We start from the raw sequence: 72,089 nt of genomic DNA, 5'->3' as shown, positions 1-72,089 counted from the left end.
AAGATAATAGTACAAAAGATATAAGATGGCGCTATAAACAGCTCATATCCATGAGCTGTAAATAATTAAAAAGGTTTAGGAAACTATAAGTCTTATGATGTCCTTATAAGTGCTACTTATCACTAGTAAGGAATCAACAGCGTATATAATGTGCTATGTTAAAATGGACACATATAATACATATATGCTATTTTGTGTAAAACATATATAAACACAACCATACAGTATAGGTACAAACAATAACAAGAGTAAAAAGCATATAAAACGTATATATGTATGTATATGAAAAAAATATGTATATTGCAATTATATAAAATTAAAATATAATAAACTAAAATATAATATAATGTAAAAAAGTCCTTTTTGGACCCTTCTTAACCCTTTGAGTGCTAAGCTGAATTCTATATTTTCTGTTTTTTACTATTTAAAAAAAACTTTTTTTTTTACTTTTTTATTTCCCCCCCCAGATCCCCAAGACTTATACCATTGGAAATGTTAGGCGATTACCTTTCCAATGGTAGGTCTTGAGGGTCTGTAGCTGCTTAGATCCCTGAGATACAGGTTTCTAAGCAGCATGCCCCCTTTCCCTATACTTTGTATGGACAATTTTAAATAAAGTTGCGCGGTGACGTCATCACGTCATTGCGCGTGACGTCACCGCACGTAACGGGAAGCCCCGGCGATGCCTGTCACTATGCAGGCCCGATCGCCGGGGTAGGAGCTGGTGGGGGCCCCCAGATTGGAAAAAAGTAGTTGAGTGCTAATGGCGGCTCTGAGCCGTCATTAGTACTCAAGGGGTTAAAAGAGTTCTTAGTCCCAATGATAGAAAAAACTTCCAGTAAATGGTATTCCTGCACCCAATCAGATGTGCACTTACTTCCAAGGACCTCAATCCATATGAGGTAAGTAGATGGTGTCTAATCGATCGCTTCCCAAAGTATGGATCCAGTAATTTGTGTAATACAGGAAGTTTTTTACTGGAAGTTTTTTCTATCATTGGGACTTTTTTACATTATATTATATTTTATTTTATTATATTTTAATTTTTATATAATAATTGCAATATACATATTTTTTTCATATACTCAAATAACTACTCGTTACAACCAAGGTATGCAGAATACCATCTCTGAATGCACAACACGTCAAACTACATAAACAAGTATTTACATCAAGACAAGAGAGGGGTTTCCCCTTAGGGATATATGTGTGGGAGGATCACTAGAACAATTTGATTCAACATTAAACTCAGGCAGCTGGGTCATATAAACATGGAATGTGTCAATAATATGTACATAAACACACTTAGTAATAGATAATGAGTTGTGTATATAATAGGGAAATGTTTATTAAAATTGTGTGTATATATGCTTTGACGCTTCAGGAAGATAACAATTAATCATGGCCGTTTGATTATCAACATATGTTTATTTAGTATGCTCAAAAGGGGCAGTATGTTTGCCCATTGGTTAAGAATTGATTTAAATAATACTTAATGGTGTAAGGTGCTAGATGCCTGATAAAATGGCAGTTTTAGCCGAGAAACGCATTGCAGATAGGGGGCAACACTTGGACCCCCCCCCATCCTTTTCACTCACTGCTTTTGTTTTTAAATGTGTCATTTTTAATAAACCATTTTATACTCAAGCATAGTGCTAGCACCTTATAATCTTCCTTTGGAGCGTCACACAGATGGGAGCCTTGTATCTAGTCTGAAATCCAGTTGATACCACCAGACAAGGAGAGAGGGTGAGCTGATACACCCAGAGATATCAGCCTGCTACTACAAGCACATTGGTGTGATATTGCCAAATGTGAGTACCCCTCTGTTTTGTGCTTCACTTGACACGTTGAACCTTGAAGCAGATGGGCTTCAGCAGCAGAAAAACACACCGGTTGCCACTGCTGTCAGCTAAGAACAGGAAACTGAGGCTACAATTCACACAGGCTCAACAAAATTGGACAATAGAAGATTGGAAAAATGTTGCCTGGTCTGAAGAGTCCTGATTTAAGCTGCGAAATTCAGATGGTAGGGTCAAAATTTGGAATGAACAACATGAAATCATAGATCAATCCTGCCTTGTATCAATGGTTCATGCTGGTAGTGGTGGTGTAATGGTGTGGGGGATATTTTCTTGGCACACTTTGGGCCACTTAGTACCAATTGAGCATAGTTTATATATCACGGCCTACCTGAGTATTGTTGCTGACCATATCCATCCCTTTATGACTACAGTGTACCCATCTTCTAATGGCTACTTCCAGCAGGATAATGCACCATGTCACAAAGCTCAAATCATCTCAAACTGGTTTCTTAAACATGACAATGAGTTCACTGTCCTCCAATGGCATCCACAGTCAACAGATCTCTATCCAATAGAGCACTGGGGAATGGGTAATAAAAAAATTATCTCTCTTTTTAAGCAATAACAATTCTGGAGTAGACTGTCCCATTAAACTCTAGTTAATCATGGTTTTTAATATTGAACAAACAGTATTTTATATATGTGTGTGTGTGTGTGTGTGTGTATATATATATATATATATAGTGAAGATTGGATTAGCCGTATTAGTCCAGTAGATAAGTTGATCAAATACCAGAGTATTGCAGTATGCAGTGATACCTTTTTTATTGGATTAACATAATATTTCAAAGACAAGCTTTCAAGAGTTTTCCTCCCTTCCTCAGGTCTGAAGCAATACTGATCAATCTGATATAGTAAAACACTAAACACAACAGATGGAAGGGGAGGGAGGGGGGTGAGAGGTGTGTCATAAATAGCAGAGGATGGGTCTGGAAGAGTATGGTACAGGATAGCTGAGAATAGCCAGAAAGAGTAAATAAACAAAGGAGAGTAAATAAGCAAGTTCAGAAGAAAAACAAAAGCAAAAAAGAGGGGGGCCAAGAAAACAGCAGAGCATGGCATGCACGAATATAGATACAATTATGAATGAAAACAAATAGATATAATAAAAGTGAAATGAGAATTTAGAAAAAAAGAAACCAATATAAGAAAATAAGATGAGAGATTATAAAAAGTTTTAGTAGTGTGTGAGAAAACCAGAGTCTATTGAGTCCTTTATTTCTGGTGTTGAAATGTGTGATCATTTTCATCTCAAACGTCTTTCGTTCATGAGAGTCTTTGAAATTCCCTTTAAGAACTTTAATCCTAAGGTTTAGGATGGAGTGACCAGTCTGGGTGAAGTGATGACCAACAATATTCATTTTCCTTGTGGTTCTTGATAGAGTGTCTGTTTAGATTCATTCTGAGATGCAGCTTTAGGCCAGTTTCTCCAATGTAGCAACCTAAGTCACACGCTGTACACTGGCCACTTTATTAGGTTCACCTGTTCAATTGCTTGGTAACACACATTGCTGATCAGCCAATCACATGGCAGCAACTCAATTCATTTAGCCATCTAGACGTGGTGAAGACAACTTGATGAAGTTCAAACTGAATCAGAATGGGGAAGAAAGGGAATTTAAGTGACTTTGAACATGGCATGGTTGTTGGTGCCATACGGGATGGCCTAAGTATTAAAAAAACTGCTGATCTACTGGGATTTTCATGCACAACCATCACTTTACAGAGAATGGTCTGAAAAAGAGAAAATATCCAGTGAGCGGCAGTTAAGTGGACGAAAATGCCTTGTTGAGGTCAGAGGAGAATGGGCAGACTGGTTCGAGATGATAGAAAGACAACAGTAACTCAAATAACCACTCATTACAACCAAGGTATGCAGAATACCATCTCTGAATGCACAACACGTTAAACCTTGAAGCAGATGGGCTACAGCAGCAGAAGACCTCACCGGGTGCCACTCCTGTCAGCTAAGAACAGGAAACTGAGGCTACAGTTCACACAGGCTCACCAAAATTGGACAATAGAAGATTGGAAAAGTGTTGCCTGGTTGATGAGTCTCGATTTCAGCTGTGAAATTCAGATGGTAGGGTCAGAATTTGGAATAAACAACATGAAAGCATGGATACATCCTGCCTTGTATCAACGGTTCAGACTGGTAGTGGTGGTGTAATGATGTGGGGGATATTTTCTTGGCACACTTTGGGCCACTTAGTACCAATTGAGCATCATTTAAACATCATGGCCTACCTGAGTATTGTTGCTGACCATGTCTATCCCTTTATGACTACAGTGTACCCATATTCTAATGGCTACTTCCAGCAGGATAATCCACCATGTCACAAAGCTCAAATCATCTCAAACTGGTTACTTGAACATGACAATGAGTTCACTGTACTCCAATGGCCTCCACAGTCACCAGATCTCTATCCAATAGAGCACCTTTGGGATGTGGTGGATTTGGAGATTTGCATAATGGATGTGCAGCCGACAAATACACCTATGTGTCTAATACTAAATGACCTTTGACAGCTGTGTTAAAGAGGTTATTCATCATCTACCGTCCTAGCTATTAGATACTTTGGAAGATGTAGCCAGTGGTAGAGATGGTGTTTCCTATCACAACGTTTTTATGTCTTCTTTTCCTAATTAGTCAATAAAAACTACTGTAAATAAGAATTGCATTTATTTATTATACATGTTTTTTATTTTCACAACAAACTCAAACAAGCTAAATATAAATTTTACGTCTCTCTAGCATGATTTGAGTTTTTCATATGTTTTTCTTTTATCATTTATATATCATTTATAATGAAATGTAATTAAAGCAAGATGAGATTTCAAAGCAAGCTATCAATAAAATATAAAGGCCCAGATTACAAGTAGAGCGCTTTCTTGAAAACAATATTAGCGCTCCACTGAGTAATACCAGCGCACGCTAATGTGCGCTGGTATTACAAGTTGACAGCAATGCGAACACAAACTCAAGTTTGCATTGTTGGGAAGCATTGCGCTCATGAAAGAATGCTTCTATAGGCTCCAATGAAAGCCTCATTCTCCTGCCGTGACACACAGCATGAGAACCTTGCGCAGTGAAAGGGGTAAGTAGCGCAGCAATGGCAGCAATTGTTAAATAAATATGTATATTATGATTATATACATATATATTTATGTGTTAATATGTGCATAAACACATTAACACATAAATATATATGTATATTTTCATATAAAAATATATTTACAGGGAACACACAGTTCCCATAGACCACAATTTTAAAGGAACTTTCGAGTGCTGTTTTTTTCTAACACACCATATCCGCCGCATTTAACCTCTTAAAACTGCCTAGTGCATTTGTTTTTTATATAAAAATGCTACTTTTTTTTTTAAATAGCAAGCTATAATACCCTCTATTATGAGGGCATTTGGGGCACTTTTAGAAAATTAACCAGAGGTTTGTGTGTAATGACTGGTTATTTATTGCGTGATCATTCATGGGAGCGCAATAAATTAGATTACTTTTTAAAGCCTCTATCATTTCAGTTCACTGCTTAAAACTATATTTATTTATAATTCAAAAAATACCTTGTCAATAACATAGCTGATTACAGTACAATACCATTCACCAAACCATATGTATGTAACATTATCTAAATAAAAAAATAGTAATCAAGACAAGTATTATGTTAACAGTAATATTCTGCTTCTCAACCAACACTTTAATAAGAACAAGAAACCATTTCAATACCTGTGCAGCTCTTACAGGGAGTTAAAACCATTTTTTTTTCTTTCATGATTCAGAAAAGTTTAAACATTTCCAACTGACTTTATTCTCTTGGTATTGTTTGTTTAAAAGCAAGTAGGTAGGTTTAGGGGCATGCACATGTCTCGAGCACTATATGACAGCACTGCTTTTAACAATGTTACTCATTGTGGAAACACTGCTGCTGCCATCTAGCACTCAAAAGCATTCTTGTAAAACTGATTCCATATAGTTCAACAGGCACGTGCTCGCTACCTATCTAGGTATTTTCTTCAATTTGATAATAAAAGTAAATCGGACACTTTTTCAAAAATTGTTTCTGTAATATAAAAGATTATTTTTTTTATAAAAATCATGTAACTGTTATATACTTTAAACATATAGGGCCAGATTAGAAGTGGAGCACTAAATATCACTTTCATAAAACTAATAACTAATGTGCGCTGTTATTACATGTTGTCAGCAATGCGAACACGACCTCATGTTCGCATTACTGGAAAGCATTCCACTCACAAGAGCGCACTCCATAGGCTATTACGGGAGCCTCCTTCTGATGCCATCAGAGATGCCATCAGAACTTCGGCGAAGTGGGTAAGTAGCGCAACGATGGCAGCATGTATGATTATATACATATATAGTTATGTGTTAATATGTGTATATACACATATCCTATATAATAAAAGGCCAAGTGTGTTTGTCCGAAGCTGTCATGCGCAGTAGAGACTGCGCATGAGGACAAACACACCTGGCCTTCCAACTAACCTGGCGTCGTTTAGTGGAGTGGGCGTGGTCATGCGTGACGTGGGCGTGGCTGGGCATGGCCGGGCGGGGCCAGATGCCGGGGCGGCTGCAGAAGTGCAGAGAGACAGAGAGCTCTAAAGAGGGGGGATAGAGCGAGCAGACAATGGTGTATAGAGAGAGCAGAAGAAGGGGGATAGAGAGAGGGAGAGAGAGGCAGCAAAAGAGAGAGGGGGAGAGAGACAGCAAAAGAGAAGGGGGAGAGAGACAGCAAAAGAGAGGGGGGAGAGAGAAAAAAAAGAGAGGGGGAGAGAGACAGCAAAAGAGAGGGGGGAGAGAGACAGCAAAAGAGAGAGGGGAGAGAGACAGCAAAAGAGAGGGGGGAGAGTGCACAAAAGAGAGGGGGGAAAGAGCGCAAAAGAGAGGGGGGAGAGAGCGCAAAAGAGAGGGGGGAGAGAGCGCAAAAGAGAGGGGGGAGAGAGCGCAAAAGAGAGGGGGGAGAGAGCGCAAAAGAGAGGGGGAGAGAGCACAAAAGAGAGGGGGGAGAGAGCACAAAAGAGAGGGGGAGAGAGGGCAAAAGAGAGGAGGAGAAAGGGCAAAAGAGAGGGGGAGAGAGCGCAAAAGAGAGGAGGAGAGAGCGCAAAAGAGAGGGGGAGAGAGAGCAAAAGAGAGGGGAGAGAGACAGCAAATGAGAGGAGAGAGAGAGAGCAAATGAGAGGAGAGAGAGAGCAAATGAGAGGGAGGAAGAGAGAGAGCAAAAGAGAGGGAGAGAGACAGCAAAAGAGGGGGAGAGAGAGCAAAAGAGAGGGAGAGACAGCAAAAGAGGGGGAGAGAGAGCAAAAGAGAAGGGTGAGAGAGCAAAAGAGAAGGGGGAGTGAGAGAACAAAAGAGAGGGGGAGAGAGAGAGCAAAAGAGAGGGGGAAGAGAGAGCAAAAGAGAGGGGGAAGAGAGAGCAAAAGAGAGGGAGGAGAGCGAGAGCAAAAGAGAGAGGGGAGAGCAAGAGCAAAAGAGAGGGGGGAGAGAGAGAGAGCAAAAGAGAGGGGGAGAGAGAGAGTAAAAGAGAGGGGGGAGAGAGAGAAAGTAAAAGAGAGAGGGGAGAGAGAGAGTAAAAGAGAGAAGAGAAAGAGAGGGGAGAAAGAGAGAGCAAAAGAGAGGGGGATAGAGAGAGAGCAAGGGGTGGGACTGCTGTACTGCAAAAAATGGCCCATGTACACGGGCTTTAGCACTAGTTAACACATAAATAAATATGTATATAAGCATATCCTATATTATAAAAGGCCAGGTATGTTTGTCCAATGCATTCATGCGCAGTAGAGACGGCAGCGTGAGACAAACATATCTGGCCGCAAGGAAGGATCAATCAGTGACCACCGACTGCGCACGAGACAGGCCTTAACCCCTCTGCCGCAATCTCACTAAAAGTAGCGAGATCGTGCTATTTCTGCATGCCCCAGGAGTGGGGCAGTGCAGAAATAGTCTTGCAAAGCTACCGATGCAGAGAGGGACAATCTGTGTCCCTAATAAAGAATTTTTAAAATGGTGCGCAAGTTAACCCTTTGCACATATAATATCTGCTCCCAAAAAACAGAAAAAAAGATGAAAGATAAAAATAAAAACAAGTTTATATGTGCGCTAAAAAAGCTCAAGGGAATATTGCTTAATGGCTTATTCCAATCTTAATTCAATAAAACTTCAAGTTATGGTATAAAATTTTCAAAATATGATTATACTTTATTTTAAAAAATAACCTTTGTTATTAATTTCATATATAAAATAATGCAATACACACAACTATATATACACTCTAAAAAAGCACTGTTGATTTAAATATATAGATAAATATGACTGGTCATATGCCTATGTTTGTTTGTGATATATGGATGATACTTTTAGCACCACCTTTTATCTTCAAATTGTTGATGCTCAGATATAAATAAAAAAAATTAAGATTGTACAAGAGTAAAGTAAGAGAACCGTTGGACAGCTGTTAGGTAGTCACTTAACTAAATATCAAACAAGTCACTAAATCAGGCAGTATCATCCTATGAGAGACTACTACACTGTTTATTTATTGCCGAACTCGTACCTTTCTACACAATTATCACTGAAAGTTTCAAAAACACAAAACAACTTTTATTAAAGGGACGTTTCTTTGTATCAGAGCATCAACTATTTTAAAGGAACTCGTACCTTTCTACACGATTATCACTGAAAGTTTCAAAAACACAAATCAACTTTTATTAAAGGGACATTTCTTTGTATCAGAGCATCAACCATTTAAAGGTCACAAAGACCGCTGTTCCATAACCTGTCCGCCTGCTCTGAGCAGGCGGACAGACATTGCCGCAAATCAACCCGATCTAGTACGATCGGGTTGATTGACACCCCCCTGCTGGCAGCCGATTGGCCGCGAGTCAGCAGGGGGCGGCGTTGCACCAGCAGCTGTTGTGAGCTGCTGGTGCAATGCTGAATACGGCAAGCGTATTGCTCGCCGTATTCAGCAAAGTGTGGCGGATCTAATCCGCACTGTCGGATCAGGTCCACCAGACTTTGATAACTAGAGGTCAAAAGGCGGTTCTAAAAGTATCATCCCTATATCACAAACAAACATAGGCATATGACCGGTCATATTTATTTATATATTTAAAGCAACAGTGCTTTTTTAGAGTGTATGTATAGCTGTGTGTATTGCATTATTTTATATATGAAATGAATAACAAAGGTTATTTTTTAAAATAAAGTATAACCATATTTTGAACATTTTATACCATAACTTGAAGTTTTATTGAATTAAGATTGAAATAAGCCATAAAGCAATATCCCCTTGAGCTTTTTTAGCGCACATATAAACTTGTTTTTATTTTTAACACTCTGTGTCCCTCTCTGCATCGGGCAGCGGTAGTGCCGATGGAGGGTTCAGAGGGAGGCGGGTGGGCGGCCCATCACGGGAAGGGGGGGCGGGAGCTAATGGGACCGTTGCACTACAGAAAAAAAATGTTGAGAGCGGTAGGGAAGGGGAAGGAGGGAGGGAGAGGGCATCCAAGTGGATGGGTATTTTGGCCTGTGTACACGAGCTTTAGGACTAGTATATATATATTTAAGATTTCATAAACATAAATATTCTTAACATAAAGTGTTTTTCACATTTTAGGTATAATAGCCTTAAATGGTGCAGACCCTTATACAATATTATTGCTTCAAATCTATTTAAAGTTACTGGGCTTTTTATTTTTTCAAAACAGTATACTTTTTCTGTTTTAGTATCAGCGCTGATCACTATAAGTCTCCAATACAATTTAAAACGTGGCCATTTAACATACGTTTGTGTTGTTGCTGACTTAGGTTTGTGATTCCCAGTGTTTGAATGCATATAGGAGGTCCGTGACAACACTTTAGGTGTTGTTGTGTATTTTGTATAATATGATGATTCTTTTCATTACACCGGTTCATGCTTATGTGTTCTCAGTTCAGGAGTATAGAACTGTATTAATATATTAAAAATAAGTGTTTATTGACATTTAAAAGAGTGCTGTATTCCCTGTCTTTTTATAGGACTACCTAACAGTTATAAATCCTATCTTGTCTCTTTCTCATAGTTATGAAGCTATATATATATTTAACATTTGCTGCCATTGATGCGCTACAGAGTTCCCATAGACCGCAATTTAAAGGCACTTTTAAGTGTTGTTTTTTTAACACCACAATCCCACCAACTTTAACCCCAAAATACTGCCTAGTGTAGTAATTTTATTTAAAAATAAAGATGCTGCCATCTTTATTTTTTAATAACATACACTACACAGTATTGTGGGGCCATTTGGGGCAAATTTATTAAATTAACCAGAGATCTGATCTTTGGTTAATTTTATAAGCTCGTGGTAGCAATAACCACCCACTTGTTATGACTGATTAATTATCGTATGCCTGCAAATGGGCCCATTTGCCCATTTGAGGGCGTGTAATAATTTAGCGCTCCACTAGCACATTATATATTATAATATTTTGCTACGCAAAAGATTGTTTTCATTGTTTTATTTTTTATTTTATTGGGATGCCTTGATCAAAGCACTAGAACCATCAACCCATGATTTGATCGAATTTTTGCATTATACTTGCTGAAGAGAGAAAACCAGAGATATATTGATAATACAATATATATATATATATATATATATATATATATATATATAGATATATATATATATATATATATATATATATATATATATGCTAAGTGACAAATGGCTCCATAAACCCACAGAAATCATGAAAACTATAATACTGTGCAAGCCTTGTATGAATTGTATATCATAATTTAAATTCAATCCATGAGGTTAAGGTCCTGATGATCAAAAACTCACCTCCATATAGAGAAATCACATAATTTTTTGGGGGGTTTAGACCGTATATTTTAATATAGGAATCTCTCTGTCATGCCCAGAACCATGCATAGTGAGATAAACATCTCTCAAGGTAAATTTTGTATTTCTAAAATTCTTTGAGGGCTGGGCTGTACTGACGAAACTTCTTGGATCATCTCATCTGAGCGGAGAGCTTTAGCTCACTTGGCCCTAAGACAGAAGCCCATATACTGTTCAGTATTAAAAATTTAACTTGTCAGTTTGTTCTAGCAAAAATCTTAGGCTTAGATATGTTCTCCAAAATATTTCAATATTTATATTCATATACTAATTAAAAACAGAAGTTAGCTCAGTGTGGTGCCTGTTCTTTAATCCTTATAACATTTATTTATAAACACTATATCCTTGTTCCCTGTTTTTCTTTATGAAGGCAGTTCCCTATATCTACTCATCCTACCTGAAAAGTATTAATTTACTGGCATAGAGTTCCAAATCATCCCACAATTTACAGGATGATCTCGATTTAATTTGTCCTCCTTCATTAATTTATTCCCAAGTTTCTTTCACTAAAACTTGATACTACTAAAACCCTATCTGTTCCCAGACCCCTTCTCCATCCTCGGAGGAGCCAGAATCTGTCTCCTGCCATTATGTATCCAATAGAGGTATGATGACATATTATATTATTTAATATTTTTCTGTTGAGAGGGAGCTTTATATAACAACTATTGTGGCACTTGAACTCTTGAACTTTTACATGTAGGACAAATGAATTAACTAGTATACTACAATCTTTTGGCAAAGAGTGACTCTCTTATAAACTGCTTGGGACCCTGAAAAGGTTTGGATTTCAGAATAGTTTGGATATTTGGATCTGTAAAATGGGGCAGATTTGAGAGGGGATGTAACCAAGTGTAAACAATAATATCATATTATCTAGGCAATATTTACATGACCCAATACAGCTTATACAAGCAACATAAAGGTAGTTTTAAATAATTTTTAGAACATTACTTTTGTATACATAGTACCAAAAAGATACCAGAAATATAACTCTGCACTTAAATCTGAAAGGTAATTACTCTTTTAAATAAATATAGACTATGATTTGCACGTTAGTACACAAAAATCAAACCAAAGACACAGTCAGAGAACATTGTGACTTACATGTGAGTGAAAAAAGTAATTTTTAATAATTTTATTTTTAAAAAAACATTAATTAAAAAGTTTGGATTTTAAAATAAGTTTGGGTTTTGGAATTTGGGATTTGTACCTGTGTTTAAAATGTATTTAAACTTTCAAATTGTTTATTAAAGTTATTTAAATGTACAATAAAAGCTGAGATAGTGGTCCTGAAATAACAAGAGTTTTTAAAAGACAATTTGAATAAGGTTCTATAAGCATAACAACTGTCCAACCTATATTTATAAGTTTAATTATATTGCGTTTATAATTTATGCACCTTCATAAATTACTAATTTCTGCTATTAGTAGATCAATTAAAAGAGCAATGGGGATGGTTAGTTATCAAAATTTATTATACAGGTAGTCTTTATAGGGGAAAAAAAATAAGATTTGTTTTTCAAAAAGAATATTTTAGAAAAATAAAACAAGATTTATGAGACCATTGATTGTTAAAATATAAGTGGTGTTACAGCACTCTATTGCAGCCAAATAAATCCACTTTCTATATTTTTCTTATCCTGAGACTAAAATCAATTTTGTCATCTATCTATCTATCTATCTATCTAACATTTATCTATCTATCTAACATTTATCTGTTTATCAATCTATCAGTCTATCAATCAATCAATCAATCAAGATGTGAGCACATGTGTGTGTGTGTTTATATATATTTAAAATATATGAGATAAAGTACATTCACTTTCAATTCTTTAACTAGATTCTTAGTGAATCTATCCTTCAGATTTAATTATTTTGACACTGTAATATTTCTATAAATTGTATTAATGTAGCTGTGCATTAAATATTTATATTAATTTGAAATAATATAATAAACTCCTTTTGTTTTAGTTTTTGTTAGCATATTTGTAATATAAATTCAAGTATTCTACTATTTAATCTATTTTACATTTAAATTAACATTGTCTGAAAAAAATGAAGACCATCTTAGAAAATTACTTTTAAAACTATTTTTATATCTAAAATCATTGTTAAAGAATAAAAAGAAGGTGCATTTCAGCATGTGTGCTTGTTTTGAATTGTCTAAAAAATGTTTATGTGCTAAGCCCTCTAATAATCAACACACTTATGGTATTGCACCTTAAAAATCTTAATTGGTTCTTTTACATAATGTAATTTTTTTATCTAACACTTAAATGTTGGTTTTCTATTGGAAGTCATTAAATATGTTGTTCTTAAGGGTTTAGATCAACAACTAAGTGTCTATATATATATATATATATATATATATATATATATATATATATATTTATATATATATAATATTAGTTTACCTTTTATGATATACTATAACATTTTGTGTAATGCAAAATATATTTGCTTTTCTAGATATACAGAAAAAAAAATCAATGAATTATATAAAAGCTGGATTATTGAGTTTCAGGTTTTTTTGTTTTGTGGTATAGGTTAAGGTTACCACAAAAGATAGGAAAAAAGCTGTTCTGAGGACACATCCATAGCCTTCACAAGTGCGAAGATCAAGTTTCCAAAGAACAACTAAGTTAATGCTCAGTATGATCTCCCAAAGAAGTAATATTCTGATACAGAAACTGAGCCATCTTAAATGTTGAGATAACATCTCTATTTGCAGGCAATAAAAAAAACAGCTTTATGGAAGATTATATTCATTTAAGTTAAAAGTGAAGCAACTACTTTTTATGGAAATGGTAATTCTAATGGTGTTAATAAGTAAGGTCTATAAAAATTATATTTGTTTGTACTTTAATATAACATTTTGTATTTTGATCTCAGTCGTTGTGTCCAAGTAAATATTTGAAATTTTTTAATTATTAGAGTGTTTTAATAGGCATTGCCTAGCCCTCACATTTATATTTCAAGCTTTATTATTTTAATTCTATAAACTCTGACTGCAGATCAGAATGCAAGAAATGTTTGGAAATATATTTCTTGGCAGCTTACAATGAACATGAATGACCTTTAAATGTATACTTTAATTGCATATAATTGATGTTGCTCCCTTGCCACAGATTGGGCATCTAGTATCTGCAAGCTGACTAGATTCACTTTCATGCATCTGGATACCTTCATAACCAGTCACCATATAAGACACAAATGTGATTGTGAACAAAAGCTTATTTGAAATGTAAAACACATAGGCATATCTATGTTACTTGAAATGTATTTTTTTTCCTCAACTTGGTCTGTCCAAGTTCAGTAATCCCTCTTGACTTTTGTTTCAGTCAAATTTTAAGGTAATAAGTATACTAAACGGGACTTTCTATGTAGGATTATAACAGCGTGACTGAGCAGTAGGATTTCTACTGTATTTTTCAAGTAATGCTAGAAACCTTAATGAATAACAATAATTGTACATTATGTTTCTTACTTTGGTAAAATGCTATTTAAATGCTTTGTTAGTGAATAGACATACTGAGATTTGTTTTCAAATCATGTCAAAAGTTTATTTTAAATGTATTATATTTACTTTTTAAAGATACTTTAAATTCAATTCTGAATACTGATATTTTATAATTTAATTATTGTTTTATATTTACGATGATGATAACTACATTGAAATTACTAGTACTAATTAAAAAGTTGTGCTTGCTATTATGATTATTAAGAACAATATCATCATCGTTCTGTAAAAAATTGAAAGAACAAAATATTATTACTAAATGGTTGCTGTAATTGTAAAATGATAACCCATTATAAAATGGTTTATAATACAGATTATTATTATTATTATTATTAATATTATTAACAATAATAATAATAATAATAATAATGATTACTTTAAAATATTTTATTAGTATTATAAGCTATTCATTTTTTATTTTTTCTAATTACAGTTATTTAATTTTGTTAAGTTTGAATTATCAAAACATTCATTGCTTAAAGGGAGCTACTACTGGTAATACATCATGTCTATTCACATAGACAGAAATAAAACAAACCTACATAGATTTGTAGAATTTTAGCTTTTTAAGAAACTGTAAAAGTTTTAGTGACCTCTTCTGGACAAATGTATTATGTCTCAGAGAGAAATCATTTTGAACCTCAGCTGCCCCGGTCAGTAAATGTGTAAGATACACAGACAGCTGCATCAAAGCGGCACTTTAAACACTGAAGTAAATTAGGGACATATGCTACACTGCCTTCTTTAATTTAATAGGACAATATATAAATGTGTATGTATCTATCTCCCAAGGTCATACAGACATGTGAATAATAGATTAAAAGATAGAGTAAGCTTTTTGCCTTTTTAATGACTTTTTTAAGTGCATTAAATAGTAAGGTTGTTTGTATAACCTATTATTTTCTGTATTTGTCTTGAAGAGTTAATGCTTCTTTATATGCCACAGGATAAATATACATAAAACTATGTAATTGTGCTGCCAACATTCAGTTTACAAAAAAATTAAAGCATGAAAAAAATAAACCTTTGTAGCACTGATATCATTTGGATTGTGTGGTTCATTTTATATTATAACTGATCTATTTATTTTAGTTAAGTTTTTTTTTACTTTTTTGTTTACTTCAGTAAAGCATGATGTGTTAATAATTAATCATATAAAATGGTAATGTAACTAATTTGTAAATTTTAGTGTAATTAATTAAACTTTTACATTTCTGTAATTCTTTGATTCAGGAAATAGTTAAAATGTTTATAAATTCAGTATGGAATTTCATAAATACAGTTCTATCTATCTATCTATCTATCTATCTATCTATCTATGTGTTTGTCTAAATTATCCCTTTCCCTTTTGAAACAGTTTACCCAATATAAATAAAATTATTAACAAAGGAAACTATATTTTCATGTAAGGGAAATATTACCACTAACTGAAACAAAATTATAATAAAAACAGGAAACCTGCTTGTATAATGAGCATAGATATTTAATCTCTTTATATTTTCAAGTTTATTTATTCAAATTTTTTTATTTTAAAAAAAAAACATGTAAATTATGTATCATGTGTGTTTTGAACCATGGTAATACTTTTATAAATATTAAATCAAATCTTTTCTTTTTAGAAAAACAACCAAAATGTATGAACACTAGCTTAAATAAATATAATGCTAGTTTACAATCTACTGACATTATAATTACAATATAATTTTTAGTTTCATTGAAATTACATGTATATATAAAATTAAGAACTTATATCTATAGTTGTAACAATGATTTATACATAGTACTATAGGTATTTTCTTAAATGTTCCACATTTTTGGGTATATAATGCAGTTATAAAGTACATGGAATTTGTATGCAGTCAAAAAAATAACAAAACTATATTTTTGTATATAAATAGAAGAATAGTTCTTAGCCGTGTTTTTTCTCTTATATTATATACAGCATTTTATTAAGAACATAACTATGTATTGTAATTAGTTATTTTCTTTAACTAAATATTCATACTAATACATGAGACAAATCATTCATGTTATTATTATTTATTGTCATATTATAGCATCTATTCTAGTTTTAATGTTTGCTTCAAAAAAATTAGAAAATTAAAATGAAACACTGTAAAGCATTATATAAAATGGAAAAGTATATTCTTACTGTTAAAAAATAATTATATAATTTTACTACTAATATATTTTATTAATTGGAAACAAATATAGCATAATATACATTTATAAAAAATAAAAACGAATGCTAAAATACTTCAAATGGTTTATATTTTAATTTTTTAGAACATCATATTTATTCCTTTATGGTTGACTGTAATACAATTAACCTCATAAGAGTAAAAAAAGAGTAAGATTAAGAGACAAATTTTTAAGGAAATTCTACTCATTTCTTGTATGATGTATTTGATATTAACATTCATCAAATGTATATGAAGACAGAACGTGCTGATAATAGAAAGAAAGACAGAAGGAAAGAAAGAAAGAAAGAAAGAAAGAAAGAAAGAAAGAAAGAAAGAAAGAATACCTTTGAAGTTTTCTTCATATTGTTCCTCCATCCTGTCGACTCTGAAAATAGTGTTTCATTTTTTAGAATCAGAAATTAAACTCTAGAAATCTGTCAAAACTGTTCAGTTAGACAGTCAGAAAATGCAATAAGCACACATATTTCAGAGACATTTTTTATGTGGCAGCCACTGGAGCCTTAGCAAATCCTTATTTATTATACGACTGACTCAACAAATTTGCCTTTTTATATGAAGACCTTGTTATTAAAATGAAATAATAAAAAAAAAAGTTTGCCTAAGTACGGTAGTTGTGTATTTATATTTCCTGATTAAATAGTCATTGTGTTATTTTTTACATTTTATTATTTACATTGTAAACAGCTCAGTTGTAAAAACATTGCCAGCATTAATGGTATGAATATTTTTGTACCTTTCACAGCTAGAGGGGCCAGTGACATTTACTGTTGGTGGCCCCTCCAGCATCAAGCTATTTAAAAAAAAAAGGGTGTTCTAGTGTTTAGTCATAGTATTATAAAAAATATATGTTTTATAACTTTGGAAGAAATGTGAACTTTATTTTATTTTCACAGCCTGAAACTCCTTTAGTGTTCACATAACAAACGTTTATACTTAATATACTACAAAATAACATAGCATGGCTGGGAAAAAACAAATCCAGTGAACTTTTTAGATGACTTTGATCTGTGTTTACTTTGTATGTGTTCAGTTGAAGGCAAATTAATAAAGCTTATTGCAACACTTTGAAATGTGTTTCATGTTGGGTGAAAATCTTTTTTGACCACAAAATCCTTAAATCAGATTTCTATTTCAAGGCATCACTGTGGCTGTCTTTTTGAGCTACAAAATCAAACCTTTTTAAAAGTTATCTACTGAATCTGCTTTCATAACATACCTTGGATCATAAGTTTGTTGCCCTTACTGTGAAGGACTGTTTTATGTAAATGAGAATTCTCCTCCTATGACCTGACCTACAGAGGAAAAACAAATAAAATCATAAAAATGCAGCTATGTTTCATATTAATGCTGCAATAAGACATGTTTTAACCATTTATGCACTGTGATGATGCCATTAGGTTACAGTGGATTACAGAAACACAAGAGCTATTATTTACATAAATTGTATTAACTTTTTTAATTGATCCTTCACCAGAGTGACGCATACTACAAATGTTTGTGACTTATGTTAAAAGGAGATACATCTCAGAGGTTTTCTCTTCTGCATTGTAGACAGTGATTTAACATATTAAGGGGTCTCTACAATTGAGGTAATTAAAAAGCAAAATGTCTAATTTATCCTCTTTAAACACACCAAAGAAACAACTGCCTACAGTGCTTTTCACTGCCCACAAAAAGTGTGATTGGGTGAATTATGCCTGTGCCTATCTCAGACTGGCTAGGAAGATCAGTTATTATCAAGATCTGCTTTTGTTTGAAAAGAAATGTTAAGCTAAAGATGTTTAATTTAATATTGATCCTATCATAAAATTAATGTTGCTTACTGTAATTCATTTCTTAATGAATGATAAGAATAAGCTTTGTGTAAACAGGATGGTCAGGCTGACACAAGCATGGCATAAAATTGGTTTAATTTATAACAAGAACATCTGTTTTTTTGTCTTAATTGGAATACAATTTAAATGTACTCTTTTATGTGCTTTACCAGTGATGGGTCACTTCTTAACACTTGGGGGTGCAGATCAGTATTCCACAAGTCTTTAGGGCTGCTTTTAAAGGTATGGCTATTACATTGACCATTCCTGTTCAATGCCATTTTTATATCCACCATTTATCTATACCATTTATATACAAAGGGTGGAGGAACCCAGGCAATTTCCAAAAGTACATTCTTTACTCAAAAATGAAGAGCACAATTACATGCGGGACAATTCTTACCAGTATTATGAAGCCCCTGTCCTCGTTCTATGAAGGCAGTTTTTACCTTGAGAACAGTGTGTCTCACAAAGACGCGTGCCCTGCTTTTAAATGACCCCAGAACACCTCTTAAAGTTAGAGATACAAAGTTGCTTGCTTTTTATAGCAAACTTTATGTCCGTAAGAATGTTCAACATGGGAGTTTATTGGATAAAAGTTATCCTATACCTATCAATGGATCATTTCTTAGTAGATTTGGGTATATTATGAGATCATATATGGCATCTTTGTAAAATCATATACTCCCTGTAATCCTGACACTCTTAGACTAATTAATTATGTTGTTATTTGTCATTTCTGGTCAGCTCGTTTCTTTTTGTCAATTAAACATTTTGAAATTAAAAGTGACAAGGTGTCAGTTCACTGTTATGAGAAGCTGCAGGATGTATACGAGGGAGAAGCAAATATATATCTCTGTGTATATTTACATTTATTTTATATATAAATATTTTGAATATTTCTTGTAAATATATAATTTTATGTTGTGATTTTTATCAATAATAAATATATGGCTTTTAAGTATGTGCATACATTACAATAGGGCTCATAAAAAAAATTGAATTAAAAAAACAAACAAATAAAATGAATAAATTAAATAAAAATATTCAGTGAAATTGTTATTGTTTAATCTTTTTAAAATTCATAAAAAATTGTTCTGCAAAAATTGTACTTTTTACAAAAAAATAACATTTGTATTTAAATTTTGCAGAAAATAAATTATTTAAGGTGCAAAATAGAAATCATAATAAAACTACACTGCACTTACAAAAAAATGCTGATAAATTCGTTTCTGTTATACGCAGATTCAAAGTTTATTATTTTCGTTATTGTAAAATGATTTTCTTCACAAATGGACAGAGTAAGACATTCCATGGGAGACTACTAAATTTATTCTCCAGGTCAGGCTTAGTGTAAACATTCCCTCTTGCAGATTTCACAGTTTTTTCTAACAAACTAAAAGGTGTTAAGATTGTGTCAAATTACGCAAAAGATTTATTACCCTAATACAAAAACACCTGTATACGAATGTAGAGGTGATTGGAAGATATGTTGCAAGCAGAGCATTCTGGTTCATATTGGCTGCAGGATTTCATTTTTAAAGTGTGCCCCCTGCTCCCTGCTAACTTTTTTTTTTTAATTATTTTTATTGAGGTTAAATATGTAATTAAACAGACAAATTATATTACAGAAGTCATATACATATGCAGAGAAAGAAGATATCAATCGTATTGCCACAATATACAGTCACATCTGTTAAGTCGCATTTATGCAAAAATACTAGAAGTAAACTTCACATTTTCTGTTTTTTCTTTGATTCTGTATAGTTGCATAGAAAAAATAAACATGTAGCAATGCACATTACAATATTATATAGCATAAGGAATACAAACAAAAACATGTTTTATATTTTTTTAAGCTTTCTCAAACTATCAATACTTTTGGATCCCAGTATAATGTAGTAGGCAAACAGCAATATGTGGTTTACAATATATAGAGATTAAAAATATTAAGCTAGAAGGAACTTGAGCCACCTGATTCTGGACATTTAGAAAGATCTTAATTTTGAGTGCGGTATGTATCAAGGGAAACCGTGCAAGAAAACTCAGGCATAATCACATAGTGCCAGAGTTCTATATTGGGGGGGCGGAGTCAGCAGCTAAAATATGGGATAAGGTTGGCTTCACTAAAATATCGCTCTCCTGCCTATTGGTGTCTTTTATATATTTTGCGCATGATCATTATCTAGCAGGTTAATTCTCTGGGCATATTGGTAATGTATAGTAGCTCTAAAACATGTTAAGAAAATTAAAAAATGCAACATGAATGCGGGCCCTATACCCGGTGGCAAGAAGCTTGAGGTTCTAGCAATCAGCTTAGGAAATATACCAATATGACTATATTGGATCTCAGGGTAATTTACTATTGATCCCTAATCTGCTAAAGTAGATATCTTCTAGCATTCCCTAAATGGATTAAAGGTACAACATATTCAAGTGACAACCCAGGATTCTTTCATAAATTCTTAAAATACTGCAGCTTGAGACCTAAAGTCTAGCCCTCGCCCATAATTACACTAATGATTAGATCTAAGGGGTATGAGAAACATCAGGACATTATAGTGGATATATGAATAGTTAATACAAAGACTATAAGGTTTAAACAATAACGTAGGTGTCTAAACTGCAGACTTGAAACATAGGCTGACAAATATACTAATTGAGTAGCAAAAACAAAACAGAAAGCAACATTACCGCACTGAAGTTGGTCACTATAGTTGTGTCTTTCTTATGTTATAGTTTATAGAAGATGGAAGCTTGCTTATCATAATGTGGGGAGAGCTCTAGTTCAGTTAAAAGTGCAACATCTAGCAATAGGCATTAGTAGGTTCTAGAGGGAACATAGTATCTAGGGGCTATAGCCTTCAGGACCTCCAAACAAAATAAAGTGAAGGGAAAAAGCAGTTATTTGATATTAAAAAGGGGGCAATATTATGTATTAAATATACTGCTCAATCTAATAAAGTGCAGAGCATTACCTCGGCTGCTGGCAACCTCCCCACACTAGCCGAAAAGAAAAGCAGCATTCAAAAATAAAAATATATCCTCCCCATCTCAGATAAAAGATAGGAGTGGCTATATCACACACAGATCCCACTATGTAATGCTCAAAAGTATAGGCACTTCCAAATTATTCAAATACAGTATATATAAATTGCCAGTCAAAATAAACGGCTAACTAGTAATACATAAACACACATGTTCCCAGCAGGGACTAAAATGAACAGTAAGTAAAACATCAATATATTAAACGAATTGCAGCTAAACAACCCCTATGCAATTAACTTCTCGCACAAACCAAAAAAAAAGAAAAATCTCAGAACCATTGATCCTCAAACAGAGCCAGTCCAAGGGGCTTAAGTAATAAAGTTCTCGCCACAGTCTTCCTGTGAAATATTCTGCCCCATTACCCCACACCAATCGTTGGCAGTGAGTAATGAATACCAGATACCTGAGGGGAATCACCAGTGTCTCAACTAAGTGACCATGATTCTGAATATTGCAAAGTCCTTAACTGTAGTGAGTTTGATGTGGGGTATCTCGCTTGTGGCCATGCTTCTTCTAGGGCGTAGGAGAACTGTGTGGGGAAAGCTTTTCTGTGTAAACCCCATCTAGCTGCCTGATTGACTGTTGTGGAGGCTGGTCGGGTCCCGGCAATGCCGTTTTTAATTATCACCATAGGAGTAATGATGCTTCCAGCAGCACTGGTATTAGTAAATTCCCCAATCCTTGCTGTAGGTAATATTAAAGCACATTCTGGTTTCTTCTTGCTCCTGTTCAGGGTTGTTGTTAAGCGCTGTCACTCCAAAGCACTGTCTATAAAGGAAACCTGCTCTGCTTTAATGTATGCTCAAACATGGCTCGGTAGTCATCTAGAAGGCCGCTTATCTCCCTGATGATATATACCGCATACGCCATTAAATGGATACTCAGGATAGTTCAGATATTGAGAAAGAATATCTAGGTTTTGCTACACACACAGGGCGCATGGAAACAAAAGGGGATTCTATTTAGAAGAGGAACATTACAAAATAAAACAGAACATTTTAATATTTTCTTTCTTATGCTTTCAAAGAGACATGAAAAACATTTTTTTTCTTTCATTATTCATATGGAGCATGCAATTTTAATAAACTTTCTAGTTTACTTCTATTATCAAATTTTCTTTGTTCGCTTGGTATCTTTTGTTGAAAGCAGGGATGCAATCTCAGGAGCGTGTACATGTCTGGACCACTATTTGGCAGCAGTTTTGCAAGAATGTGATCCATTTGCAAAAGCACAAGGTGGCAGCACTATTTCCTGTAATGTAGTGCTTCAGACACCTGCCTAGGCATCTTTTTAGCAAAGAATAGCATGGGAACTAAGCAAATTTCATAATACAAGTAAACTAGATCTTTTTTAAAATGTTATGCGCTGTCTAAATCACAAAACATTTGTTTGTGTTTTTCATATCCCTTTAAGGAACGTAAGGCATATTAAACAAGGAAATCAATTTTCTTTTATCATCAAATTTGCTTTGTTCTCCTGGTATTCTTTGTTGAAAGCTAAACCTAGGTAGACTCATATGCTAATTTCTAAGCCATTGAAGGGCGCCTCTTATCTCAGTTTTTTTCAGTTAGACAGTGCTAGTTTGTGTGTGCAATATAGATAACATTGTGCTCACTCCCATGGATTTATTTATAAATCAGCACTGATTGGCTAAAATGAAAGTCTGTCAAAAGAACTGAAATAAGGGGGCAGTCTGCAGAGGGTTAGATACAAAGTAATCACAGAGGTAAAAAGTATATTAATAAAACTGTGATGGTTGGTTATGCAAAACAAGGGAACGGGTAATAAAGGGATTATCTATCTTTTTTAAACAATAAAACTTTTGGAGTAGACTGTCCCTTTAAATACGTAAAAAATATATAAAAATGCATAAGAAAGATACTTTACTTTCAATACAATTTTATTGAGAAGGTAGTTTACGCTTATTTTAAATTAATATAAAAATGTTTCGAATCCCCAATAAAATATTTACATTATACATAGTAATATACTCTTATTATGTACCCCAGCTTTGTGTAATTTAACTCTGACAACTATGTATTTTCCAATTCCAGTGAGAAATGAAAGTGCCTACTTTTAGAAGCCTAACTCTGCTACATTCCACATTACAGTAGCCCATTGTATCTGCCTCTAACTACCCTCAGCAATGGAGGTTAGATGGGTTTTAAGGGTTATGACCTGCACTGCAAAAAATGCATAGTTTACTTGCACAATCATAGTGTAAATGTTTCAAAAGATGTATTTTGTATGCAGAAAATATAGGACTATTGCTGGCACAAGTTGCGATGAGCAATATCGCTCCTGCACTAACTTGCACATATTACAAGTTTAAAGTAAAGTGTTTGCTCGAGTGCAAGCAAATGTAGTGTGCATCTAGTTTGCGTGAGTGTAGACCTAGAGTAAAGTGTAAGAAATGTACACCAAACACAACATAAATGTATTAAAATAAAGTGTTACACTTATACACTATCTGTACTGTTACCCTAACACTGCGCTTACAAAAAACACAACTGCTGGGACTCTATTCCTATCTAAATCTATAAATATACCCAGCACCCCTGACTTAATCCAGTTATCTAAACTTTTATAATAAATAATATTGTCAGGTTGAGCTACTGGCTAAGCACACCTTAACACATGAACATTTTCGCTTGCTGTGTTTAACAATGATACTAATAAAAATTATAATATTATAAATACATATATTCACAATTAAAATGGATAAAAAACACCATTAAACAAAACTGCACTTTACACAGTACTACTGATAATGATAGTCTCACCTCGATGCCCCTAGGAGTATGATAGAAATTACTGTGTCTTTAATTCCTTGTGTACAAATCCTCCTGTCTCCGTAGTTGAGAGCGGTGCTGCTTCACTGATCGCAGGATGCTGAAGAGCGCCCAAACAAATGATAACTGTAAGGACAAGAAAAGAACAGAGCGCAACCGCGACTCAAGGTAAAAGTTTTTAATGACTTCTTATGCGCTAAAAACAAATTGCACTTACAAGATGATAAAATATTCAAGCCTTTGTTTAAGTGTTCAATGGACCGCAATCCAACCGACAGCTCTCCAAGCTGAATTTCGGAATAGCGTCTCTGTAAAATCCAAAGGCACAGGTACTGATGACCCTAGATTGCGACAATACTTGTAACCGCAATAGATGAAAAAAGTCTGCAATAATGTCCCTTTTTATGTCGGTCTACGCGTTTCGTCCTTTTCCACAGGACTTTTTCAAGACTCAGGACTTCTGATTCAACTTCGCGGGGATCCTTCTTTTAAACTCCTGCTTCAGTCCAATAGGCTGGCCAACAGACCAATCAAGAGACCGGCTCAGACACACCTCTTTCCATTCACATTTTACAACTATGGTGCGTCTGAACGAAACTGCCGGTCTCTATAATTCCACTCTAACAAACATATCAAAGTGCCAACGCTATCTTATTACACTTCAAATACATTTAAGGTATAAAAATATTTGTTAATATAATACACAAAATGTTGTTGATGTTCAATTTTATAAAATATAAAATATAATAGCTGCACTGAACAATTTATAATCGCTACTAAATTTCTTAAAGAGATACTCTAACTTCATTATCATCCCCTACATCTAATGAATACTCAAAACTTTTTATGTATACAATTAATCAACAGCACATATTTAATGTCAATAAATACCTAAATATTTGATATATAGAATATAGAATATATATATATATATATATATATATATATATATATATATATATATAAAAACACTTATGCTAAAATTAGTAATTTATGCTGCACCAACACTAGTAAAATTCTATACATAAAAATTGATAATTGCAACTTCACTGACTAAAAAAAGCGCTTAAGAAGTAATTAAAAACTTTTACCTTGAGTCGCGGTTGCGCTCTGTTGTTTACTCATACACTATCTGATAAAATTATTTAAATAAATATTAATAAAAAATGTCTATAAGGGTTGACCCCTTTCCACTCAAATACCTTAAAACATAAAAATTATTTTTATTCAATTTTAATATTTTATGATGTGTTTACTGTCTATTTACTGTAAATATTTTTCATTCAAATGTTCTTCACATTGTAGAAACTGTTCTTAGTATTTTTAAATATATATTCCTTTATATGTCTGTATATAACTATATCTGTATATATTCATATAGATATATAGGTACAGCGGATCATGTGCCCCCACACAATGATAATGCAGCCCCTAGGTGGAGAAGAAGTTAGCGTGGTCTAGATATTCAGAGTCCTGAAGTTAGCGTGCATCTAACTCCCCCTCTCCGCTACAGATTGCGATAGTTGTGACTCATCACCATGGCAACCACAACCCTGTTGATTGGCGCATCGCCACCCACGTGAGCGGCTGATGCAATTCCGGGTTCTGTTTCCCTTCTCAGCGTTGTATGCGGGTGCGATGGTGTGATGCATAGCGATCGGTGTTAGGATTGTCTTCAAGTTTGTGTTTGGTAGGTTGTCAACCATCTTATATTTATTTAGCATCTGACACGCTTGTTGTGAAATTCATGAGGCTATGAGCACTAGTTGGTTTTCCAAGCGTAATAGATGAATTGTTATAGCTGTGGAATATATGTTTCTCACCAATGTCCAGTATTGCTATAGGTTTTTTAACATGAACATATGCACTTTCACAATTTGTGTAAGAGCTGTGATGGCTCATATTGCATTTTAAGTATTAGAATAACACTATGTTTACTTTGTGACGTATGGTCACCCTAGCAACATATTTGGCGGTTTTTTTGCTAATTGGGGGGAGGGGTTTGTATGTTTGACTGTATAAATTCACTAATGTTTGATGCAATCACTGTCTGAGGAAGGGGATACACTGTCCCCGAAACGTCACTATTTCTTTGCCAAGTAAAGTTTTGTTGAAAAGTCCAGTGAGTGCAAGTTCTTTTTGTTATGGTATATTCAATTCCACTAGCACCCTGGCAGTTGCAATTGAGTGAGAGTGCACATCTTTGCTAACGGATATCATTTTGTTGTTGCACCCACATGAAAGAAACCTCTCTCTAATTAGGCATTCGTCTATTTACCACTATCACTTTACACCACACCTGACCTGTGGCAGTACATAATGGAACCTGATGTAGAAAATACACAGACTCTAACCTTTACGGTGGATGATGCAGCCAGAATTCTATTTAATCCTGAGGAGGAGACTACTGGTGGCAATACAGCACAAGCCATTTATTTGGCTTTGGTGAAATTGAAAAAGAAAGAAGTTGACTTGCGACTACATGGGGTCTACCTCTCAGAATACTATAGAAAGCTCATGATCCCAAGGGGCTTCAGGATACGTAATCAACCTACCATAGGACGAAACAACCCTGAGTTCTGTAAGCGCTGGTGCGCAATACTTAATAAATGTTCCCTTGACCTCATTCTCTTGGTTACAGAGGAGGTGAGGAACCAACTTGAAAAAATTAAAGTGGAGATTCAGGAATGGGAAAGGGATACGATTTCTGTAATGATCGAGGATTCATCTGAACAATTCAAGAATAGGAAACTGCAAACAGTAACCGAGGACCATAAGGATAAAACTGTCTATAGATGGTTAAGTGGTGGCGAGAATAGAAGACCATTCCCCCAGAGGCGTAGGAGACAAATATTCTATACAAAACAATCTCTCCAAACAGTTGATAGTAGCTCTGGATCAGACACAGAAACATCACAGACCCAGAGTGGAGCAAGTGGCGGCCAACCATCTGGCCAACAGGTTTTTCAAGGGGTCACTACCAGAGCCGGCTAGCGAGGATGAGGAAGAGGCCACACGTACGGAGGGGGGGCTGGAGAGAGAAAACCGCCACTGCCTACCAGAAAATAACCACCACTGGTCCTGTTGAGGACCTAGTGGTGAACATCAGTGACAGAGTTCTATCCATGGCAGAGAGAAGTGTGTTAAATAGAGGCTTGAGCTTTGTCCCTTCTGGCAAGGGTGACGAGTTCGCCAACTACATTGATTGCCAGAAATTCCAGCGGTCTTTGAGACTATTTTTTAAAGACCACTCCGCTGATGGTGACATACATAAGTTTAAGAACAAAAGTTCGTTTGACCCTTCAAGCAATAATGCCAGTATTAAGACTTTTATGAGATTGGTCTCTCAAGATTTGAGAGGATATGAGTCCAATAAATACCATACCAACCTAATTTCAGAAGAGAAAACAGCCATCACTACATTGTCTAAGGACCCTGACATTGTGATTCGCACCGCAGATAAGGGTGGTGCGGTAGTCGTACTGAATTATAAATATTACAGTGACGAGATTAATCAGCAACTTAGTGACAATGAGACGTATCAGCCACTTCCCAGGGATCCCACCAACAACTTTCAAACCTTGATACATCAGGTGGTTCAGGAGGGACTGAAAGAAGGGTGGATCGATGAAGACATAGCTGGTTTCTTGAGGATTGCACATCCAGTCTGTCCCATACTGTACACGCTTCCCAAAATTCACAAGGATCTGGAGAAGCCTCCGGGGAGGCCAATTGATTCTGCTCGTAACTCTATCACCTCTAGGCTAGCAATCTTCGTGGACCATTTCCTACAGCCCCTTGTGAGGAATATGAGGTCATACCTAAGGGATTCATCACAGCTGATTGCAGAACTTAAAACTATTAAGTTTGATGAGCCATATATTCTAGTTACAGCAGATGTTAACAGTTTATACACAATTATTCCGCACGAGACAGGGAAACAATATGTGTCTGATGCTTTGGATAAACATCCCTATGTATGTCCCCCTAGAGACTTCCTGATCAAACTGCTAGATTTGAGCTTACGTCTTAATTATTTCAGGTTTGAGGGCAAGTACCACCAACAAATATCAGGTACGGCCATGGGATCAAACGTGGCCCCCTCACTGGCTAACATATATATGGAGCATTATGAACTATTCGTGATGGGGATATACCAGAAACCTGAAATACTATACTATAAACGGTATATAGACGATTTGCTAATTATTTGGAGTGGTACAGTTATGGAGTTGGAAGGATGGTTTGAGTATTTGAATTCACTTACTAACCCAGTGAAATTTAAATTCAAACATGATTCGGAAAGTATTGAGTTCTTGGACTTAAATATCTTTAAAACGGAGAGTGGTTATTTGGGTACCTCTTTATTTAGGAAACCCACAGACAGAAACTCTATCCTACACGCCACGAGCAACCATCCGACAGCACTCCTCAAGGCAATTCCGAAAGCCCAACTGCAGCGGGCCGCAAGGAACAATAGTGATGAGACTAAAAGATACCAACAACTCAATGAGATGCAACAACGGTTCACACAACGAGGTTACAATCCGCACCTTATAAAACAGAGCAGAATGGTAGTGGAAAATGATACCTTGATGGCTTCTCGAATTGATCCAAAAGAGGAGCAGAGAATTACCTTTACTACGGTCTATAGTCCCTCAACGAGAGCCTTGGGTATATCATTAAGGGAACACTGGCATATTGTACAAGGTGATCCCTCTCTCTCGTTCAATGGTTGGCAACCCCCTAGAGTGGGATATAAACGCGACAAGAATTTAAAAGATCTTCTGATGCTCACTGATCCCACCCATTGCTATAACCCGGAGACATGGTTGACACAAAGAAAGAAACCAGGATGTTACAGATGCTTGGGATGTACCACATGCAACGCTATGATTCTAGGGTCCACCTTTGGACATCCCCATCGAAACCAAAGATTCAAGATCAGGCATGTGATGACGTGCACCACTTCTCACGTGGTGTACCTACTGAATTGTAGCTGTGGGCGGTTTTATGTGGGAAAAACCACTGATGATGCCAGAACCCGGTTTGCTAATCACAGGTCATCTATCAGAACTGCTCTGAAAAAGGGCTCTAGTGACCAACCTGTGGCCAGGCATTTTGTGGAGAAAGGTCATGGACTTCAGGACCTGAGATTCACCCTAATCGATCATGTCCCCCCATTGAGACGGGGGGGGTGATAGGGATACACTCCTACTACAGATTGAGGCCAAATGGATTTTTCGCTTAAACACCTTGCAACCCCATGGACTCAATACTATGTTTGACTGGCACTGCTTTCTGTAGCATGGATCCAGCCCCTGTGGATGCCTGACTGTTATATTATGAGAGTCCACGCCATTTAGGTTACTTATTTGGAGAGTCCACACTCCATTCTATGTCTATTTATTCTTTGCTATCTTTGTTTCATTCTCTCTCTCTTTTTTCTCATGCACATATGGGGTTTCTTTAGTTTATTCTCTCTGGGTTCTTTTGATCTATTTTCTATCTTTCATCTTTGTCTGAGGTTTTTCTTGTACTTCTTTTTTCTTTTACAACGTCTATTGGTGGTCGGGACTCTAGTCTACAACTGAGACACTACTTTGCTACACAGAATGCGCTACCCTGTATGTGATCTATACATTACTCACCAGGCTATGGCGATAGCATGTTAGGATAGTTACACTGTAAACGTGCAAACGTATAGAATGGCACTTTACAGGGATGTGTGGTATCAATGTTGTAGCTAATACAGTGGCGCTTACTATGAGTGAAGGTGCATGTATGATATAGCACGGATAGTTCCATTGATTGAGGTTTGGCAATGTAGTGCTATGCAATCAGGTATGTTATGTCTTATTGACAACTTCTAATACCGCTTCACATTATGTTGGTGCCCTCTCCGCTACAGATTGCGATCGTTGTGACTCATCACCATGGCAACCACAACCCTGTTGATTGGCGCATCGCCACCCACGTGAGCGGCTGATGCAGTTCCGGGTTCTGTTTCCCTTCTCAGCGTTGTATGCGGGTGCGATGGTGTGATGCATAGCGATCGGTGTTAGGATTGTCTTCAAGTTTGTGTTTGGTAGGTTGTCAGCCATCTTATATTTATTTAGCATCTGACACGCTTGTTGTGAAATTCATGAGGCTATGAGCACTAGTTGGTTTTCCAAGCGTAATAGATGAATTGTTATAGCTGTGGAATATATGTTTCTCACCAATGTCCAGTATTGCTATAGGTTTTTTAACATGAACATATGCACTGTCACAATTTGTGTAAGAGCTGTGATGGCTCATATTGCATTTTAAGTATTAGAATAACACTATGTTTACTTTGTGACGTATGGTCACCCTAGCAACATATTTGGCGTTTTTTTTTGCTAATTGGGGGGAGGGGTTTGTATGTTTTACTGTATAAATTCACTAATGTTTGATGCAATCACTGTCTGAGGAAGGGGATACACTGTCCCCGAAACGTCACTATTTCTTTGCCAAGTAAAGTTTTGTTGAAAAGTCCAGTGAGTGCAAGTTCTTTTTGTTATGGTATATATATATATATATATATATATATATATATATAAAACACTTATGCTAAAATTAGTAATTTATGCTGCACCAACACTAGTAAAATTCTATACATAAAAATTGATAATTGCAACTTCACTGACTAAAAAAAGTGCATAAGAAGTAATTAAAAACTTTTACCTTGAGTCGCGGTTGACCCCTTTCCACTCAAATACCTTAAAACATAAAAATTATTTTTATTCAATTTTAATATTTTATGATGTGTTTACTGTCTATTTACTGTAAATATTTTTCATTCAAATGTTCTTCACATTGTAGAAACTGTTCTTAGTATTTTTAAATATATATTCCTTTATATGTCTGTATATAACTATATCTGTATATATTCATATAGATATATAGGTACAGCGGATCATGTGCCCCCACCCAATGATAATGCAGCCCCTAGGTGGAGAAGAAGTTAGCGTGGTCTAGATATTCAGAGTCCTGAAGTTAGCGTGCATCGGGTTTTGCTCTTGCCCAAAGAGTTTAGAGTTTACATCCAGTGGTGTTTGCATGTGAGCGAAAATGATAGCGCACGATTTATAATCTGTCCCAAAGTGTTTATTTGCTTAAAGACCAGTAAATAAAGTAGACTTGCATAATCTAACAAATGCATGATAAAAAGGCAAATCAAAAGCACTTAGTCTGAAATTCAAATGAGTAGTAGATTTGTGTCTATCTGTATTCCTCCTGTATCATGTGACAGCCATTGGCCAATCAAAAATGCATATACGAGCCTGCAGGCTCGCCAGAAACAGCAGTTATGAAGCAGCGGTCACAAAGACCGCTGCTCCATAACCTGTCCGCCTGCTCTGAGCAGGCGGACAGACATCGCCGGAAATCAACCCGATCGAGTACGATCGGGTTGATTGACACCCCCCTTCCGGTCAGTCTGCAGGGGGCGGCTATTGTGAGCTGCTGGTGCAATGCTGAATACGGCGAGCGTAATGATCGGGGAATTCAGCGAGGTCTGTCGGACCTGATCCGCACTGTCGGATCAGGTCCGACAGATCTTAATAACTAGAGGCCTGTGTCTCAGTGTTGTAGTCTGGCAAATGATACTACTATTTTACAGGTGATGTGCGGCTTTTATTAAATACTATTTGAATACTGTGCTGTACTGTGCTAAACTTGAACTTGTTAGTTCAAACATGTTTTTAAACACACTGGCAAGTGAAAAGAAAGCTAAAACCACCTTGTTTCATTTTAAAGGGATAAGAAAGTCAAAATTAAACTTGCATGATTCAGATAGAGCATGTCATTTTCAGACACTTTTAAATTCACTTCTATTTTCAAATGTGCTTCGTTCTTTTAGTATCCCTTGTTAAAAAATAAATACGCACATATCATAAGCTAGTGGGAGCTGCTGATAATTGGTGCCTGCACACATTTGTCTCTTGTGATTGGCTAATTAGATATGTTCAGCTAGCTGCCAGTAGTGCAATGCTGTTCCTTCAGCAAAGGATAACAAAAGAATAAAGCTAAATTGATAATAGAAGTAAATTAGAATGTTGTTTAAAATTGTATGTTCTATCTGAATCATAGGGCTCCATGTACTAAGAGGCGGGCAGACAGCTTCTTAACTCGCGAAGCTGTCCGCCCACCTCCGCTACACACGGGCAGCGGATCTATTGATCCGCTTGCCCGTATGTATCATTACACACTCAGCGGAGTGTGTAATGCCCGCCCCTTCAGTCGCGCGACCAATCACGCGACTGAAGGGGCTGTCAATCACCGAGAGCGAGCGAGCTCTCTGTGATTTTGCTTCGCCACCTAAGAGGTGGGGTAGGGTGTAGGAAGCAGCGGTCTAATGACCTCTGCTTCTTACATTGCGGGAAGCAGACTCGCATATGCGAACCTGCCCCGCAAAGGCTCCGGAGCAGCTTTCGCTGCTTCGTACATGGAACCCATAAAATACATTTTTGGGGTTTACTATCCCTTTTACGGCAGTTTTCACTTTACAGCGGTGCTCCGGGCCCTAACCCGCTATATGAGCAAAGTAAACCTGTAATTCTGTGGCCTATCACAAGACTATACTGCATTAGTAACTGCCAGTTCTATGATACAACCATAATATATATGAACTAGTTTTTATAAAGTAGTATTTTCTCATATTAAGGGTTTCCAGAAGAGATTGTTTAAGCTATATAATACTTTATCCCTTACATAACTCAGAAGTCAAATGTGCTGTGAATGCACGTATGGGAATTTATTTTGATATCCACTAAAAAGAGCTTGGTAAAAAAAAGAATAAGATTCACGTTTTCACAGTTTTGATGTATTTGACTGTCATTTTTTAAGGCAATTGATAGCGTTTTCCAATGCTTTGTACAATGTACGATAGATTTGTTCACAAACAAAATAATGTTTTGACTGATTTGCTTCTCAAGTAAAAAGTTTAATATTGGCGTCACTAGGGTTGGTGTCACCCGGTGCGGTAAGTCATGGTGTCACCCCCCTCCCCCCAGAAAGCAGACACACACAAAAACACAGGCAAACACACATACAAACACTCAGACACACTTTAAAACATACTCAGATGCACACACAAACACTCGGAAACTGAGACACACAAAAACTCAGACACACACTTACAAAATATGTAAACTGCACTGCATTAATTATGAAACTCATGCCTAGAGCTGCTCCCTGGCTCAGCAGAACATGAAATGAAAGATAAACAGAACACTCTAAAATAAATCACTGAAGAAAAGGTTTAGGCACGCAAACTATGAAAATTCTGCTCTCTGACTCTGTTCCAAGTCTGGCAGTGAGCACAGATAGGCACAGATAGGCAGGCAGGTTTAGGCTAGCAGCGCAACTTTGCAAGCCCCACGGCACACCCACAACATTCATAGTGAAATTGGGCAGGGGAGGAGCAAAGTACAAACAAGCAAAAGCAGCCGGGAAAACTATTTGTTGAAATTGCAGCGCTGGCTCAAGGGGCAAAAAAATTGTGTGTCTACAACTTCCCCAGTCCCACTAATGTTCACAAATTCCAGCCTCTAATAAAATAATCTATGCATCTCAACATTGTATTTCTTTGAATTTTAATAAAATTAAAAAAATATATATATATATTTTTTTGTTGGTGTCACCCCCTGGAGGGTGTCACCCAGGTGCGGCCCACACCCCCCGCACCCCCCTAGTGACGCCACTAATTTGAACATTCCCCAGTTTTTAGAGAAGCAGAAGTACAGCTGGATATGAGCTTACATGTTAAATAAGATTAAAGGGACACAGAAGTCAAAATTAAAATGTCATGATTTAGATAGAGCATGTAGTTTTAAAAGACTTTCCAATTTACTTCTGTTATCAAATAATGCTGTCTTTTTATATGTACACTTTCTAAGGCGCCAGCACCTACTGAGCATGTGCAAGAGTTCACAGTATATATGTATATCAATCTGTGATTGGCTAATAGCTGTCACATGATATAGGGGGCCGGCACATTGAAGTAAATTTTGAAATATGACTAATAACCATTTCAATTAGTTTAGCAAATTAGCACAACCAGTATTACATGGAGGCAAAATAAGTGCATGTAATTAATAAATTAATGTAGTTAATGTAAAAGGAACTTGTGATATGTTATTGATTCAAGTTCACATTTTAAGAAGACTCTGAACATCACATAATAACGGTGTTTTCTTAATTGGTCTTGAAATGTAAAGTTCAACAAATGCCCAAACAAATTGGTTTAGATGGTTCTTCTAATGGAGTAAAATAGATCCTCAAATAAGTTGGCTATGAAAGGGATTGAAAATACGTGGATGGATTCAAATTCCCATAGTGTTACATCCAGGAGTTAGAAATTGTTTACATATAACTTGGTTAAGACAAACAAAATCAAATATATTTTTCTTCCTTATTAAAATAAAGAGTTTACACATACAATAAACAATTACTTTGACTATGTAAATAGTAATGCAGATTGTACTGGTAACAAGACTGGAATAATACTGAGGCAGTAACACACCACTTAAAGGGATAGTCTAGTCAAAATAAAACCTTCATGATTCAGATAAATCATGCAATTTTAAGCAACTTTCTAATTTACTCCTATTAACATTTTTTCTTTGTTCTATTGGTATCTTTATTTGAAAAGGCAAGAATGTAAGCTTAGGAGCCAGCCCATTTTTGGTTCAGGACCTGGCTAGCGCTTGTTCAACCAAAAATGGGCTGGTTCCTAAGCTTACATTCTTGCTTTTTCAAATAAAGATACCAAGAGAAAGAAGAAAAATTGATAATAGGAGTAAATTAGAAAGTTGCTTAAATTGGATGCTCTATCTGAATCATGAAAGTTTTATTTTGACTAGACTATCCCTTTAAGTTGCTTTTATTCCCACTAGACAACATGGTAACTTGAACGGTGGGGGCAAAGAGCCCACTAAGTATTGTCTCGTCCCCAATGCCATAATAGTTAGGGTGCTAGAAGAAAAACATCTTGAGTTACAAAAATGAATATTAAAAGAGATACATTTGTATTGTACATGTAGGTGTTTAACTGTAATATATATTATTGCATTTTAAAGGAAATAAATGTCAAAACTGAAAAACGTATGAAAACAATTTAGAATAGGGGCATTTTTACTCTACACATGTATTAGGGAAGAATGGCTTCTAGTAAAGGTTATGACTGTTTCAGTGATAGCTTTAAAGAGCCAATAAATACAGTAGAATTGCATAATCAACAAAGGCATTATAAAAAAACAAAGGAAATGTGCTTAATCTGAATTTCAAATAAGTAATAGATTTTTTTTTCTGACAAATTTCCGTTATATTTATTTTCCATCCCTCTGCATCATGAGAAAGCCATCAGTAGGAGTTGGAGCCTCAGAAAGTGTGCAAATAAAAAGATTGTGCACATTTTGATAATAAAAGTAAATTAGAAAGTTGTTTTAAAATTTGATGCTCGATCTGAATCATGAAAGTTTAATTTTGACTTAGTGTTCTGTTTAACTGTGCACTGAGCATATGTACATAATATAGGCCAGGGTTCTTTAAACCATGGGTCGGGACCTACTACAGGGTTACAAGACCATGCTTACTGGGTCGCAACTTTTGTGTGGTGTGCGTTGTATGAGAGTGTGGTGTGTGTTGTATGAGAGTGTGTGTGGTATGAGAGTGTGTGTGGTGTATGTGTGTTGTATGAGAGTGTGTGTGTTGTATGAGAGTGTGTGGTGTGTGTGTGTTGTATGAGAGTGTGTGTGTTGTATGAGAGTGTGTGTGTTGTATGAGAGTGTGTGGTGTGTGTGTGTTGTATGAGAGTGTGTGTGGTGTATGAGAGTGTGTTGTGTGTGTGTGTGTGTATTGTATGAGAGTGTGTGTGGTATGAGAGTGTGTGATGTGTGTTTTATGAGAGTGTGTGTGGTGTGTATTTTATGAGAGTGTGTTGTGTGTGTGTGTGTGTTGTATGAGAGTGTGTATGGTGTGTGTTGTATGAGAGAGTGTGTGGTGTGTGTTTTATGGAGTGTGTGGTGTGTGTATTTTATGAGAGTGTGGTGTGTTGTATGAGAGTGTTTGTGGTGTGTGTTGTATGAGAGTGTGTGTGTTGTATGAGAGGGTTTGTGTTGTATGAGAGTGTGTGGTGTATGAGAGTGTGTGTGTTGTATAAGAGTGTGTGGTGTGTGTATTATATGAGAGTGTGTGTATTGTATGAGAGTATGTGTGGTGTGTCTTGTATGAGAGTGTGTGATGTGTGTTGTATGAGAGTGTGTGTGTGTGTTGTATGAGAGTGTGTGTGTTGAATGAGAGTGTTTGTGTATGTATGAAAGTGTGTGTGTTGTATGAGAGTGTTTGTGGTTTGTGTTGTATGAGAGAGTGTGTGTTGTATGAGAATGTGTATGATAGTGTGTGTTGTATGAGAGTGAGAGTGTGTGTGTTGTATGAAAATGTGTATGATAGTATGTGTGTTGTATGAGAGTGTGTGTGTTGTATGAGAACGTGTATGATAGTGTGTGTGTTGTATGAGAGTGTTTGTGGTGTGTTTGTTGTATGAGAGAGTGTGTGTGTTGTATGAGAATGTGTATGATAGTGTGTGTGTTGTATGAGAGTGTTTGTGTATGTATGAGAGTGTGTGTGTTGTATGAGAGTGTTTGTGGTGTGTGTTGTAAGAGAGAGTGCGTGTGTTGTATGAGAATGTGTATGATAGTGTGTGTGTTGTATAAGAATGTTTATGATAGTTTGTGGTGTGTGTGTGTTGTATGAGAGTGTGTATATATATGAGAGTGTGTGTGCTGTATGAGAGTATTTGTGGAGTGGTGTGTGTGTGTGTGTTTTATGAGAGAGTGTGTGTGTTGTATGAGAGTATGTTTGTGGTGTGTGTGTTGTATGAGAGAGTGTGTGTTGTATGAGTGTGTGTGTGTGTGTGTATATATATATATATATATATATATATATATATATATATATATATATATATATATATATATATATGAGAGTGTGTGTGTTGTATGAGAGTATTTGTGGAGTGGTGTGTGTGTGTGTGTGTTTTATGAGAGAGTGTGTGTGTTGTATGAGAGTATGTTTGTGGTGTGTGTGTTGTATGAGAGAGTGTGTGTTGTATGAGTGTGTGTGTGTGTGTATATATATATATATATATATGAGAGTGTGTGTGTTGTATGAGAGTATTTGTGGTTTGTGTGTTGTATGAGAGAGCTTGTTTGTTGTATGAGAGTATGTTTGTGTTATTACCTTTTACAACACTTTCAAGTTTGACTACAATCAGGAATAAAGTACACACACATTTTAGTCACTTTGCCAAAAATTGCATATATCCTGTTGTATATTACTTCAGAAAATTTCAGACCAAGCATAAAAACAGGGTTGTAAAGGTACAGGTATACCTCACTTTACAGCGCTTCACTTTACAGCGCTTCGCTAATACAGCGCTTTGTGGAGCTGAAGTTCAATCTCCAAGGATTTTGAAACAGTGCTGTAATCATTATGAGATTGCGAGAAAAGTGACTGGCACCATTTTGTTATGCGCAGTTCACTTTGTTTACAGCATTACAGTGCAATCTTTGTCTCAGTGTTATAGCCTGGCAAATTTTACTACATTAATTGTCACTATTTTACAGGTTATTAAACTAAACATAGCACTATTGCTCCCCTAATATATGTTAGTTCAAACATGTTTTCAAGTCTTTAAACACACGGGCAAGTGAAAAGAAAGCTAAAACTGCCTTGTTTCACTTTAAGGCGGTTTTCACTTTACAGCGGGACTCCGGTCCCTAACCCGCTGTATGAGCGGGGTATACCTGTATGTAATATCATGGCATCATTGGTCTTAGAAAAAAAAGTTTCAAGAACCTTGACATAGGCCATGTGCACCTGCATCTAAACACTACTTTTGTTCAGAGAGCATTTTGCATCTGCAATTACTTTAAGTAATTGCTGATGGACACATAATACCTCTTACTTTCTGAGAACACATGACGTTTGAAAGAGGATGCACAGGTCATATCTATATATGCTGAGTGCAAAGTAAAAGCTATCACTAAACCAGTTATAAATTATACTTACACCATTTATTCTACATGTGTATTACAAAATTGAAATCCAAGCATGTGCATTTAAATTTTGGGTTTTATGCCTCCTTTAACAGTCCTTTTTTTGCAGTACAGAAATATAATTTATATCTACATCAACAATGCTATAATTTATACTTGCTCAACAGTGTTTCAACTATCTTTCTCCTTGGCAGCTACCCAAAAAAACATGCCCAGCCTATTATGTAGTACTGCCTAGTATGTCAGTGTCCTGTTTTTATAGCATAACTTAACATTTATTTTTTTGAACAAAGAATGTTCTCTGGCAAATTGGCTGGATTCCTATACACCATGGATGATCTGGTTGGATAAATAGGGTATGGAAGATTAGGATTGCTATTACAACCTCATACAGTGCCCGGCTCCTCAGGAAAGCAGTCTCTGATGTTGATTTACGCGTTACAAAACAAGCTCATTTTGTTATTGCGACAATATATTCACAACATGAAAGGTCATACCTCTTCTGGATTCAGTGCCACTTACAACACATCTATGTCTCAACCTTAACGTTCTCCCAGCATTCACATTTGGTATGAAGAAAACCTCCCTCTACATTCTACACAGCAGGAGAGTTCATCAGATACATTATGTCTCATCTTTTCAGAATTAAAATCTCTGGATTTAATTCAACACATCTTTATCATGTTACAGGTTGGCTATAAAAAACAGGGGGTAATTAGTACATGGGTGGAAAAACATGTAAAGTCTTTTGAGTCAGATTTTTTTTTAGTGGGCCTGAAGTAGAAGTTAAGACATAGGGGCCTATTTATCAAGCCATCAACCGCAAATACGCTGGAATTCCACAGCATAATTGTGGCGAGCCTGATTCCCCTTATTTATCAAACCCTACAGACCGGCAAAAGTAGAATTTTATGACACAGATCGATGCTCATGTCAGATGATTACAGATGATCTGAATGCAAATTCGGCACTATCTGACTACTTTTGCTAGTTAACAAATTTCTACCAGGTACGCTCGGCACTATTCCGGCCCAGCGTACCTGGTTTTCAATCCGCCGCCCTGGAGGCGGCGAATGCCATAGGAATCAATGGGAGTCTGAAAGCAGCGAAAGCTCATGTTCACTGCTGCCCATTGATTCCTATGGGAGAATAAAGTTACGTTTACACCTAACACCATAACATGTACCCGAGTCTAAACACCCCTAATCTGCAGCCCCCTACACCGCCCCCACCTACATTATACTTATTAACCCCTAATCTGCTGCCCCGACACTGCCGCCATCTACATTATACTTATTAACCCCTAATCTGCTGCCCCAACACCACCGCCACCTACATTATACTTATTAACCCCTAATCTGCCCCCCTACACCGCCACCTACATAATGTTATTAACCCCTAATCTGCCGTCCCCCACGTCGCTGCCACTATATTACATTTATTAACCCCTAAACCTAAGTCTAACCCTAACACCCCCTAACTTAAATCTAATTTAAATAAATATAAATAAAATTACTATCATTAACTACATTATTCCTATTTAAAACTAAATACTTACCTATAAAATAAACAATAAGATAGCTAAAATATAACTAATTGTTACATTGTATCTAGCTTAGGGTTTTGTTTTATTATACAGGCAAGTTTGTATTTATTTTAACTAGGTAGAATAGTTACTAAATAGTTATTAACTATTTAATAACTACCTAGCTAAAATAAATACAAAAGTACCTGTAAAATAAAACCTAACCTAACTTACAATAACACCTAACCTAACAATACAATTAAATAAATTAACTACAATTAACCAATTTAAATACAATAACATAAACTAAATTAAATTAGCTAAAGTACAAACCCCCCCACTAAATTACAGAAATTTAAACTAATTACACCTAATCTAATAGCCCTGTCAAAATAAAAAATGCCCCCCCCAAAATAAAAAAAAACCTAGCCTAAACTAAACTACCAATAGCCCTTACAAGCTCTTTGACCTGAAAAAAAAATACAAACAACCCCCCAACAGTAAAACCCACAACCCACACAACCAACCCCCCAAAAAAATACTAACTAAAAAAACCTAAGCTCCCCATTGCCCTGAAAAGGGCATTTGGATGGGCATTGCCCTTAAAAGGGCAGTTAGCTTTATTGCAGCCCAAAGCCCTAACCTAAAAATAAAACTGACCCAATACAGCCTTAAAAAAACTAACACTAACCCCCTAAAGATCGACTTACAGGGAGACATCTTCATCCAAGCCCGGCGAAGTGGTCCTCCAGACGGGCAGAAGTCTTCATCCAAGCTGGGCAGAAGTGGTCCTCCAGACGACATCTTCTATCTTCATCGGAACGGGTCCATCTTCAAGACATCCGACGCGGAGCATCCTCTTCGGCCGACGACTACCCGACGAATGAAGGTTCCTTTAAGTGACGTCATCCAAGATGGCGTCCCATAGATTCCGATTGGCTGAGAGAATTCTATCAGCCAATCAGAATTAAGGTAGAAAAAATCCTATTGGCTGATGCAATCAGCCAATACGATTGAACTTCAATCCTGATTGGAACAGCCAATAGGATTGAGCTCACATTCTATTGGCTGTTCCAATCAGCCAATAGGATTGAGGGATTGCATCAGCTAATTGGATTTTTTCTACCTTAATTCCGATTGGCTGATAGAATTCTATCAGCCAATCGGAATCTAAGGGACGCCATCTTGGATGACGTCACTTAAAGGAACCTTCATTTGTCAGGTAGTAATTGGCCGAAGAGGATGCTCTGCGTCGGATGTCTTGAAGATGGACCTGCTCCGCGCCGGATGGGTGAAGATAGAAGATGCCGTCTGGATGAAGACTTCTGCCATCTGGAGGACCACTTCTGCCCGGCTTGGATGAAGACTTCTGCCCGTCTGGAGAACCACTTCTGCCCGGCTTGGATGAAGACGTCTCCCGGTAAGTCGATCTTCAGGGGGTTAGTGTTAGTTTTTTTTAAGGGTGTATTGGGTGGGTTTTATTTTTAGGTTAGGGCTGCAAAAGAGCTAACTGCCCTTTTAAGGACAATGCCCATCCAAATGCCCTTATCAGGGCAATGGGGAGCTTAGGTTTTTTTAGTTAGTATTTATTTTGGGGACTTGGTTGTGTGGTTGGTGGGTTTTACTGTTGGTGGGGTTGTTTGTATTTTTTTTTACAGGTAAAAGAGCTGATTACTTTGGGGCAATGCCCCACAAAAGGCCCTTTTAAGGGCTATTGGTAGTTTAGTTTAGGCTAGGATTTTTTTTATTTGGGGGGCTTTTTTTCAATTTTGATAGGGCTATTAGATTATGTGAAATTAGTTTAAATTTCTGTAATTTTTTTATTATTTTCTGTAATTTAGTGGGTTTATTTTTTACTTTAGATAATTTAATTTAATTTAGGTTATTGTATTTAATTTAGTTAATTGTATGTAATTTAGTTAATTGTATTTAATTGTAGTGTAGTGTTAGGTGTTATTGTAACTTAGGTTAGGTTTTATTTTACAGGTACTTTTGTATTTATTTTAGCTAGGTAGTTATTAAATAGTTAATAACTACTTAATAACTAGTCTACCTAGTTAAAATAAATACAAACTTTCCAGTAAAATAAAAAAAAACCCTAAGCTAGATACAATATAACTATTAGTAACATTGGAGCTATCTTAGGGTTTATTTTATAGGTAAGTAATTAGTTTTAAATAGGAATAATGTAGTTAATGAAAGTAATTTTATTTATATTTATTTAAATTAGATTTAAGTTAGGGGGTGTTAGGGTTAGACTTAGGTTTAGGGGTTAATAAATTTAATATAGTGGCGGCGACGTTGGGGACGGCGGATTATGGGTTAATAAGTGTTATGTAGGTGGAGGCGGTGTAGGGGGCGGCAGATTAGGGGTTAATAAGTATAATGTAGGTGGCGGTGGGCTCCAGGAGCGGTGGTTTAGGGGTCAATAACTTTATTTAGTTGCGGCGGGGTCTGGGAGTGTCGGTATAGGGGTAAAACAGTATAGTATAATGTGGGTGTTTAGTGACTGTATACCAATAAAGCTGGGGAAAAGCCGAAGAGCAGCGAGATGAATGTCAGTTAACAACAGTCCGCTGCTTATCGCCCCGTACTTGCTGCGTGGCTTTTTTACAGCTTTTTTGGTAACTTTCGAGAACGTATTCACGTCCACAGCAGCGATGTTAGGCGATCTTAGGTGAGCGTATTGGCGCCGGCGAATGCAAGTAAGTTGACGGGTTGATAAATAGGGGCCATAGACTGGCATCTCCTTGACTTACTATACCTTTTTATCATGATTTGTAGCTTAGATTTAGGACAACAAACAAAAAATGTCTAGAAAATAAAGTTTGTATTAAAATTTACAAGGGTGCTGAGACTTTACTAAGATGGGACCTTATTATTTTTATTAATTTTGCCATAAACCTGTGCCTGCATATAATGTAAAAAGCAAAGCAATATTTGTGATGGATACCCCTGGCTACCTTAACTGGGTAGCTCCACCAAAAGGAGCCCTGCTTCCTCCCTGCCGACTGCAGCTATGTAGCTGGCAAGTGACCACAGCCTGTAGCCACCTCTGATGCCCGACAGCACCAGTACTCAGGGTCCCACCCTGTGGATGACTCCAGCTACCCAGACTAGGTAGCTCTTCCAGCATGTCCTTCCTCTGCCTAGAACAGGCTGCTATGTAGCTCAGGAAAGTGATTTTAGCTGGAGCTCACTCAAATAACTAGACACGCTTTCAGGTTAAACAGGAACTGATTTTATTGAGAACACACACTCCTTTTATATACAGAGCTCATCTTGATAACACAAAGGACAATCCCACTATTTTCCCACCATTCCCACCCCTCCAGACAGCCCGGCACCTCCATAGGAGCCACAGTCTCACATAATCCCAATACTTAGGGGTGGCGGTTTCGGGTGATCCCGGAACTTCCAGGGTGTCATTTTAAAGCTCTCGGTCCCCAGATGCCACAGTCCAAAAATCATGATTCGTTACTGGGGATCGGAGTTACAGTCCATTGAAGTTATGGGGTTAGTGGTGTCCAAAATCCCCAGTTCCCAAAGGAGCTCCCCTCCGGTAATTACCCCAACTCTTGTCCTCCCTAGGAGCTACTAATCCACAAAAGAGCGGAGCTCTGGGGCACATGGTTGCTGGAGCGACGTGGTGTAAAGTTAGCGGGTTTCCTGCTTTCCTGTGGCCGACCGGGAGTTCCAGGAGCCTGGCCAGCCTGAGAGGGGTTAGGCGGGTGTCCGTTGTGAGGCGGCCGACCGGGAGTTCCAGGAGCCTGGCCAGCCTAGGAGGGTTATCCTGGTCATAAACTAACTCTTTTCTGAACACAAAAACATGCCAACATAAAGCAAACATACAGTCTCCAGAGATGGTGGTTGCTCTGAGGAGCCCAAACCCACTGAGAAACAACAGGGGTGAGGTTGTAGGGGGCCGGGGGGTAGCCTTAGCCATCTGATATCTGTGACATCTCCCCCCTCCAGTTTGGCAGACCCGGCTAGACCCTTAACGGGTCGGCCTGGGGCTGTCCGATGGTGGCCCTCCACTTCTCGGTTGCTGAGAGAGGTTATCCCATTTCTCCTGAGCTTGGGGCACCCTGGGGGGTTTCCTGCTGGAGTTTATACCCTGCGCCCTGGGCGCAGGGATAGTCACATAATGCAAAGTCCCAAACAAGTTTGCTAAGGCCGGCTCCCAAACAATTGCTGTTCCACAAGTTCCAGTGTCCTTAAGTTCCATGGCCAAACTGTCTCCCTTTGTGACACTCTGTTGAGTACTGGCTGACCCACCCACAAACAAAGCTAGTGCCGGTTTCACAGCTGTATTCTCACCCCAGATCAGAGGGGGAGGTTGCTCCTTGGTGGGGCAGGTAAAGCTCGGGTGCCCAAACATGTGACACCAACTGAATACACTTTTATCCTCCTTGCTCAATGCAATGCCTGCCCCCTGTGAGAAATACTCTGGGACAAGAAAAGGGTAGAAACCCTGCCAAGTTACTGAGGGGAGAGTCCGTCTGTCTCTTCTCCCGAGAAGGAGATCTACCGCTGGGGAGGGAGGTCTGCTACTTCTGCTCCATGGGAAACTGCGCTGCCGCTGGGGAGAGAGACCAACTGTCTCCTCTCACAGAAAGGGATTCGGCCGCTGGGGAGAGATATCGATACCCGTCTCTCCCTGCAAGGGTTTCTCTGTAAGGGGAGGGAGGACGACTACCTCCGCTCCCGGGGGATGGCTCTGCCACTGGGGAGAGAGACCGACAGTCTCCTCTCCCGGCTCCTGGCTCTGCCGCTGGGGAGAGAGACAGACTGTCTCCTCTCCCAGGAAGGGTTCTGTTTACGGGGAGGGAGGATGACTACCTCTGCTCCCAGGGGATGGCTCTGCCACTGGGGAGAGAGACTGACTGTCTCCTCTCCCGGCTCCTGGCTTTGCCGCTGGGGAGAGAGACCAACTGTCTCCTCTCCCAGGAAGGGGTTTTGTTTACGGGGAGGGAGAATGACTACCTTCCCTCTCAGGGGATGGCTCTGCCATTGGGGAGAGAGACCGACTGTCTCCTCTCCTGGCTCTGCCACTGGGGAGAGAGACCGACTGTCTCCTCTCCCGGGAAGGGGTTCTGTTTATGGGGAGGGAGGACGACTACCTCCGCTCCCAGGGGATGGCTCTGACGCTGGGGAGAGAGACCGACTGTCACCTCTCCCGGCTCCTGGCTCTGCCGCTGGGGAGAGAGACCGACTGTCTCCTCTCCCGGGAAGGGGTTCTGTTTACGGGGAGGGAGGACGACTACCTCCGCTCCCAGGGGATGGCTCTGCCGCTGGGGAGAGAGACCGACTGTCTCCTCTCCCGGCTCCTGGCTCTGCCGCTGGGGAGAATGACCGACTGTCTCCACTCCCGGGAAGGGGTTCTGTTTACAGGGAGGGAGGACGACTACCTCCGCTTCCAGGAGATGGCTCTGCCACTGGGGAGAGAGACCGACTGTCTCCTCTCCCGGCTCCTGGCTCTGCCGCTGGGGAGAGAGACAGACTGTCTCCTCTCCCAGGAAGGGTTCTGTTTACGGGGAGGGAGGATGACTACCTCTGCTCCCAGGGGATGGCTCTGCCACTGGGGAGAGAGACTGACTGTCTCCTCTCCTGGCTCTGCCGCTGGGGAGAATGACCGACTGTCTCCACTCCCGGGAAGGGGTTCTGTTTACAGGGAGGGAGGACGACTACCTCCGCTCCCGGGGGATGGCTCTGCCACTGGGGAGAGAGACCGACAGTCTCCTCTCCCGGCTCCTGGCTCTGCCGCTGGGGAGAGAGACAGACTGTCTCCTCTCCCAGGAAGGGTTCTGTTTACGGGGAGGGAGGATGACTACCTCCGCTCCCAGGGGATGGCTCTGCCACTGGGGAGAGAGACTGACTGTCTCCTCTCCCGGCTCCTGGCTTTGCCGCTGGGGAGAGAGACCAACTGTCTCCTCTCCCAGGAAGGGGTTTTGTTTACGGGGAGGGAGAATGACTACCTTCCCTCTCAGGGGATGGCTCTGCCATTGGGGAGAGAGACCGACTGTCTCCTCTCCTGGCTCTGCCACTGGGGAGAGAGACCGACTGTCTCCTCTCCCGGGAAGGGGTTCTGTTTATGGGGAGGGAGGACGACTACCTCTGCTCCCAGGGGATGGCTCTGACGCTGGGGAGAGAGACCGACTGTCACCTCTCCCGGCTCCTGGCTCTGCCGCTGGGGAGAGAGACCGACTGTCTCCTCTCCCGGGAAGGGGTTCTGTTTACGGGGAGGGAGGACGACTACCTCCGCTCCCAGGGGATGGCTCTGCCGCTGGGGAGAGAGACCGACTGTCTCCTCTCCCGGCTCCTGGCTCTGCCGCTGGGGAGAATGACCGACTGTCTCCACTCCCGGGAAGGGGTTCTGTTTACAGGGAGGGAGGACGACTACCTCCGCTTCCAGGAGATGGCTCTGCCACTGGGGAGAGAGACCGACTGTCTCCTCTCCCGGCTCCTGGCTCTGCCGCTGGGGAGAGAAACTGACTGTCTCCTATCCTGGGAAGAGGTTCTGTTTACGGGGAGGGAGGACGACTACCTCCGCTCCCAGGGGATGGCTCTGCCACTTGGGAGAGAGACCGACTGTCTCCTCTCCCAGCTCCTGGATCTGCCACTGGGGAGAAAGACTGACTGTCTCCACTCCCGGGAAGGGGTTCTGCTGCTGGGGAGAGTTATTGACATCCATCTCTACCTGCAAGGGGTTCTCTGTAAGGGGAGGGAGGACGACTACCTCCGCTTCCAGGTTTCCTCAAGCTGTTACAGGTGCTGGGAAGAGGCCGGCGGCTCTCTGTCCTGTTGTCAGCACTTCTGCTGGGGTGACTCCCTTGTCCAAGTTTATAAGCTCAGAGCCAGACTGCTGATCAGGATCCAGCAGCCCTGGTTCCCTTTCTCTTTGCTGCCACTCCTCCACATTCGAGCGCCATGAATCCCAGAGGACTGCACCCCAGATCTGTATGCCCCTGGCACGCTGCTTAGCGAGATCCAGCAGCCTCTTGTATTCCTTGATCAGTGCCTCTTCCTGGTCAATTATAAAATCCAGATCATCCAGCAGTCAGGTCTCCTCCAAGAGATCCAGCAGTTCCTCTTGGAGCCCAGAGATATCCTCCAGACCCTCGTCTGTCTCGCTCCCAAACTGTGGGTCCTCTGTCCTTTTTGTAAACAACAATCCAGGGCCGCAGAAGCCAAAGCCCTCTGTGGGGGATCCTTCCTCCAGCCATGGCTGCGCTTTCATAGCGAGCCATTGGAGGGCTCGATAGCCGTCCTCCACCCACATCTCTTGCTGGATCAGTATAGAAAAGCTAGCCATTCCTTCTTTGGCTGTTCTCCCAGGAAAGGCAGTCTCATGGTCCACCGTACCAGGAATCTCATGTCATTCATGGAGAGGACTTTTCCATTTTCCTGCTCCTGTTGCAGAGCCTCCCACCAATGGTCTCGGAGGGCAAGGTTCCTCCATGTCAGAACGTCCTGTTCTGAACAAGGATCCTTTGTTCCAGTCAGCATCTTTTGTACTCTCCCTAGGAACTCTGCCTCCATATTTACCGGCTACTATGGTGCGTCTCCTCTGTCAGCAGGAACCTTTTAAAAGAAGCAGATCCCACCGCTTCCAGCCAATGTGACGGATACCCCCGGCTACCCCGACTGGGTAGCTCCACCAAAAGGGGTCCTGCTTCCTCCCTGCTGACTACAGCTATGTAGCTGGCAAGTGACCACAGCCTGTAGCCACCTCTGATGCCCGACAACACCAGTACTCAGGGTCCCACCCTGTGGATGACTCCAGCTACCCAGACTAGGTAGCTCTTCCAGCATGTCCTTCCTCTGCCTGGAACAGGCTGCTATGTAGCTCAGGAAAGTGATTTTAGCTGGAGCTCACCTAAATAACTAGACACACTAGCTTTCAGGTTAAACATGAACTGATTTTATTGAGAAAACACACTCCTTTTATAAACAGAGTTCATCTTGATAACACAAAGGACAATCCCACTATTTTCCCACCATTTCCACCCCTCCAGACAGCCCGGCACCTCCATAGGAGCCACAATCTCACATAATCCCAATACTTAGGGGTGGCGGTTTCGGGTGATTCCGGTGGAGCGGCGGCACTTCCAGGGTGTCATTTTAAAGCTCTCTGTCACCAGCATGATTCGTTACAGGGGACCGGAGTTACAGTCCATTGAAGTTATGGGGTTAGTGGTGTCCAAAACCCCCAGTTCCCAAAGGAGCTCCCCTCCGGTAATTACCCCACCTCTTGTCCTCCCTAGGGGCTACTAATCCCCAAAAGAGCGGAGCTCTGGGGCACATGGTTGCTGGAGCGACGTGGGGTAAAGTTAGCAGGTTTCCTGCTGTCCTGTGGCCGGGAGTTACAGGAGCCTGGCCAGCCTGAGAGTGGTTAGGCGGTGTCCGTTGTGAGGCGGCCGACTGGGAGTTCCAGGAGCCCGGCCAGCCTAGGAGGGTTTTCCTGGTCATAAACCAACTCTTCTCTGAACACAAAAACATGCCAACATAAAGCAAACAAACAGTCTCCAGAGATGGTGGTTGCTCTGAGGAGCCCAAAACCACTGAGAAGCAACAGGGGTGAGGTTGTAGGGGGGTGGGGGGTATCCTTAGCCGTCTGATATCCGTGACAATATTAAAAGTGTTTATGTTGACAAATAAGTGTGTGCTTGTGTACAAAAGGTGCGTGAGGTAGAAGCTTACTGAGTATTAAGGACTTCCCTACAGCTCTATTGGTGGACCTCACAAGCATAAGAACAAAAGTGTATTTTGTAGCAAAACAACTCTATGGGGCCTATTTATTATGGTGCGAGCGGACATGATCCAATATAGCAGAACATGTCCGCTGCACATCGATAAATGACGACAGCATACGCTGTCGGCATTTATCATTGCACCAGCAGTTCTTCTGCCCCTGTAGATTTGCGGCCGCTAGCAGGGGGTGTCAATCATCCCGATCATATTCAATTGGGTTGATTTATGTCAATATCTATCCGCCGCCTCAGAACAGGCAGACAGGTTTTGGAGCAGCGGTCTTTAGACACGGGACATCAAGCTCCATACGGAGCTTGATAAATATGCCCCTATGTATTAATTAGATATATTTGAGAAAGAAAAAAAAAGGCAAAAATACCCATTTTCTACCACCTTCCAAAAACTCATAAAGGTGTGACTGACATAAAAGGGAGACCTATTATATCAGGTCTTGAATCAGTGCTAGAACCCTTGTTAAACTGGGTCGACAACATATTACAACCTCTTGTTAGAAACCTTAAAGATACAACGAATGTACTGAATATTTTTGATGATTTTGAATGGAGGGATACATTTAGCTGGTTGTCAGTTGATGTAGTATCCCTGTATTCTATGATCCCACATAAACTGTGTTTAAAAGCTATAGAATACTTTCTTGATCTTGAAACTGCCTATGACCCCTATTTTAAGAGCTGCATCCTGGAAATTATCGAGTTCCTCCTTGAACATAATTACTTTATGTTCGAGGGGGAGTTCTTTTTGCAAAAACAAGGAACTGCAATGGGGGCGCGGCTTGCGCCCTCATATGCAAATCTCTTCATGGGATGGCTAGAAAGGAATCTCATTACAAACGACCTCAACCCATACAGGGGCTCTATATTCCTCTACAAGAGGTTTATAGATGATTTGCTCTTTGTATGGGATGGTGATGAAACAGGGAAAGATATGTTTCTAACATACCTGAACAATAATAGGCTAGATATGAGATTCACTTCTGATTGGAGCAGAGATAAAATTAATTATCTAGACCTTACGCTGATTGCAGACAGACAGAATAACAACGTGATAACAGACCTATATAGGAAACCAATAGCAGGTAATGCTTTATTACATGCTAAAAGCAATCACCCTAAATATGTCACTAAGGGTATAATAAAAGGTCAAATGGTGCGTACTAAAAGAAATTGTTCCCAAAATGAAGACTTTGTTAGAGCTAAATTGGAACTGACAGAAAGGATTAGAGCGAGGGAGTATAATCGCCAGCAAGTAACAAGTATTGGTGAAAAAGTAAATAAAATGGACAGGAAAGATTTATTGCAAACAAAGAGGAAAGACGATAGGAGAGACACAAGACCATTTTTTATCACTCAGTTTTCTAATCAATATAAGGAAGTCTGTGACATTATAAATAAATACCTGCCCATTATATATGGGGACAGCGCATTAAAACCTATAATGGATAAAGGCTGCAGATTTGTATATAAAAAAGGCCTGGTTGCATACTAATGGCATATATAAGTGTGGGAGCAAAAGGTGCAGGGCATGTGGTTATATTAAAGTAACAAAAACTTGCAAATCATACACTACAAGAAAGGAATATGATATCAAAGGTTGTATAAAATGTTCTACCAATCACCTAATATATCTAGTAGAATGTACCAAACATAAAAACAATATATCGGAATGACGACAAGGGATGTAAGGACTCGTATTCAAGAGCACATCTCATATATGAAAATGTTATATCTTGTTCTGCGCTTGCATCTCACTTTATCGAGGAACACAACCAAGATTTAAAAACATTCAGTTGGTCTGCCATTGAACATATACATAAATCACACAGAGGGGGAGACAGATTGAATATTCTTAAAAAGCAAGAGGCCTATTGGATTTTTATTTTCAAGACCCTTGTTCCTGAGGGGTTTAACTCTGAGCATGATATTATAAATTGCTGGAGTAAATAATAGATATATCTGAAAGAAAAATTATTTGATGAAACAATGTATAAGACTAACCCCAGATATATCTAGATTGTATGAAGCAAAGTGGCCTTCTATACTAAAATATCTAATATGAAGCCTGTACTTATGGACCGAGAGTTTAGCTAAGCATCTATAATATCTCTCTATTCTGTGCCTTCCCGTATCTAACTGTGTCCTTAAAAAATACATATACAGAGGTCTATATATCCTATTTTATTTATATTTTTTGTATAATGCTTGGAAGTCTAGAATAGAGAAAAAGATATATTAAAATATTGCAGGATGTCATACTGAAAAGATTCTCAGAAACCTTATATCTGATCTCAAAGAAGTGGCCTTCTATACTAAAATATCTAATATGAAGCCTGTACTTATGGACCGAGAGTTTAGCTAAGCATCTATAATATCTCTCTATTCTGTGCCTTCCCGTATCTAACTGTGTCCTTAAAAAATACATATACAGAGGTCTATATATCCTATTTTATTTATATTTTTTGTATAATGCTTGGAAGTCTAGAATAGAGAAAAAGATATATTAAAATATTGCAGGATGTCATACTGAAAAGATTCTCAGAAACCTTATATCTGATCTCTCTGAATTATATTGTGAAGCCACGGGTATATATAAAAGATAAAATATATATATATATATATATATATATATATATATATATATATGAATAGATCTAAGATATTGCAGTATGTTAGATTCTAATGAATGGTAATTCAAAATTCTGTCTATAACGTGTAAAACTAAAATGTTTATCAAATGTTTAAGCACTATTTTGTTTATTGAACATTGTATTTTGGTCTCCAATATCAATCTATCTGTCCCAAAAGGTCTAATACACTGTTAAATGTGTTCTCTTGAGATTCTGGGTTTAGCCCACGTAAAGGTGTAATTGGAGCAAAAGGTTTGAGGGCGTATACCTGTAAACAGGTAAAAAGGTTACAGGTAGAGAGGTTCCGGTATGGTCTATGATTAAGGCGGTCAGGACCTGCCGAAACGCGTAAGACCGAGACTGAACCTCTCAGCAGCTCCCTTGTTTTAAGTGTGTGTCTCCGAAGTTTCCAAGTGTGTATAAAACTGTTTCTTTTACCTATGAATGGAATACTACAATAAAGTCTCTCTATCTTTTTTAAGCTGTTGGATGGATCCGCCTTTTCTTTTTTTTTAAAAAAAAAGCTTCTTAGTTTGTTTTATAACTGCAAGATCATCATAGGAGTGTACAAAGGTTTCTGATCCTCTGACTGGTGAGTACACACCATGTTCATGCTTTTGTTTGGGATCACTGTAGAATTGCAGAATTAACATGCAAAAAACCTGATTGGCTTAGAGTCATAGACACTGAAGGTGAGATCATGTCCAAAATTAATTAAACATCACTTAAAGGGACATAACACTCATATGCTAAATCCCTTGAAACTGATGCAGTATAACTGTAAAAAAGCTGACAGGAAAATATCACCTGAGCATCTCTATGTAAAAAAGGAATATATTTTACCTCCCAATTTCCTCAGCTCAGCAGAGTAAGTTCTGTGTAAAAAGTTATACTCGGCTGCTCCCAGCTGCAGGTAAAAAAAAAATAAAAAAATGAAGAAATGAACAGCAGCCAATCAGCATCAGCAGTGCTGAGGTCATGAACTCTTTTACTGTGATCCCATGAGATTTGACTTAACTCTCATGAGATTTCATTGTAAACTTCCTTACACTGAATAGGGAAATAAGATTAGAGTGCACAAGGCTCAACCCTTTGGCTGTCCCAGGACAGACAAACTGATATGCTGCTTAGAAGTCCTTTACAATGGGATGTGGCTATTCAGAAACTTTTGAGGTAAAATTATCTTTCTTTTTTACATAGAGATGTTCAGGTGATATTTTCTAGTCAGCTTTTTACAGCTATACTGCATCACTTTCAAGTGTTTAAATATTTGGGTATTATGGCCCTTTAAACTATATCTCTCATTGATTTGTTAGTGGTCATCCCTGCACTTAACATCCATAGCTTTGTGAGGTGCCCAATGCATGACATCTCACAGTTACATCTGTAACAAGAAACCCTTTTAAAGTGGAGAAATAATTACAACTGCAAAAACTTGAGAAAAATGCTTAAACCATGTATAATGTAATTGTGACTCACTGGAGACCTCATAGACACGAACAAAGACCTAACTGTGGTCAGAATGTTTCACCAAATCTAACACCATAAAGACTATTGCGCTTGTGAAGTGTGTTGCTATTGCAAAGCTGATGAAGTTGTCTGAATATTTTTTTTTCTTTTACTCTTTTTTAAGTTTCTTTCACATGACAATGTGTATTGTTTTATTGAGGAAGTTTCAAGTTTACTTCTATCATCTAATTTGCTTTGTTTTCTTGGTATCCTTTGTTTAAAAGCATACCTATGTAGGTAGGCTTTGGAGCAGCAATGCACTACTGGATGCTAGCTGCTTATTGTTGGCTACACATTTATGAATCTTGTCATTGGCTTACCCAAAATGTTCTGCTAGCTCCCAGCAGTGCATTGTTGCTCCTTCAACAAAGGATATGAAGAGAATAAAGCAAATATGATAATAGAAGTAAGTTGAAAAGTTGTTTAAAATTTTCAAATTAAATAATGCTATGTACAGTAATAAATTAACAAAATTAAATTCATAGCTGTTAGAAACATTAACTAGGGGTTCTGGGGAAGACAACAGCTGGATAGAAAAAGGACATTGTTGAAAATAGAGAGTGCTGATAGTCAAGGAAGGTCATAGCAGACCTGGAGATTTTCATCTCTCCCTTCTCGCTCTTAACTATCTTTCTCGACTCCCTCCTCTCTTCAATCTCTCTTTTTACCCTCTCCCTTCTCTCCCAGGCCATATATTCTCTTTACATTCTCTTTCACCTCTCTCATATCTCTTCACTCTTTTTTTCTCCACTCTTCTCTACAGTCTCTCTCTCTCTGAACCCACATTTACCTTCTCAGAAGTAACAGTCTAAGCACTAATGGGGTCCCTACAGTCCTAGAGAAATAACATATCCTTATACTTTCATGGACATATAATATCCCTTTAGATAATAGTTTTAGCACATAGCCCAAAATGTGTGTTTGTCAGTGCTGCAATAGGAGAGTACATTCTGCAAATACAGGCCTAGATTTGGAGTTTGGCGTTAGCCGTGAAAACCAGCGTTAGAGGCTCCTAACGCTGGTTTTAGGCTAACTCCGGTATTTGGAGTCACTCAAAATAGGGTCTAACGCTCACTTTTCAGCCGCGACTTTTCCATACTGCAGATCCCCTTACGTCAATTGCGTATCCTATCTTTTCAATGGGATCTTTCTAACTCCGGTATTTAGAGTCGTGTCTGAAGTGAGCGTTAGACATCTAACGACAAAACTCCAGCCGCAGGAAAAAAGTCAGTAGTTAAGAGCTTTCTGGGCTAATGCCGGTTCATAAAGCTCTTAACTACTGTACTCTAAAGTACACTACCACCCATAAACTACCTATGTACCCCTAAACTGAGGCCCCCCACATCGCCGCCACTCGATTAAATTTTTTTAACCCCTAATCTGCCGACCGCCACCTACGTTATACTTATGTACCCCTAATCTGCTGCCCCTAACACCGCCGACCCCTGTATTATATTTATTAACCCCTAATCTGCCCCCCACAACGTCGCCGCCAGCTACCTACAATAATTAACCCCTAATCTGCCGACCGCAAAGCGCCGCCACCTACATTATAGCTATGTACCCCTAATCTGCTGCCCCTAACACCGCCGACCCCTATATTATATTTATTAACCCCTAATCTGCCCCCCACAACGTCGCCTCCACCTGCCTACACTTATTAACCCCTAATCTGCCGAGCGGACGCACCGCTACTATAATAAAGTTATTAACCCCTAATCCGCCTCACTAACCCTATAATAAATAGTATTAACCCCTAATCTGCCCTCCCTAACATCGCCAACACCTAACTTCAATTATTAACCCCTAATCTGCCGACCGGAGCTAACCGCTATTCTAATAAATGTATTAACCCCTAAAGCTAAGTCTAACCCTAACACTAACACCCCCTAAATTAAATATAATTTTAATCTAACGAAATTAATTAACTCTTATTAAATAAATTATTCCTATTTAAAGATAAATACTTACCTGTAAAATAAACCCTAATATAGCTACAATATAACGAATAATTACATTGTAGCTATTTTAGGATTAATATTTATTTTACAGGCAACTTTGTAATTATTTTAACCAGGTACAATAGCTATTTAATAGTTAAGAACTATTTAATAGCTAAAATAGTTAAAATAATTACAAATGTACCTGTAAAATAAATCCTAACCTAAGTTACAATTAAACCTAACACTACACTATCAATAAATTAATTAAATAAAATACCTATAATTATATACAATTAAATCTACCACTACACTATCAATAAATAAATTAAATACAATACCTACAAATAACTACAATGAAATAAACTATCTAAAGTACAAAAAATAAAAAAGAACTAAGTTACAAAAAATAAAAAAATATTTACAAACATAAGAAAAATATTACAACAATTTTAAGCTAATTACACCTACTCTAAGCCCCCTAATAAAATAACAAAGACCCCCAAAATAACAAAATGCCCTACCCTATTCTAAATTACTACATTTCAAAGCTCTTTTACCTTACCAGCCCTGAACAGGGCCCTTTGCGGGGCATGCCCCAAGAAATTCAGCTCTTTTGCCTGTAAAAAAAACCATACAATACCCCCCCCAACATTACAACCCACCACCCACATACCCCTAATCTAACCCAAACCCCCCTTAAATAAACCTAACACTAAGCCCCTGAAGATCTTCCTACCTTGTCTTCACCCTACCAGGTTCACCGATCCGTCCTGAAGAGCTCCTCCGATGTCCTGATCCAAGCCCAAGCGGGGGGCTGAAGAGGTCCATGATCCGGCTGAAGTCTTCATCCAAGCGGGAGCTGAAGAGGTCCATGATACGGATGAAGTCTTCTATCAACGGCATCTTCAATCTTCTTTCTTCCGGATCCATCTTGCAGACCTCCGACGCGGAACATCCTCTTCTCCCGACGCCTACTAGCCGAATGACGGTTCCTTTAAGGGACGTCATCCAAGATGGCGTCCCTCGAATTCCGATTGGCTGATAGGATTCTATCAGCCAATCGGAATTAAGGTAGGAATATTCTGATTGGCTGATGGAATCAGCCAATCAGAATCAAGATCAATACAATTGGCTGATCCAATCAGCCAATCAGATTGAGCTCGCATTCTATTGGCTGATCGGAACAGCCAATAGAATGCAAGCTCAATCTGATTGGCTGATCGAATCAGCCAATCGGATTGAACTTGATTCTGATTGGCTGATTCCATCAGCCAATCAGAATATTCCTACCTTAATTCCGATTGGCTGATAGAATCCTATCAGCCAATCGGAATTCGAGGGACGCCATCTTGGATGACGTCCCTTAAAGGAACCGTCATTCGGCTAGTAGGCGTCGGGAGAAGAGGATGTTCCGCGTCGGAGGTCTGCAAGATGGATCCGGAAGAAAGAAGATTGAAGATGCCGTTGATAGAAGACTTCATCCGGATCATGGACCTCTTCAGCTCCCGCTTGGATGAAGACTTCATCCGGATCATGGACCTCTTCAGCTCCCGCTTGGATGAAGACTTCAGCCAGATCATGGACCTCTTCAACCCCCCGCTTGGGCTTGGATCAGGACATCGGAGGAGCTCTTCAGGACGGATCGGTGAACCTGGTAGGGTGAAGACAAGGTAGGAAGATCTTCAGGGGCTTAGTGTTAGGTTTATTTAAGGGGGGTTTGGGTTAGATTAGGGGTATGTGGGTGGTGGGTTGTAATGTTGGGGGGGGTATTGTATGGTTTTTTTTACAGGCAAAAGAGCTGAATTTCTTGGGGCATGCCCCGCAAAGGGCCCTGTTCAGGGCTGGTAAGGTAAAAGAGCTTTGAAATGTAGTAATTTAGAATAGGGTAGGGCATTTTGTTATTTTGGGGGTCTTTGTTATTTTATTAGGGGGCTTAGAGTAGGTGTAATTAGTTTAAAATTGTTGTAATATTTTTCTTATGTTTGTAAATATTTTTTTATTTTTTGTAACTTAGTTCTTTTTTATTTTTTGTACTTTAGATAGTTTATTTCATTGTAGTTATTTGTAGATATTGTATTTAATTTATTTATTGATAGTGTAGTGGTAGGTTTAATTGTAGATAATTATAGGTATTTTATTTAATTAATTTATTGATAGTGTAGTGTTAGGTTTAATTGTAACTTAGGTTAGGATTTATTTTACAGGTAATTTTGTTATTATTTTAACTAGGTAACTATTAAATAGTTCTTAACTATTTAATAGCTATTGTACCTGGTTAAAATAATTACAAAGTTGCCTGTAAAATAAATATTAATCCTAAAATAGCTACAATGTAATTATAATTTATATTGTAGCTATATTAGGATTTATTTTACAGGTAAGTATTTAGCTTTAAATAGGAATAATTTATTTAATAAGAGTTAATTAATTTCGTTAGATTAAAATTATATTTAACTTAGGGGGGTGTTAGTGTTAGGGTTAGACAGCTTTAGGGGTTAATACATTTATTATAGTAGCGGTGAGCTCCGGTCGGCAGATTAGGGGTTAATGTTTGAAGTTAGGTGTCGGCGATGTTAGGGAGGGCAGATTAGGGGTTAATACTATTTATTATAGGGTTAGTGATGCGGATTAGGGGTTAATAACTTTATTATAGTAGTGCTCAGGTCCGCTCGGCAGATTAGGGGTTATTAAGTGTAGGCAGGTGGAGGCGACGTTGAGGGGGGCAGATTAGGGGTTAATAAATATAATATAGGGGTCGGCGGTGTTAGGGGCAGCAGATTAGGGGTACATAAGGATAATGTAAGTAGCGGCGGTTTACGGAGCGGCAGATTAGGGGTTAAAAATAATATGCAGGGGTCAGCGATAGCGGGGGCGGCAGATTAGGGGTTAATAAGTGTAAGGCTAGGGGTGTTTAGACTCAGGGTACATGTTAGGGTGTTAGGTGCAGACGTAGGAAGTGTTTCCCCATAGCAAACAATGGGGCTGCGTTAGGAGCTGAACGCGGCTTTTTTGCAGGTGTTAGGTTTTTTTTCAGCTCAAACAGCCCCATTGTTTCCTATGGGGGAATCGTGCACGAGCACGTTTTTGAGGCTGGCCGCTTGCGTAAGCAACTCTGGTATCGAGAGTTGAAGCTGCATTAAAAATGCTCTACGCTCCTTTTTTGGAGCCTAACGCAGCCTTTTTGTGGATTCTCAATACCAGAGTTATTTTTATGGTGCGGCCAGAAAAAAGCCGGCGTTAGCTACGCGGGTCGTTACCGACAAAACTCTAAATCTAGGCCACAATGTCCCAACTTCGCTACTTACAACATGCCACCAGACTACAGACTCAACATTCACTAACTAACTTTCACTCGCCACCATTAAATTTCCACATATACATATTTATTATATTCATATAGATATATAGGTGTAAATATATATATATATATATATATATATATATATTTATTTATAAAATATTTTACCAGGAAGGATACATTGAGATTTCTCTCATTTTCAAGTATGTCCTAGGTCCACAAAACATTGCATTGATACAATAGGGTACAATACAATTCAAAAACATTAATAATACACAATATATGCACAAATGTTACATAGAACAGGTAGGAAATATATAATCAACCATGACAGGTGCATTCTGTTTTGAGATATGTAGAGAGGGATCTCTTAAAGGATATTAGGCTTGGGGAAGGTTTGAAAGTGTGGTGGGTCCTGTAGTTACATTGTAGCACAAAGCGGCAGAACGAGTTATACAATGTATTAAGTTTATTAAGGTGAGTTTGAGGTGCAGGTGCGTATACTATGTCCCGTAATTCATGATAGGCATCAGCATTTGCTGTACAATCTTTTCCTTAACTGTAGGGCTGAGGCACGATTTGTTTCTGTACAGGGCACCTAATTTTGGATAAAGTTTAGATGCAAGTTTTTCTATGTGGAGGCCAAAAGATAAATTAGGGTCTAACAACATTCCCAAGTATTTGAAAGAGTGGACTGCGGTAAGCGTGCAATTGGATTTTGTTTTGATGCGTAGGTGGGAATTTTGTAATTTGTGTAATTAAGGACCCATTCCAAAGATCATTGTGACAGTTTTGTCAGTGTTTACGAAGAGTTTGTTTTTTGAGATCCAGTTTTCTACCTCTGTGAACTGGTCTTGGAGCATTGCTTCAAGCTGCGGCAGATCAGATTTTTTTGCATAGATTACTGTGTCATCTGCGTACATGTGTACAGTTGAGGATTTGCAGACATTAGGCAGATCATTTATAAATAATGTGAATAGTAGGGGGCCGAGAATGGAACCTTGGGGAACACCACACGTGACTGGGAGAGGGAGGGAGTCACTGTTAGAAATGGAGACATATTGTGATTGATCCAATATATATGATCTAAACCAGGTTAACGGACTATCAGCAATACCAGAGTTTTTTAGTTTGAGCAGTAGTATCTCGTGGTCTACTGTGTCAAAAGCCTTTGCAAAATCAAGGAGAAATAGCTCCAGTTAGGTCTCCTTGTTCCATGCCAGTTTGGATGTCATTGCTAACTTTTAGGAGGGCAGTTGTAGTGGAGTGATTTGGTTGAAAACCTGATTGATTAGGGGTCAGATAGTTAGAAAGTTGGTAATACTTGCATAATTGCGTATAGACGCATTTTTCTAAGATTTTTGACAATACTGGGAGCAATGATATAGTTAGAAACCAAGGTTAACTCCCCACTTTTATGAATAAGCACTACTCTTGCAGTTTTCACGAGTTTGGGTATATATCCAGACATCAAGGATTGGTTAATTAGGGTTGTGACAGGCTTAGCAATTGCCGGCGAACTGAGCTTCAACAGCATTGCTGGGATTTGATTAGGTCCAGACTGGTTTTTCATTTTTAGATTATTAAGGTGTTTCTTAATGACATTGATGGGTACAGGTCTAAAATTGAACTACTCTATATTGGGTCTTTGTTGTTTTAGTGGGTCTGATCCACATTTGTAGTTTCAAGATGCGTGACATTTATTAGTTTGTCAGTCAGGGTGATGGAGCATCCGACAAAATAATTGTTAAAGGCATTTGCTACTTCTAAGGGGAGTTGCAGGTTTTGGTTATCCACATTGACAGTGGAGGGTTGGGAGTGGATTGGTGGATTTTGTAAGTTATTTACGAGTTTCCAAAACTTTCTAGGGTTAGATATGTTATTGTCCACATTTTTACAGAAATATTGGGCCTTGGCCAATTTTGTTTGTTTAGTGCATATATTTCGCCATTGTCTATATACACAGTGATCGTTCATAGAGCCAGTAGGCTTGAACTTTGACCACAATGAATCCCGAAATTGGAACATTTGAATGAGGTCAGCTGTGATCCAGTTCAAGTGTGCTCCTTTTACTCTCACTTTACGCAGCGGGGCATTTAAATTCCAAACTTGTAGGAGTTTAGACTGAAAGAATTTAACTGCAGAGTCTAGAGCTGGAATTAGGTTTAATCTGTGCCAGGGGAGGTTCTTGATGTCATTTAGAAATGATTGAATATTACATTTTTTGAAGGACCTGGTGATTTTAACCTTGGGAGAGGATTTATTTGCCTTTATTTTGCGCACGCAGTACACTAAGCAGTGGTCACTGAAATTGTTAGGGAGAACACCTGCCTCCTGGATTCGGTCGGGAGAAGTGGAGAGAATCCAGTTGAGCAGGGTATGATTATGGCTTTTGATGTTTATGTGAGTTGGGGAAGAGATTAATTGCGTTAGCTGCAAATATTTTTTTTTTTTTTTTTTTTATTGAGGTAAAATTTGGCATACATATCTCACAATAAAACATTCCATAAATACTAGCATAGAAGGTACGATACAGAGCTGAAAAAAAATGTGAATACAAGCGTTGATAATACTATCCACTAATAGGATAATAAATAGAATAGATAGAGAGTGTTAACAATGTTATGTAGACATATGCTTCATTCATGCCAAAAATGATGTAAGTCTCCCCCTTTTAGTTAAGGAGCCACTCATGGACCCCTACCCAAATGGGTTTCTTATTGCGTCGGGAGGCTACCTGCATTATGAAGACCGCTCGTGGATCTTGTTATGTTTACCTCAGATTTTAAAGTTTTTTATAGGTTTAAGAAGGGCTTATGTTTAAAACTTCTTTCATAGAACTATAAAGAAAGTAGCTAGAATCAAGATTTATTTAAACAAATAACTGTGAGAATGAGTATTGGGAAACTACACAGCGGTAAAGTGAGCTTACCATATGGAACCCATAATTTCAAAAGGTTGTCCTGCTAAGGCACTTATCTGTTCAATCATTTAGTTATTGCGCAAAGGAGCCCAATAGAGGGAACTCCTTGAATTTCTATTTTATCTTACCGCTTAGCATAAAGAATCATAATCTTAGGCATACTGTGAAGTTTAATTATGCCAGTAAGTGGGCCAACTTAATTTGTCTTTAAAGACTGGAAAGCTAATTCTAAACAGGTCACTTATGACCCCATGGGAGCTCTGAACTAAAAGCTAGGGACCTTTCAAAAGATAAGAGTTTGGTTATCATACAATGTGGTCAGAGCCCTCTACTCATGAATAGACCGTATCCCATAAGGCAAGTAATAGTTATACAGATAGTCTAAAACTTGGACTTTGAATAGTCATTATTAGATTTAGGTATCATTCTAGAGGCTAAGGAGTCTAAGCTAAGTTTGACCAATCATGACCACCACCATTTATAAACAGTGTCATCATCATGTATAGCATTTGACTGGCTATATAGAGAATAAACTGAGAGAGATGGCGAGTGAAGATGAAATACCTGGCATCTTGAAAGAAATACAAGATAATGTCAACTCTTTTAAAAAAGATGTGGAGGAACGCAAGCGCCGAAAATTCAGAAGAGATGAACAAGACTATGAGCACGGTAAAGTCTACAGATGGGGCAGATACCGGAGGCGTTACACTGGCAATACCAACCGTGGACGTGGGGCAGCACGCCAACGACAGGCGGTGGATTCGGATTCCGGATCATCCAATAGCTCCGATGGTAATGTGACGTCAGCGGAAGACTCCGCCCCTTTTTTAGCACAAGATCAGATGGTGCCAAGGGGAGGAGGAGGAAGATGCGCAGAGGCTCCGGCCGAAAGAGGAGGAGGAATGTACACCCAACGACAACAGAAGCGGGGCAGGTAAATGTTGTCAACTTGTCCTCAAGACCGCTTAGTGACATTGAACTTTGTGTGCTCAGTAAGGGCCTGTCATTCTGTCCGACGGAGTTACCGGACACCTTTGAACTCAATGTGGACCTTATGCGGTTCTTTAGATTACTAAGACTGAAGTTTTTTTCAATAACATCCCCTTATCATCTACTGTTGATACACAGGTTACTGATTGTTAAATTTTGGATATAGCTAGATTTGGTTTACGCAACAAAAGTAGTTTTTCTCCACCCAGTACGAATCCTGGTGTTGAGACCTTTATTAAGGTGGTAGATATCCAATTTAAGTCCTTAATTAATAAAAATTGCAGCAAAAAACAAGGTTTTGTAATGTGTAATTTTACTAATGAAGAGAAATGTGCATTAACTACTTTACAGAATGATGCTACCATAACGATTAAAAATGCAGATAAAGGCGGGACAGTGGTTGTCTGGGATACTGAAATGTATATTACTGAAGCTTTACGCCAGCTAAATGATGCAGCTGTATATACTGAATTACCAGGTGATCCAACCTTTAAGATACATACTCAATTTTTAGGCTTGTTAGATCGTGCCTTCTACCAGGGTATAATTAGTAAAAAACTGTATGATTTTTTGTTTATCCAGCATCCCATTGTACCAGCCTTTTATTTAACACCCAAAATACATAAAGACCCCTTTAATCCACCAGGGCGCCCCATAGTGGCTGGTATTGGTTCCATTATGAGTAATGCTGCTAAGTTTACCCCAATCTAACCCAAACCCCCCTTAAATAAACCTAACACTAAGGTGAAATTTGTAAACCCTACTCTGGGTGTAAATTTAAAATACCGGGGGTTTTCACCTGCAACTCTTCTTATGTTGTATACGCCCTTAAATGCCCTTGTGGGCTATTATACATAGGGGAGACCACCCAAAGGGTAAAGGACCGTATAGGACAGCACAAGTCCACCATTAGAAATGATAGCACTAAAGACCTTCCGGTGCCAGCACATTTCTTAGAAATGGGGCATCAAGCTAATCAACTTCGCTTTATGGTACCTAGGGGGAGGTGATAGACACAAAGAGCTTCTATATAGAGAGGCTAAATGGATATGGAAATTAGATACACTTTACCCCAAGGGCATGAACCGGGAATTTGATCTTAATCCATTATTATGACCCAATATTGGTTAACTTTTGTATATCTCTCCATTGTTATGTGGATGGCTATAGATTCCTGTAGATAACTCTCAGATAGGTTGTTTTTAATCTTGGTCCTTTAGGATTTCCTATATGGTAACAAAGGGTTAAATTGGGGTTTGGTGTATTTTTAAAAAAACTCTGTATCTTTGTATAACCCCGCCCTCCAAGTATGTTCCTATTGGTCCTTGTTTTAATCAGCTGTGCTATAAATTGTTTGTATGTGCATTACATTTTTAGCTTGACAAAGGGGCAGAAGCCCCGAAACGTTGCTGTTCACTTAATAAAGTCCTTTCACTTTATGAAGAGTGCATCATTATTTGCTTTGGATAATACCGCCGACCCCTATATTATATTTATTAACCCCTAATCTGTCGCCTCCACCTACCTACAATTATTAACCCCTAATCCGCCTCACTCCCGCCTCAATAATCCTATAATAAACAGTATTAACCCCTAATCTGCCCTCCCTAACATCACCGACACCTAACTTCAAGTATTAACCACTAATCTGCCGACCGGACCTCACCGCTACTATAATAAATTTATTAACCCCTAAAGCTAAGTCTAACCCTAACACTAACACCCCCCTAAGTTAAATATAATTTAAATCTAACGAAATAAATTAACTCTTATTAAATAAATTATTCCTATTTAAAGCTAAATACTTACCTGTAAAATAAACCCTAATATAGCTACAATATAAATTATAATTATATTGTAGCTATTTTAGGATTTATATTTATTTTACAGGCAACTCTGTATTTATTTTAACTAGGTACAATAGCTATTAAATAGTTATTTACTATTTAATAGCTACCTAGTTAAAATAATTACAAAATTACCTGTAAAATAAATCCTAACCTAAGTTACAATTAAACCTAACACTACACTATCAATACATTAATTACATAAAATACCTACAAATAAATACAATTAAATGAACTAACTAAAGTACAAAAAATAAAAAAGAACAAAGTTACAAAAAATAAAAAAATAATTTACAAACATTAGAAAAATATTACAACAATTTTAAGCTAATTACACCTACTCTGAGCCCCCTAATAAAATAACAAAGCCCCCAAAATAAAAAAATCCCTACCCTATTCTAAAATAAAAGTAGAAAAGCTCTTTTACCTTACCAGCCCTTAAAAGGGCCTTTTGCGGGGCATGCCCCCCAAAATTCTGCTCTTTTGCCTTAAAACAAAACATACAATACCCCCCCCAACATTACAACCCACCACCCACATACCCCTAATCTAACCCAAACCCCCCTTAAATAAACCTAACACTAAGCCCCTGAAGATCTTCCTACCTTATCTTCACCATGCCGGGTATCACCGATCGGTCCAGAAGAGCCTCCGAAGTCTTCATCCAAGCCCAAGCGGGGGCTCAAGAGATCCATCATCGGGCTCAAGAGGTCCATCATCGGGCTAAAGAGGTCCATCATCGGGCTGAAGACTTGATCCAAGCAGCGGCTGAAGAGGTCCATCATCGGGCAGAAGTCTTCATCCTATCCGGACCGGTAGACATCTTCATCCAAGCCGCATCTTCTATCTTCATCCATCCGGAGCGGAGCGGAGCCATCTTCTTCCAGCAGACGCGGATCCATCCTCTTCTACCGACAGCTACTCGCCGAATGACGGTTCCTTTAAATGACGTCATCCAAGATGGTGTCCCTCGAATTCCGATTGGCTGATAGGATTCTATCAGCCAATTGGAATTAAGGTACGAAAATTCTGATTGGCTGATGGAATCAGCCAATCAGATTGAGCTTGCATTCTATTGGCTGTTCCGATCAGCCAATATAATGCAAGCTCAATCTGATTGGCTGATTGGATCAGCCAATCGGATTGATCTTGAATCTGATTGGCTGATTCCATCAGCCAATCAGAATTTTCCTACCTTAATTCAGATTGGCTGATAGAATCCTATCAGCCAATCGGAATTCGAGGGACGCCATCTTGGATGACGTCATTTAAAGGAACCGTCATTCGGCGAGTTGCATCGGTAGAAGAGGATGGATCCGCTTCAGCTGGAAGAAGATGGCTCCGCTCCGGATGGATGAAGATAGAAGATGCGGCTTGGATGAAGATGTCTACCGGTCCGGATGTCCTCTTCTGCCCGGATAGGATGAAGACTTCTGCCTGATGATGGACCTCTTCAGCCGCCGATTGGATCAAGACTTCAGCCCGATGATGGACCTCTTCAGCCCGATGATGGACCTCTTGAGCCCGATGATGGATCTCTTCAGCCCCCGCTTGGGCTTGGATGAAGACTTCGGAGGCTCTTCTGGACCGATCGGTGATACCCGGCATGGTGAAGATAAGGTAGAAAAATCTTCACGGGCTTAGTGTTAGGTTTATTTAAGGGGGGTTTGGGTTAGATTAGGGGTATGTGGGTGGTGGGTTGTAATGTTGGGGGGGGTATTGTATGTTTGTTTTTTTTCAGGCAAATGAGCAGAATGCTTTGGGGCATGCCCCGCAAAAGGCCCTTTTAAGGGCTGGTAAGGTAAAAGAGCTTTTCTATTTTTATTTTAGAATAGGGTAGGGAATTTTTTTATTTTGGGGGGCTTTGTTATTTTATTAGGGGGCTTAGAGTAGGTGTAATTAGCTTAAAATTGTTGTAATATTTTTCTAATTTTTGTAAATTATTTTTTTATTTTTTGTAACAGTTCTTTTTTATTTTTTGTACTTTAGATAGTTTATTTTAATGTGTTTATTTGTAGGTATTTTATGTAATTAATTTATTGATAGTGTAGTGTTAGATTTAATTGTAGATAATTGTAGGTATTTTATGGAATTAATGTATTGATAGTGTAGTCTTAGGTTTAATTGTAGATAATTGTAGGTATTTTATTTAATTATTTTATTGATAGTGTAGTGTTAGGTTTAATTGTAATTTAGGTTAGGATTTTTTTTACAGGTAATTTTGTAATTATTTTAACTAGGTAGCTATTAAATAGTTATTAACTGTTTAATAGCTATTGTACCTGGTTAAAATAAATACATAGTTACCTGTAAAATAAATATAAATCCTAAAATAGCTACAATATAATTATTAATTTATATTGTAGCTATATTAGGGTTTATTTTACAGGTAAGTATTTAGCTTTAAATAGGAATAATTTATTTAATAAGAGTTAATTTATTTCGTTAGATAAAAATTATATTTAACTTAGTAAGTGTTAGGGTTAGACTTAGCTTTAGGGGTTAATACATTTATTAGAGTAGCGGTGGGGTCTGGTCGGCAGATTAGGGGTTAATACTTGAAGTTAGGTGTCAGCAATGTTAGGGAGGGCAGATTAGGGGTTAATACTATTTATTATAGGGTTATTGAGGCGGGAGTGAGGCGGATTAGGGGTTAATAACTTTATTATAGTAGCGGTGAGGTCCGGTCGGCAGATTAGGGGTTAATAAGTGTAGGTAGGTGGCGGCGACGTTGGGGGCGGCAGATTAGGGGTTAATAAATATAATATAGGGGTCGGCGGTGTTAGGGGCAGCAGATTAGGGGTACATAGGGATAATGTAGGTTGCGGCGGTGTGCGGTCGGCAGATTAGGCGTTAAAAAACTTTAATAGAGTGGTGGTTATGTGGAGGGGCCTCGGTTTAGGGGTGCATAGGTAGTTTATGGGTGTTAGTGTACTTTAGAGCACAGTAGTTAAGAGCTTTATGAACCGGCGTTAGCCCATAAAGCTCTTAACTCCTGACTTTTTGCTGCGGCTGAAGTTTTGTCGTTAGATTTCTAACGCTCACTTAAGCCAAGACTCTAAATACCGGCGTTAGAAAGATCCCATTGAAAAGATAGGATACGCAAATGGCGTAGGGGGATCTGCGGTATGGAAAAGTTGCGGCTGCAAAGTAAGCGTTAGACCTTTACCTACACGACTCTAAATACCAGCGGTAGCCCAAAACCAGCGTTAGGAGCCCCTAACGCTGGTTTTGACGGCTAACGCCAAACTCTAAATCTAGCTGTAAGTTTTTAATGGGATTCCCATAGCGCCAGTATTATGAGTTTTGCGGTGAGGCTAAAAAGCGAGCGTTACACTCTAAAACGACAAGATCCATAGAGCCATCTAAAGTCAGTAGTTATGAGTTTAACAATACAAAGCTGTAACATAAAGCTCATAACTAATGTGTTAAAAAGTACACTAGACACCCATAAACTACCTATTAACCCCTAAACCAAGGCCCTCCAGCATCGCAAATACTATAATACATTTATTAACCCCTAATCTAACGCTCCCAATATCGCTGCCACTCTAAAAAAATATTAACCCCTATTCCGCCGCTCCCTGACATTGTCACCACTATAATAAACTTATTAACCCCTAAACCGCCACCCTCCTGCATCGCAAACACTATTTAAATATTATTAATCCCTAATCTGCCGTCCGCCCACAATGCCCCCTATACTAAAGTTATTAAGCCCTACACCGCCGCCACTATAATAAACCTTATTAACCCCTAACCCGAAAGCCCCCCACAACAAAATATACTAAACTATTAACCCCTAAACTGAAAGCCCCCCACATCGCAATAAACTAAATCAAACTAGTCACCCCAAAACCTAATGCCCCCCTAACTTTAGATTAAAATTACAATTTCCCTAGCTTAAATTAAATTTAAACTTACCTGTCAAATTAAAATAACTAAGATTAAACTAACAATTAAACTAATATAATTATTAAACTAAAATTAAACTAACTACCAATTAAATTAAACTAAACTACACATTAAAAAAATATTACTAACACTACTCTAAAAATTACAAACTATCGAATTACAAAAAAAGACTAAATTACAAAAAATAACAAACAAAATAATCAAAAATAAAAAAGAATCACACCTAATCTACTAGCCCTATCAAAATAAAAATAAAACCTAGCCTACAATAAACTACCAATGGCCCTGAAAAGGGACTTTTGTAGGGCATTGCCCTAAGTTAAACAGCTCTTTTGCCTGTATAAAAAAAATACAAAGAACCCCCAACAGTAAAACACACCACCCAATCAACCCCCCAAAATAAAAAACCTAACTCTAAAAAAAACCTAAGTTACCCATTGCCCTGAAAAGGGCATTTGGATAGGCATTGCCCTTAAAAGGGCATTTAGCTCTTTTACTGCCCAAATCCTAAACTAAAAATAAAACCCACCCAAAAAAACGTTAAAAAACCTAACACTAACCCCAAGACGATCCACTTACAGTTTTTGAAGTCCCGATTGAACGATCTTCATCCCGGTGCAGAAGTCCTCATCCAAGCGGTGAGAAGTCTTCATCCAGGTGGCCTCTTCAATCTTCATCCCGGCGGAGAAGTCCTCATCCAAGTGGTGATAAATCTTCATCCAGGCGGCCTCTTCAATCTTCATCCAGACGGCATCTTCTATCTTGATCCCGGCAGCGCGGAGCGGGTCCATCCTGAAGACATCCAGCACGAAGCATCCTCTTCATATGGTCGCCGCCATATACTGAATCTTCAATGCAAGGTACGTAATTCAAAATGGCGTCCCTTGTATTCCTATTGGCTGAAATATTTGAATCAGCCAAGAGAATGAGAGCTGCTAAAATCCTAGCTGTTCAAATCAGCCAATAGGATCTAAGCAGCTGGATGATTGGATGATGAATCAGCCAATAGAATGAGAGCTGCTTAAATCCTATTGGGCATTAGAATAGGAATCATTTTTGTTCTTTTTGATAATTTGTTTGTTATTTTGTGTAATGTATTTTTTTAGGGGGTGTTTGTTTTTCTTTTGTTTGGAAAAGAGCTATTATCTTTAGGGCAATGCCCTACAAAAGACTCTATTTTAAGGGCCCTTGGTAGTTTGGGGGGGGGGTTTGTATACTGTTAGGGGGTGTTTGTTTGTTTTTTGTTACAAAATAGCTGTTTAACCTAGGGCAATGCCCTACAAAAGGCCCTTTCAAGGATCCCCCAAATGACCCTTTTAAGGGCCCTTGGTAGTTTATTTTAGATTAGGCTTTTTTATTTTGGGGTGTTTTTTTTTGTTAAAGGGTATTAGAATAGGAATAATTTTTATTATTTTGGATCATTTCGTTGTTTTTTTTTGTAATGGTAGTTTTTTTATTTTTTGTAATAGTAGGTTTTTTATTTTTGCAATTTTAGGTTTTAGTGTAAGGTAGCTTAGGTTTTATTTCACAGGTAAGTTTGTATTTATTTTAACTAGGTAGTTAGTAAATAGTTAATAACTATTTACTAACTAGTCTACCTAGTTAAAATAAATACAAACTTACCTGTGAAATAAAAATAAAACCTAAGCAGCTAGCTACAATATAACTATTAGTTATATTGTAGCTAGCTTAGGTTTTATTTCACAGGTAAGTATGTATTTAGTTTTAAATAGGTATTATTTAGTTAATAATTGTAACTTTAATTTAGATCTATTTTAATTATGTTAAAGTTAGGGGGTGTTAGGGTTAGGGGTAGGATTAGGTTTAGGGGTAGGGTTAGGTTTAGGGGTTAATATATAGTTTAATTTAGGTTGTTGTGAAGTGGGGGTGGCAGTTTAGAGGTTAATAGGTTTATTTAGTGGTAGTGATGTGGGAGGTCAGAGGTTTAGGGGTTAATAGCTTTATTTAGTTGCGGCGATCTTGTGGAGCGGCGGAATAGGGGTTAATAGATTTATTATAGTGTGGGCGATGTTGGGGTGTGGCGGATAGGGGTTAATAACTTTATTATAGTGACAGCGATATCGAGAGCAGCAGATTAGGGGTTATTAACTGTAGGCAGGCGTTGGCGATGTCGGGGGCAGCAGATTAGGGATGTTTAGACTTGAAGTTTCTGTTAGGATATTAGGTTTAAACCGAATTTTCTTTTCCCCCGGAGCTTTTCTTTCCGCAATCGCAGGTGTTAGGTTGTATTCTAACCCGCTTTCCCCATTGATGTCTATGGGGAAAGCGAGCATGAGCACGTCAAATCAGCGCTTGTGTTTAGTGCGGTATGGAGCTCAACGCACCCATATCATCCGCACAAGCCAGGTTTTTTAAAAATTGTAATGGCAGCACTTTAGGGGATTAAATAACGCCACTTTTGTTGTGTTCGTTAATTTCCCTATAGTGCTCGAAACTCGTAATCTAGGCAATAGACTATTAGTTGCATTTCAGAAAACACAAACCAATCCAAAAACACGGGTAGAAAATATTGTGACTTACAGGCAGGGACATTTTTTATTTTGGTTTTTGGAATTTTGGATTTTGGAATTTGTAATTGTATATAGAAATATATATTTAAAAATAATAACATTTTCTTCTATATGAAGAACATAGGGATTTAAAGCATTCCTAACTGACTTTGGCTTTAGTGCAGTTGCACCTAGATTACAAGTTTTGCGCTATAGAGAGCGTGAAATGAACGCAACAAAAGTTGTGTTATTTCACCCTCCATAGCACTGCCATTACAAGTTTTTAAAAAGCTGCTTTGTGTGTGCGATATGGTGGTGATGATCTTTATACCTCACAACAGCCAAGGGCTGCTTTGATGTGCCCGTGCACGCTTTCCCCATAGACATCAATGGGGAGAAAAAAACTAACACCCTAACATAAACCCTACGTCTAAACCAGGGATGGCACTACTGGTGATGCAGCGGTCGTCCCTAGCTTCATTAGACCCAATTTTAAACCCAATTTTTACTTTCCCCCGCGGCCCCCCTCTTTCCCCCTCCCTCCTCTGTGTCTCTCTCCCTACCTCCACTGTGTCTCTCTTCCCCATCCCCTGTGTCTCTCTCTTTCCCCTCCCTCCCTGTCTCTCTCTCTCTCCCCCTCCCTCCCCTGTGTCTCTCTCCCCCTCCCTCCCCTGTGTCTCTCTCCCCCTCCCTCCCCTGTGTTTCTCTCCCCTGTGTCTCTCTTCCCCCTCCCTCATCTGTGTCTCTCTCCCCCTCCCTCCCCCACTCCCCCTCCCTCCCTATCTCCCCTGTGTCTTCCTCTCTCTCTCTCTCTCTCTCTCCTGTGTCTCCTTCCCTCTTTCTCTCCCTCCCTCTCTCCCCTGTGTCTCTCTCCCTCTCTCTCTACCCTGTCTCTCTCTCTCTCTCTCTCTCTCTCTCTCCCCTGTCTCTCTCTCCCTCTCTCTCTCCCCTGTGTCTTTCTCCCCTTTCTCATTTTAAGTGTAAGTTGACATTATTAACATAATTTTTTTTACTGTAACGTGGGGAAAAAAAGAGAAAAATTAAATGTATAAAAATCAACATTTCATTTGTAATTGTATATAGAAATATATATTTAAAAATAATAACATTTTCTTCTATATGAAGAACATAGGGATTTAAAGCATTCCTAACTGACTTCGGCTTTAGTGCAGTTGCACCTAGATTACAAGTTTTGCGCTATAGAGGGCGCGAAATGAACGCAACAAAAGTTGTGTTATTTCACCCTCCATAGCACTGCCATTACAAGTTACAAGCTGCTTTGTGTGTGCGAGAGACACAGGGGAGGGAGGGGGAGAGACATATGGGATTGGGAGGGAGGGAGGAAGGAGGAGAGAGAGACACAGAGGAGGAAGGGGGTAAGGTAGGGGGTGAGAGAGGGAGAGACACAGGGGAGGGAGGGGGAGAGAGAGACACAGGGGAGAGAGACCCCAGTGTCTCTCTCCCCCTCCCTCCCCTGTGTTTCTCTCCCCCCTCCCTCACCTGTGTCTCTTTCTCTCCCCCTCCCTCCCCTGTGTTTCTCTCCCCCCTCCCTCCCCTGTGTGTCTCTCTCTCTCCCCTCTCTCCCCTGTGTGTCTCTCTCCCCCTCCCTCCCCTGTCTCTCTCTCACTCCCCTGTCTCCCTTCCCTGTGTCTCTCTCCCCTCTCCCTCCCCTGTGTCTCTCTTTCCCTCTCCCTCCCCTGTGTCTCTCTTCCCCCTCCTTCCCAATCTCCCCTGTGTCTCCCTCTCTCTCTCTCTCCCTCCCTCCCTCTCTCCCCTGTGTCTCTCTCCCTCTCTCTCTCCCCTGTCTCTCTCTCTCTCTCTCTCCCCTGTCTCTCTCTCCCTCTCTCTCTCCCCTGTGTCTTTCTCCCCTTTCTCATTTTAAGTGTAAGTTGACATGATTAACATAATTTTTTTTACTGTTACATATGGGGAAAAAAAGAGAAAAATTAAATGTATAAAAATCAACATTTATTTTATGTAATTG

Source organism: Bombina bombina, chromosome 1 (genome assembly GCF_027579735.1).
Source record: "Bombina bombina isolate aBomBom1 chromosome 1, aBomBom1.pri, whole genome shotgun sequence".
Taxonomy (NCBI): Eukaryota; Metazoa; Chordata; class Amphibia; order Anura; family Bombinatoridae; genus Bombina; species Bombina bombina.
The sequence above is the reverse complement of the archived record's forward strand: the minus strand, read 5'-3'. Positions refer to the sequence as shown.